The sequence below is a fragment of the Dipodomys merriami genome, unplaced genomic scaffold (assembly GCF_024711535.1).
Source record: "Dipodomys merriami isolate MVZ:Mamm:240054 unplaced genomic scaffold, mDipMer1.0.p SCAF_4, whole genome shotgun sequence".
In the NCBI taxonomy this organism is placed as follows: Eukaryota; Metazoa; Chordata; class Mammalia; order Rodentia; family Heteromyidae; genus Dipodomys; species Dipodomys merriami.
The window spans coordinates 83,406,655-83,478,743 of NW_027205603.1; the positions used below are offsets into that span (position 1 = coordinate 83,406,655).

Consider the following 72,089-nt stretch of genomic DNA (forward strand, 5'->3'; position numbering starts at 1 on the left):
CTGTAACTTAAGACAAAGAATGCAGACTTTACAGAATTAGTCCAAAGATGCCACTAAACAAAACAAACAGAAGTAACAATAACCACAGCCAGGATGCGGAGATAACTTGATTTCTAGGGTTGACACCTTATATACCATAAAAGGTCCAGTTTCCAACAATACAGAATACAAGACATGCAAAGAATGTGTGGTCCATATATAGGAGGAAAATAGTCTGTAGCAATTGTCCCTGGAAAACCCTAAACATTGGATATATTAGACAAAGAGTTTACATCAGTTATCATAAATGTAGTCCAAGAACTGGAAGATAGTGCATCTAAAGAATTAGTGGGAAATATAAGGACAATATGCCACCGAACACACTATCAACTTAAACACAGAAATTGTTTAAAAGAAGAGCTGAAGTTGGGTGTCAGTGGCTCAAGACTATAATCCTAGCCACTCAAGAGGCTGAGAACTGGCAGTTTGAAGTGTGCCTAGGCTAGAAAGTCAAGCCAGAAGTGGAGCTGTGGCCCAAGTGGTAGAGCACCAGCCTTGAGTGAAAATGCAAAAGGCCAGTGCACAGGAACTGAGTTCAAGCCTTAGTATCAGAAGAGAAAGAGGAAGAGGAAGAGGAAGAGGAAGAAGAAGAAGAAGAAGAAGAAGGAGGAGGAGGAGGAGGAGGAGGAGGAGGAGGAAGAGGAGGAGGAGGAGGAGGAGGAGGAGGAAGAGGAGGAGGAGGAGGAGGAGGAGGAGGAGGAGGAGGAGGAGGAGGAGGAGGAGGAAGAAGAAGAAGAAGAAGAAGAAGAAGAAGAAGAAGAAGAAGAAGAAGAAGAAGAAGAAGAAGAAGAAGAAGAAGAAGAAGAAGAAGGAGAAGGAGAAGGAGAAGGAGGAGAAGGAGAAGGAGAAGGAGAAGGAGAAGGAGAAGGAGAAGGAGAAGGAGAAGAAGAAAAAGCCAAGCAAAAATCTATAGTTGAAAAGTATAAAAACCAAGATGAAAAACGAACTATAGAGGTTCAACTACAGGTTTGAGCAAGCAATTAAAAAAGACATCAACAATTCTTGTCCTCCTGACCCCGCAGTGGAAGGGTTAACTCCGGGCCTGCCAGGCACCTGGGAACTGCTGAATCACCGTGTCTGCTTAGCCTGGCCCCCTGACCAGTAGTCCAGGTCGGTCAATATGTTACCTCTCAGCTTCTAGTATCAAGCACTGCACTCAGAGCTCAGCACCTATTTCCTTTCCTTCTAAATAGCTCTTCAAGGTAATTATTCTCATTTTCCATGTGAGGAAACAAAGGTTACTTATTATAGGACTTGCCCAGTAACAGAGCTCTTAAGAAGACACTCCCTGTCTCCATGGCTATGTTTCTGTCCTTTGTTTTCTGTCCATTGTTTCCAATGGTTCATGTTACTTCTTTGTAATATTTGTATTTTTTGCTTCAAAAAGTTATTTTCAGAAGTGAGTCCAACCTGCTTATAGTAGTCCTGAGTTGTCTCAGCTGGTTTAATAGTTTCAAGACAAGGGCAGAGTTACCAACGCTGTGAATAATTAACAGGTTGAGTTTGATCTCTGGCCTAAGATTGATCACCGAACTAGAGTATGTGCGCTGAACAAAAAAGACAAGGAAAAGTCCTCCAGAGAGTTGATAGGCAAGAAGCCAAAAGAAACATTTTAAATGCCCTCTGTCCATCTTTGACAGGTGATATCTCCTGCTCAAGATGACAAGGCATGGAGACTGGAAATTAAATAGTCACAAATTTAAATCCTTATTAGCTGCATGTCTTTGGGCAAAGTCAGCAAATGCCCTTCCAGCAGCTTCTTCATTTGTAAATGAGGGAAATGGCACTAGTAGGCACTCAGCTAATACTCTGTAGTGATACAAACGGTTTCCAGCAGTTATCAAACAACCAAGATTTAGTTCACAGCTGCAGGAGGATTCAAAAGCACTGTTGCATTGTGGGAATATCCATAGTGATGGGGTCACAAGGGAAGGAACAAATGATCAGTTAGAAAGGATGTTAAGGAATTGGTTTCAGTGAAGTAGTTGCTCATTAAATGGGGTAGAAGTATAACAAATGATTTCTTCTAAGTACAGCTGGGCAATTTGCATTTTTCTTGGTGAATTGGCGCTTGAGTATGGCTGTCTTAACCTTGTTCAGGCTCTGCTGTGGTTTGGACATTATTTCCATTTCAAAGGTTCATGACTTGGAAGCTTAGCCTCAAGGTGGTGGTATTAGGAAGGAGTGCAGAACCTTGGGGGGGGGGAGCTTAAGGAGACAACTCTAGGTCAAATGGGTGATTTGAGAGGTTAGCTGTTCACTTTCTGGCTCTTGTTTCAAGATTCCTTCTCTTCTCCCACACTACTCTCACCATGATAAGACACAGCCAAGGGGCTCTGTCATGTCCTAGAATCTCTGGTTTAGTTAGTTTGCTGTCACTGTGCGAAAATATCTGACAAAAGCAACTAAAGGAAGGAAGAATTGCTTTGGGCTCATACTTGCTGATGTTTCAATTTGTAATCAAGTTGATCTATTCTTTCTGGACCTGTATCTAATGAAGGAGGACATTATGGCAAAAGGGCATACCAGAAAGAAGCTACTCAACTCAGGGTAACTAGGGAGTAGGAGCCAGCAAGCGGACGGGGTAACAATATCTTTGCAAGGCATCTCCAGTGACCTACACTTTCCAACGAGGCCCTACCACATACCTCCTACCATTCTCCATCATTTTATAAATCCGGGAGGCCTCATGATCAAATCATGCCCCAAATTCCTACTTCTGAATGTTGCTGCATTTGGAACAAAGACTTTACTATACGAAATTTGGGGGGAAATGTCTCATATTGAAACCCTAACAACCACTCATACTGGGTGCTAAATAAAGTTTACTGTTAGGAAATTAACCTATCTCAGGTATTTCATTATAGTAATTAAAAGTAGACTTTTAATACAGGCTGCTATAGCAATTACCATAGACATAAAAATTGAAATTTGTTTCTCATAGTTCATTTAGTTGCTTTCCTCAGATATTTTCTTTCAGCGTGCTGGCATGGTCAGGTTCTGTTGAGAACCTTCTTATGAGTTGTAGCTCACCAACATCTACCTGTATCCCCACAAAGAGAAAAGAGGCCAAAGAGTCTTCTGTGATTCCTTTAAGAAGACACCAGTTTCATTCATGAGGGTCCCATCTTCATGATTTAACTACTTCCCAAAAAGGCCATCTCCTAATGCTAGTCCATTGGAGATTACAATGTCATCATAGAAATTCACATTAAATTTGTTGCGGTGCTTAAACTCTTTCCATGTAATCTTCATAAATACTCAGGAAGTATTATTGCAGTCCCACTTTTCAGAGGAAGAAACATTGTCTTACAAAAGTTACAGTGGTCAGTACATGTGCTGAATCTGGATGTGTCCAAATTCAGCCTAGCCAATGGGACAGGAGACTTTTGATCACAATGTGTGAGAGGAGACATCAGCAAAAGGGAAATTGAGAATATGGGGAAATTGAGAATGAATAAGAGAACTGGGCTATATGACAACGTAAATAAAAAAGAAAAAGGCTGCTATTCAGAAGGCTGAGATGTACTTAGAACTAAGAGCAAAATCTCACAGAGATACTAATACCATCATCCTCAAGAGCTAAAGAGAGCAAACATTCATGAATGGATAAATGATACACAAAAAGTGGGTGTATGTACCCTTATTCAGCCTTAGAAAGGAATGAAGTACTGACACAGGGTACAACAGAGATAAATCATGGTAACATGCTGACTGAAAGCACTCAGAAAGAAGAGGATACACATATATGATTCCATTCGCATGAAATATCCAGGATATGGAAAATAATACAAGACAAGTAGATTAGTGATCTCCAAGGCCAGCCAGGGAGAAGGGGAGAGGAAATAAATGTCTAATGGATATGGGTTTTCCTTCTGCGGGGACCAGAGAAAGTTTCAGAACTGGATAATGATTGTGAGTACACTTAATCTTGCTAAAGTGGGTACCTTAGAAATGGTAAATTTGATGCCATGGGCATTATCTTCAGTTTTGGAAAGTGGACAGAAAAAATTTTTGGAATTGGGAAGGTTGGGCTTCCATCATTTGGATTTAAGAGTTCCACCACCGCCCAACCCCTGAAATCAAGATAATGATATATTATTACTTTATCTCTCCTATGCCCTATAAGTTGCCCTAGGGGCCCAAAAGTTGGGAGCATTCAGCCCTTGTCTATATTGACTTCTTTCAAATGAACCACCAATGTGTGTTACCATGCAGAATTGATGCATTCAGTTCTCTGTCCTGCAATTTTCTCATCTGCAAATAAAGTTTCATAATTCTTATAGGTATTTGTAGACATATCATAGACGGTAATATGTGAGCCATTATATACATACTATATGCTTAGCTGATGTCTGTTGATCAGATATATTCATCCCTTGGTAAGATCGGCTCCAGGTCTGCCCACAGATTCCAACTACACAGATGGGCAAGTCCTTTCTATAAATAAAACTTGGGAGTTAAACTCTGGATACTTACTAATTTCAGGATCATATCCTATGTCATTAAAGTATCTAGGAAGTGTCATGATAATCTGTATTGTGTTATTTAGGGAATGACAAGGAGGAAGTCTGCTCTGCAATAGAGATTTAAAGATTTTCCCAAATATTTTTGACTTGTTGTTGATCAAATCTGCAATGTGGATTCTAGATTCATGGGAATGAGGGGCTGGCTGTAATATCTCGCTAGTTTTAGGGGCAAACATGTTGTATAGGAGTCATATTTGTTTGGGGCAGTTGTAACAAATGGCCACAATGCAGTGGATTTGTTTCATTTCTAGAGATTAGAAGTCAGACTCATTGGGCTAAAATGAAGGCTTCAGATGAGCTGCCTGACTTATTAATCGTCTATCAGAGACCCTTTTTCTCTGCTTTGACCAGCTGCTAGAGGCTGGCTACACTGCTTGGCTCCTGGTTCTTTCCTCCGCCTCAAAGCCAGCAGCACATCTTCCAATCTCATGTCATTATTCAGTGCTCATGGCCAAAAAGTAAAACCATGCTAAATATTCATTAATGGCTGGATGAATAAACTAAAAGTGATACAGACATAGAATAGAAAGTTATTCGGAAAAGAATGCTCTGATACATGCTATGATTTTGGCAACACTTTAAATTATGCAACATGATAGCAGGCAAGACCTTCATTTACAAGGACACCTGAGATGACACTGGATGTACCTAGATAATACAGGATAATTTCCTCATCTAAAATCCTCAATGCAGGCATATCAGCCAAGTCCTCCTAGCCATGTAAAAACAATATTTCTACCAGAAACCATCTCTACCAGATAACAAAAGCTGGGGGCATCCTTTTGTTTGGAGGAGAAGCCTTATTGTATCTACCATACCCTCTTACTACGCTACAGCGCAACTGGCCTTGAAATCTCAATCTCACCTGTTCACAGCTATGTCACCCTATTTACTGGATCTCTTTCAGCAGAACCCATAACATGTGGACAAAACTGCTTGTTAGGAGCACTATGAGACAGATGGAAAAATCGGTAAGACTTGGCACTCAGTAAACAAGCAGCATTGTTGCTGGGATCTGAAATCCTCTCCCCTTCCAACAAGATTACTAGAAGATGGTTATGAAATTAGCAGGTGAAATGCAAGGTTCTATTCAGATACTGGTTCTAATTTTTTCCAGGGGGGCAGGGTAGGGGGGACAAACAATGTTATTTTTCACTTCACTCCGGGTCATTCTGGAATGAGAAGGTGTGATATACGAGCAACCTGACCTGTAGTCCCTTCTCCTAACCACCACGCACACTGTGACTGGAGACAGAATATGTATTATCACCTTTTGATTTCTTATTTAAGGGGAGAGAGAGAGAGAGAACTAGAAAGCTCCTGATTTAAAAATTCATTGAGAAAGTTTTATATGATCAAAAGCAGCAGAGTATATGGAATGTACTGGGGCTGTAGAGGAAAACAATAGCTCAGATTGTTAATAAAAGAGCATCTTTATTCATTCATAGTTACTTACGGAACACTTATTATTTGTCAAGCACTGTCTTATGTGTTGGAGATCCCTGCTCTTGGTCTAGTGAAGAGAGACACAGCAATAAAGGGGTTTATAAAACTGAGGTGAATTAAACTTATTATAATGTCGGAAAACTATTGTCAAGAAAATAAACAGGGCATCATGATAGAATAACCAGGTAGGATAGGACAGCAAAGAAGGCTCATATTTCTGCTGAGACAGAAAGAGGTTGAGGGAAAGCCAAGGCCTCTGCTACCCAGAAGGAAACTTGTTTGCTCCAGGCCTGTGTTTTATAAACTGTGAGTCTTGCATTTCTAAGTTTCAAGATCCATTTAGTGGGTACTAACAGGTTTATTTCCCCTCCCCTAAAACCAAACAGAATAACTGCCATAGTTATTAGATAGTGTTAGTGTGTACCATAGTACAGGAGGGAATTTCTGATGAAATTTAGGTGTTGGATTCAAACATACACACAGGTACGTGGGCAGGGGCTGTGATACAGTTTATTGCTGTTGCAGATTAGTATTCAAGCTAAACAAAAACAAAAAACAACCCCAAAACCACTGCTCTAAGGCAAATACAGTCTGAGTGTGTTTAGAAAAATAAACACAGACTTGTGAGCCTAGAATATATCTTAAAAGGGGGGGTGGGTTAGGAAGTGGGGTCCACATAAACAGAGGCCAGCTTTTTAGGCCAATAAACCATGGAAAGGAGTAAGATTTCAGTCTAAATACTCCTGCTAGGCACTGACTCACAGAATGTGGTAAACTGTAATTTGCATTTTTCAAGAACAAAGATATTGGATTCTCTCTACTCCTACCTTTCTATTGTTGTTGTAAGTTCGTACATTGGACTCCAGGATCCATGGGGATGATCTAAGAACCAAAATGCTTTGGAGAGAATTAGAATGTTTACAATGGGAGAAACATGAACTACCAATTCCAGTTCTTGACAAATACATGAGACCACGTAGAAGCACAAAAACATAAATGACAATGTACCACTTTTAATCTCCCGGTAGGCAAACACGTCCAAACACTTTAGAGTGTTATCAGCATTACTGTAAATTTGCACAACCTTTTGTGCAATGGTCCTATGACCATTCTTATCGAAGTTTTAATTGTGCATAACCTTTACCCAGAAATCTTACTTCAATGGTTAAATCCTTCAGCAATATTCATATATAAGTCAAGATGGGATATAAGAAAATGTATGTGATATCATTTGCAATTAGGGAAAAATGAAGCTAGCTAGTTCCAGTGAGAGAATTAATAATTTTTTAAAAAACAAACCTTTTTAACTGTAATATCCTAAAAAGAATATTCTAGAACTTTGTTATATGAATAGAAAAGTTCTGATTTATTGATGAGAAAAACTAGCTGAGAAATAAAGGGAACATGATGCAACTGCATTTTTTAAAAAGCCAACACTGAGGAAAAAAAAACAAATGTGAAGAATCAGCATATGAGAATATTCGTAACACAAAGGTCTCAAAAGGAAGCACAACACGTTTCCAACGGTGAGAGAAGGTGGCATAAAGGGCCACTTCTTATGCTTCATATATTTTTGATAACTGAAGTTCATTTACATTAAGCACATATGTTTGATATGTGAAAAATAGTGACAAACATAATCCTTAATAAAAAAACATTCACTGGGCTGGGAAGGAGGCTCAGTGGTAGAGTGCTTGCCTTGTATGCATAAGGCCCTGGGTTCAATTCCTCAGCACCACCTAAACAGAAAAAGCTGGAAGTAGAGCTATGACTCTAGTGGTAGAGCACTAGCCTTGAGCTGAAGAGCTGAGAGACAGCACCCAGACCCAGAGTTCAGGCCCCATGACCCCCCCCCCCAAAAAAAGAAAAACATATTCACAAGCTAACCCAATAGAGAGAGGCAGTGACCAGGGGGGAAGACCATGGTCCACTTAAATGGTACCCAGTGCCCAGAGCTTTACCTGCTGTGCTGTGAAATTGGAGGAAGCCAAAGGCTGGATGCAATGATGCACTTAGCTGAAGGGTGCACACAGGTAGGTGCAGAGTCTGTGTTTATACAAACCATCTATGGTATTTTCTCAAGCACCCAAAGCCACCTGGTTTTAACCACTGCAAAGGTGAATGTTGTACTCTCTCTGACCATTTTTCTACAGCAGATAAATTTGTTTGGCAGACCCTGCTGTAACCAGAAACTCAACACTGGGTCATAAACATGAGGTGAAACTGAGAAGGGAGAAAATGGATAAGGACAGCAGTTAAGCCTACAGAGCATATAACTTCAGGTCAGGACGGCATCTGGATCATTTATGCATATTTCCACTAACTCTAGGCATATTTCCACTAGCACCTGCAGACAGGTGACAGATCACTTCCACACAGTACACAGACTCATCTACCTGAATGGCAGAGCAAGGGGAGGAGCTGGGTTGACTGCGCAGACCAAAGTCTTCACAATTCTATCAATTCCCCCAAAACAGAGAGGGAACCCTTGGTCCTCACCGACCTGCACAAAGGTGACCCGGATAAAGGTGCTGTGGGTAAGAGACTATTTCTGATGCGGGGAAAGGAAGGTCACTCAATGAAGTTTGTCATAATGTAAACTGCTTGGCTGAGGTCTCTATCAACACTATGTAAAAAGGAAGTTACTAAGTAACTTGGGGTGTTTGCTTTCACATCACTCCCTACTGACTCTACTTAGCCTCAGACTCATACACAGAGGTGGCTTTGGAGAGAAGGGAGCAAGATTGTGTTGGAAGCTCTCTGATTAGTCCCCCTCACCTTCCCCACCTAGGAACCCCTCCCCAGGCAGCCATCCCTTCAGACACCAGGGCGTAGAGTGAAGTATCCTGGCTTTATCAAAAGGTAATACCAATACTGTTTGCCTGTCTGCATTCCTCTGTGGAGTACGGGCAGGCTCTTGGACCACCTTCTAGACCCAAAGGTAGTGCAGGGCCTGACTGGCCTCCTAACTACCTATAGGATGAATGAACACCATTGTATCCAAGAATGTCATTACATCTGAGAAGAAAGGCAGAAAGGACCTGCAGAGAAAAGTCTTCCACGACTTGAGAAGAGCAGCTGAAGTGGCCTAATACTCAGCCTTGGGGAAAAGGGATGAAGAAGGAGAAAAAGCTGGGTGTCAAATATTTTATAGAAAGCTCTGATACTGGATACAGCTGTCAAAGCCCATGGAACACACAACACAAAGATCAAAGGTTCCTAATGGAACCTGTGGATTGCAGGTGCCAGGTGTGTCACTGCATCATTACAAGGCACTATGATGAAAGGGTACCACAGTGGACGCCTGGTATTGGGGGCTGGGGAGTATGGTATGTGGGAGTGTTGTGCAGGCGAGAAAACCATATAATGGGAACTCAAAATTGCTTTAAACATAGCTTATTAATCTTCTTAAAGTGCTAAAATATTTGTGGGTAGACAGACCTGCTACTAATTTTGCTGCATAAAGGAAATGTATGAAACAACTGGTGATACATATCCCTTTAAAGAAGTAGCATATACTTCTAAATAATGACAGGAATGCAAAACAGGTCCTGTCTGAGTATTAGAGTACTAGTGTGAGCAGGGAGGTCAAATAGAGAGTATGAAAAGGGAGACTATAGTCAGAAGACTTCACTTACGTGTTCACAAATGAAAACAGAGAAGCTGGAGGTTGGTTTGGGAAGGGGAGACAGAAGAAGGGAGAAAGACAGGGTGAGACAGGCCAAAATGAAATCTTCTTACACAACGAATTGGTACTAATAAAAATGTGAGACAAAAAGGCTTATTTTCTCTTGTCTCCATACCCACCATGTACAGTGCAAGTATGTCATTACATATTAATATTGACGCTACTTTGTTAATACTAACCCTTAAAAGCTAGAATTTTACATTACTAGTGGTGTTCTTTTACAACCGAAGTCTGGAGGGTTAAGGGAATGGACCAATGTCACAAGTACATTGTACAAAAGAGAAATACAGTTTCCAAAAAAGTATATAACCTCCCCCTAGGTTCCAAGACCAATAAGCAGAGGCTGGAACAGAGAAACCTTTTTGGATTGCATTCTCTACTATGTGCTTCCTCCCCAACCCAATTCATGCCCCTTCCCTCAGTCCAGCATGACAATCCTGAATTCTACATTAGAACGAGAGTACTAGGAATGCACTGAAGAGCAAGATAACTGGTCTCTGGATGTTAAAAACTCCATGCATGTTTCCTAGATCCTTTTTGGGATCATTTATAGCCACATTTGATAAGGCATCAGGACCGGTCACAGCAGAGGCTTGTCAAGTGAATGAAATCACCTCTTCCTCAGTCATGATTCTAAGTCCATAAAGCATCTAAAGCCATAAAGCATCTGAAACCGTAAAACAACATCCATTTCCCTTCTATTCCTCTTCCCATCCAACCTGGCTTCTTGTCCACTGACCTGCATTGGGCGAAGGCCTAAATTTACACTGCACTTCCTTAACTTGGCTGGCAATTTAAGCCCTTACTAGCTCTAACAGGCAACCTCCAGTCTTTGGGTGTGGACAAATCTACTGCTCAGTGCCTCCTAAATCCACAACTATGTTCCTGTTGGGACCCTAATCCCAACGTCAGTTTGGGATAATCTGGGAGGCTACCTAACCCCTAAATTCATTCACTCACCCACCCACTCACCCAATCAAACTTTCTCCGGTTCTGTGTTGAGGTGGATCTATATGAATGAGCTGGACAACATGTTGTGGTAAGAAGCACTGGGAGAAATGGGTGAGTGTGAAAAGACCGGTAAAGCTCATCCATTAACCCTGCAGCCTCTCCCTTGATGTCATTGGCAACCCTTCCAAAGCAACTGGCTCGCTCTACCTCTTCTGAGGCTCAGCACAAATACAGCTTCCATAGCGAAGCCTGATGGCTGAGAGATTCTCTCCCCCATGCATTTCCTTCAGCATATCTGTCACAATTGCAATCAAATCTTGTGAATTTCTTTTTGGTAATCATCATCTGTCTTGCCTATTTCAATACAAGTTACATGAGGACAGTAACTATGGCTCTGGTTCATCCTGCTTTGTGAAGTGCTGAGAGCCCAGTCTCCCAGTTAAGTTTTTCCCTCTCCTGGTTAGGTCCCTTTCCTTTTTTTTTTTTTTTTTTTTTTGCCAGTCTTGGGGCTTGAACTCAGGGCCTGAGTACAGTCCCTGAGCTTCTTTTTGGTCAAGGCTAGCACTCTACCACATGAGCCACAGTGCCACTTCTGCCTTTTTCTGTTTATGTAGTGCTGAGGAATGGAACCCAGGGCTTTGTGCATGCTAGGCAAGCACTCTATCACTAAGCCACATTCCCAGTCCCAAACACTTTTTAACTTTAATTTTTTTAAGCAATCTCTCAATTGCCTTCAAGACCTGTTTAACTTCTAGTTCCTAGTGGAAAAAGAAATGTGCAAGTTGTCAGAATCATGATTGATTCACTTGTATCAAACCTAACACAAGCAAAGCCAAGAAGGTATAATGGGTTCTTACACACAATTGCCTAGTAATAACTGTCACAAAAGACCCCACTGGAACCTAATTTTGCAGAGACCAATGTGACCTCCCACATTAAAAAGTTCTTCTACAAGGTTCTGCCAAGTAAGAGCTGTTGAGATTCTGCTAATCATTGTAGTCATGTTCCAAATGTGATCCTCCTCAGTTTTGTCTTATAAACCTCTCTCAACCTCTTTGAATACACCCACTTTATGATGGCATGTATATTCCCATTGCAATGGTCTGTTCGACCCAGATAAAAATCATCCCCCGTTGGAGAATGATTGCTACCTTGTTTTATGAGATTGATCTTAGGATGGGGCTCAGCAGTTTCTGGCCCTTCTTCTAAGTCCAGCTCTATGTACCTTATTGCCATTGCAAATGTACTTACTTAGCAAATAAAATTGCTGTAGTTGTTTAATAAGCAGGTTCCCAGTACATTCAGTAAAAAGGAATAAAAGCCCTTTGGCACATCTGCTGGGCCTATGCGTTCTGTCCTTAAACACATTTAAACCTTTCATCTTCCTACATTAAGCAAGCTTCATCACTTGGGACAGCAGCAGTAGCACCAAAACCACCACGACCACCCAAGAATAAGTGTATTCTGTACCCACGCTTCCCCAACCCATCTTGTGCCATGACAATTATGATGAATTAAAAGACTCATTCCAGGGACAAATGTCTTCATAGCTGCTTGAGCTCCTCAAAGATTGGATCGTCATTGGGTTGGGGTAGTGGATTCAAATGCTGGCCTATAGTGCTGGTGGCCAGCCAGGTGATGCTCTCAGGTGCCAGCTGTTACTTTACCAACTTCTGGTACCTGCATCCTTTGCCACAGCCAAAATACCATGCAATCACACACACCAATATTCTCTATTAAACTGGGGTGGGATCCTTTTATCTCCAGCTCTGAAACCACTAATCTGTAACCTGGGTTTCAGAGCACCAGAATCCTCAATGAGAACTCCACAGTGTGTCTAGCTTTCAGTAAGTTTTGCATTGAATCTGGAGGGAAAAAAAAAAAAATCAATGTTCAATTTTTGTTCCCAAAGGAAAAAAAAAAAGTATTTTTTGAAGAGACTGGTAACTTATAACAATGGGTAATTCTCACAGTGAATGCAATGTCTCTGGTCAATAAATGAAATATTTACTGAGCAAGAAAAAGATGACATATATTCTCAGAGAAACTGTAGTAAGTGGACTTAAATTTGGATCAGAAGTGTCAGACAAAGGTAGGAAATAGATATAAATTCAGTCAATTCTATAATAGCTGGTTTATTGGAAACCCTCACAGCATTTTTCAAAATAACTTGACAGGTTTTATTTTAATAAGACATAGTGAAGAGGAAATGGCTTAAAAGATATCATCAATCTTTTATTTAACTAAGTGCTGCCCTTCATTTTGAAGGAAATGATACAATTTCAAATTGGAACTTCCTTCTCAAGAAGCAGTATTAAGAACGTAATGTTGATTTAACATACAACCTTCAACAAAAATAAAGTTCATTCACTTCATTGGGAAACAAAATGCATGTGGATTTCTTTAGTCAATGTAATTCTCTATAGGTCACAAGTTTACAGCTAAGAACAAAAACAATAAAAGGCTAAATAAACTAGTCAAGTTTATAGTTATCCTGATTTAAGAAAGAAATTCACAAATAAACTCTTAACTTTCCAAACAAATCTATTTGATGTCCATGATCATATTAGATTTTATATTTGTAAAAAATAGACAAGCACATAATATCAAGAGTCTTCAACACAGTGGATCCCATTTTTGTTAAGAAAAAAATAGAAAACAAGTAGTTCTTAAATTTTCTTAACTCTCCATAGCATATGTTATACAAAAGTAAAGTTTTGCTTCCAAAAAATACATTTCCATGTGGTTGTGGTATTAACCAATGGTGGTATTGAGGTGAGATGCACCAAAGACAGGAGAAGTTAACCTACACTGAGCCTTTTTTTTTTTTTTCATAAAAACTAAAATTTTTCTTAAAGGTAGGGAACGATGTTTTCTGCTAGGCATCTGAGTGCTATAAAGTCATTTTAAATTAAATGTGGAATAAAACCTACAAAAAGTATGAGTTCTTTCAATACAAAACGTTGTGTAGCTGAAGTTGTGGGCTCCTTCAACATAAGTTCGCAGTCTCAATAAAATATTTGCTCGGGTAAGAAAATAGAATTTGTCTGGTTTCATTTAGCATGTATGTTCCAGTCGATATCCTCCTATATCCCTGCCAGCGCTTCTGAAGAATATTGGAATCGATAATTCTTTCCTTCAAAGAGCATCCGTAATTCACAGTACAAAATAGTTCTAAAGTCTTATTCCTAAGAAACAAAGAGTATTAAATATACTTTTTTTTTCCTTCCTAAAGTGCCAGATGTAGCCATTATCAGGGCATTAAAAACTCAAGATCTTCTCGATGTTACTTTATTAAGAACCAAGAATATTTTGACTCTCATTGTTGGAGCCCTTACCAATAGGTTGTTGGTTTACTTTTAGCATCCTATCTCAAGAAAAATGTCCAGTGCAACCCCTGTTCCTACTCATTCCATACTTGGCATCTCTGGTCCCTGTATAAAGGCTGACATTCCCTTCTAGAGCTTCACCTAGAACAGATCTGTTTCCTAATCCTACTTCATTTCCAGGCTCTAGTAGGTAAAAATTTCTTCTCTAGAGGTAGAACACTACTGTTTGGGTGGACTTTATAGTTCTTCCTTCAAATTGGGACCTGCACTTGTAACACAAAAATCACTGTTAAAACAATGCGATTGGACTATAATTTGGACACAGAGGAAGGACACAAAGTTGAGGAAGAAGGAGAAAAATGAGCTTGCTAGCCCAGAACTCTTGGGGAGGACTTTTCTGTCTCTTTTCTCTCCTACTGTCTTGTCTGCACAGTGGGCACCAGTTTCAGTTTTCTCTAATCAACATCTGTTAGCTAGAGTAGGTTCTCCTAAATGGCTTTACTGTTATCTTGCTCTACTTTTCCATGAACAAGAGAACATAAACACAAGACTGAGAATATTAAAGGTGGGAAGTAGATCTACATTCCCAAGAGAAGACTGATTCTTCACCAAAGTCCCAGACCAGGACTTGAACAATCGATGTTTATCCCAGTAAAAACAAACATACAAAACTTTTTTGTCAAAAACAGGGAACACACTTATAATGAAAAGGTTTCAAATCAAGGAGCCACAGAAAGTCTAGAAGTTACCAAAGTATGGCCCTATGCATGAAAAAGAAAAGGTACAAGAAAATCCTTTGATCCAGGCATGGATGGCTCATGTCTGTAATCCTAACTACCTAGAAGGCTGTTATCACATTTTGAAGCCAGCCCAAGCAGGAAAGTCTGCGAGACTCTTACCTCCATTTAACAGCAAGGAGCTGGAAGTAGGGCTGTAGTTCAAGTGGTAATGAACCAATCTTGAGTGAAAAAGTGAAGAGAGAGCACTGGGCTCTGAGTTCAAGCCCTAGAGTATGGGTACGAAAAAATAAAAATAAAAATAAATTTTAAAAAAAAGGAGGGGCTGGGAAGGTGGCTCAGTGGTATAGCGCTTGCCTTGCATGTATGAGGCCCTGGGTTCGATTCCTCAGAGCCACATAAGCAAAGAGAAAAAAGCCGGAGTGGCACTGTGGCTCAAGTGGTAGAGCGCTAGCCTTGAGCTTGAGCTGAAGAGCTGAAGGATAGTGCCCAGGCCCAGAGTTCGGGCCCCACCACCGAAATCCTTCAAATGTATCAGCTTGATTTAGAGAGCTCAAAGAAATGCAAGAATAGCCATTGTTGTACCACTCAAGTACAAGTCTATTCCACTTGTTAAGAATTAGGTCACAAAAATGACTTGTCCTGTATACATTTTGCCTCTCACAAACCAAAAAAAAAAAAAGGACTGTCAACCTTTACTCAACTTCTGAGACAGACAGCACTGGTGGGCAGCAGAGAATACTCTAGATGTAAGCGCTCCTTCACAGAAGTACTTGGGATGGGTACTGGTATTTTATTCCAAAGGCCTCATACTAACTCATGCAGTAGTTTAGTAGCAGACCCAAGCAGTAACTGCTTAGTGGGCCACTGGATTCCACAGTCATCATCCGGTTTCGGATTGTGTCCTGACTACACCAGCTGGCATTTCTGATTGATGCTACTCTTCTTAAAGGATGGCCTGAGCGTTCTCCCAACAACCGGGAGACTGCAACAGCCTAACAAGACTTCGGGACTTGCACTAAACCGCGCCAATGGTGGCCGGCAAAAATCTGAGGTCTTCTTATTGAAATATTACTGAGATTTTAACACAAAGCAGAACAGAAGTTGAGGATAAGGGAGGTGGGCCAGTGAGAGGAAAGGGGATTAAAAGAAAAAAAATCACAGGATCACAATCAAAGCGGTTTGCAAGGGTTACCTTCACCATTCAGAAAGCACCGCGCAAAGAGCGAACTAAATCTTGCCAGGAAAGCCCAGTTTGGCTGTCTCCCTAGTGGATACTTTATGGGGTGGCACAAGCCAAACCCATCTGTGACCTGCGGATGAACACAGCCAAGCAGGTTTAATTAGACCAGAGACACAAAGGGCTATTCCCTCCTTGGAGAACAAAATACCTTGGCTCCCGGTGCCTCCCACAGCAGGCAGAAAAACAAAGGCAGCAACAGCACAGCACCTTAATTGAATCCTTCCCCTAGTCTGCCCCCGACAGTGATTTACTGGTAACCTGGGAGGGGAGACGAGGGAGGGAGGGAGGGAGGAAAGTAGGGGGGGAGGGAGGGGGAAGCAGGAGCCTCAGCAAAGAGCCAGCTCGGGAAAAGGAATGATTTGGGGGCTGGGAAGAGGGAGGTAGTAAAGCCTTTGTTTGTAGCTCCAGTTTCCTCAACGATTTGTTACACTTAGTAGGGGGCCTGCCTGGTTTGGGCTCAGTGCTTCCCAGACCAGGGGGTTTGATCCAGCTCTGCGCCTCAGGAATCCCACAAGATAAATCACCCCAGCGACTCTCATCTCCAGCCTGGCTCAGCAGGGGAAGCAGCAGATAAGATAAGCCGCTCCCCGCTCCACCCCGGGTGTGGGGGGGCAGGCCGGCGGGGCTCCTCCCCGCGCACCTTCTGCCCTTCGTACCTGGCACCACCAGAGCTCTGAAGAGGGAGAGAAGCCGGGAGGAAGAATGGCAGATGGGGGTGTAGGGGAGGGTGCTCTGAACTTTTTCTCCTACAGTTACTAGCACTGGGAAGGGTCGATTTCAGGCCCTCCCCTTTAATCCAGCAGGGTTTTCAATGCCAAGTGACCAGTTTTGTCCCACCGCAGGCCTCGGAAGACCGACTCCAGGAGGCTGGGAAGAAAAGACTCCTCTCAAAAGTGCTCCTACCTGTTCTCTCTGTCCCCTTCCTCCTCCCCCCATCCACAGCCAGCGGCGCATTTCACCAGCTCTCTCTCTCTCTCCATTTTCTAAAGGACCCGAGAATCCTGGATGGGGCCCCTGAAAGTGATGGAGGAGAGGCGAGGAGGAGGAAGGCGGGGGTGGGGTGGAGCGGGCTGGCAGGGCTCCCTTCCGCTTGGCCAGTCGGGTCAGTGCGCTACGGTCTCTCGGTCCTCTTCCTCGGAGCCCAGCGCAGGGGGGCGCCGGGGAGGCGGCGGCGTAGTCCGGGCCGCGTCGCTGTCGCCCTCCAACGGCTCGGCCGGGTGCAGGTGCAGGGCGAGCTCCTGCAGCACGGCCGCGCGTCCGATCTGGTCGTTGCGCCTCTTCTCCATGATCAAATCCTCCAGGCTCTGGAACTCGAGCGTGTGGCTGCGCTGCGCCGAGAGCTGGATCTGCAAGCGGTAGGGCTGCTTGCCGATGCGCAGCTCGCCGCCGATCTTGAACTCGCGCTTGCCATAGCGGCACCAGGCGGCGAAGCTCTCCGAGTTGCGCCAGCTGAGCTCGCGCTCCTTGGCGCCCACGTGCGCCAGCGCGTTGCGCACCACCGCGCTGGGGCTGAGCGGTTTGTACCGGTACAGGTCGTTCACCACGCGGCCGCGACGGCCCTGGCTCGCGTCGGTCAGGAAGCTGTTGCTCACCTCCAGCCGGTGCAGGTGCACCACCTGGAAATTGCCCACGTACACGGCCCAGTGCGGGTACTGGGCCTGAGACACGAACTCCACCAGATCGCCCGGATGGCACTTGTTGAGCAGATTCTCGGGCGTGTAGGTGCTCAGCGCCGCCGAGCCGGGCGCAAAGCTCTTCTGGTAGATGCACTCGTCCCGATAGAAGACCGAGCACTCGACCTCGTGTTGCCGCGGGTCGTAGGGCTGTGGCGGGGGCGGCGATGGCGCCGATCCGTCCCCAGAATCGGGCAACCCGCCGCCGCCGCCCTCGAGACCCTGGGGCGGCGGCGGCTGCGGCTCCGCGTCCTCGTCGTCGTTGGAGAAGATGTAGGAGACCCCGATGCGGGGCCCGTCGTCCCGGTCCACGCCCGTCGGGTCGGCGGTGGGCACTTCCTTGTAACTTAGGTGGGTCAGTTTCTCCACCTGGTTCCCCATCGCGCCGCGGACGGACGCGCGCGCTCACAGCGCCGGCAGCGGAGCAGGCGCGACCGCCACGGCGGGCATTGGCCCGGGGCCCCGGGCCAGGGCGAAAGCCACCTGTTGAAAGAGGAGGCGAAGAGGCTGTGTACGCGGGGAACCTCTCCCGGAAGAGACGTTCGGTTCTGCGGGAAAAGATCGGGGAAGGGAAGGGGAGGGGGGCGGGGAAGGGAGCGAGCACCCGGAGTCATCTTAGGGGCAGTCTTTACAGCCTTTCCCTCCTCGCCCCACCTCTTAAGAAGGTCGCGATCCAGGACGCCGGGCAAGTGCAGCTCTCCCCACCCCCCATCACCTAGGCCCGGGCATTAGTAGCAGTCTCCACCGCTTCCGCCCGGTCCTACCTGCCAAACCTGGGCGGGAGGGGCAGAGGGAACGGAAACTTTACTCCACCCTCCGCCCCTAACTTCCCTTCCTTCTGCCTCCAGGGCCCGTACCCACCCGCCGCTGCCCGGCGCCGCGATCGCAGGGGCAGCCGGCCGGGACCCGGCGGGGCGCGGCAGGTAAGTCACCCTACCTGGCTCCCCGCGGCGCGGCCTCCGCCCGCCTCCCGCTCCCCCGGAGGCCCCGGGAGGCTCGGGTTACCCGCGCCAACTCACCCGCCGGAAAGGGGGGGGAGGCCCCGCGCGGCGCGGGGAGGCTGGCCCGGCCGCACCCCGCGACTTCTAGGACGAGTTTGCAGGTGTGGGCTCGGCCGTGCCTCCCCTGGCAGCGCGGGCGGCAGCTGAGCCCGGCCCCGGCGGGCGGCGCATGTCGAACCCCCGCGGTGGCGTTAGCGCCCCGAGACTTGAAGGGGGTGGTGGTGGGGGGGGCAATTCCTCTTCACGCCGCGCCCCGCCTCCCTCCCGCGAGCGCCGCGGTCCCAGCTCCCCAGGAGAAGGGCAGACCGCCGTGCGTGCCGGTGGCGGCAGCTCCGGCTCGGCCCGGCCGGGTGAGCAACAAGCACCGGAGCGGGAGGGACTGGATTGTAGATCCGGCTCGCAGCTCCCGGGCGGGAGCGCAGCCCGTGGCATTTAAAGAGACAGGCACTCGCTCCCGGAGCTCGGGTCTTTCCCCGTGGAGCACCCGGGCAGCCTGGAGCCCCGCCCCGCCCCGCCCCCCCGGGCCGCGGGGCTCCTCCCCGGCCACGCCCCCTCCGTGCTGGGTTTAAAATCCCGCTGGTGCGGCGCCCGCCGCGGTCGGCGGTGCCCACCCCTGGGACGAGCCCGGCGTCCGCGTCGTGGGGAGCCGGCTTGGGCCACCTGCCAGCGGAGAGATTGGAGAGTGAGGACGAGTGCCACGTCTGTGTCTTTGGCCTCAGTAGTGAAGAAGCAGCAGTTGCTAGGGAATTTGGCTTTTTTCCTTTTTTCTTTTCCTGCCTGGAACGGTATTTTGCAACCCAGAAAGTCAAGGAGAGGATTTCTCTCCTGTGGGACAGATCCGGGAGCGCGGGGTTACCAGAAAGAGCAGCGCTGAACTTTGGGTGGAGAGAGAGAGAGAGACACACACACACACACACACACACACACACACACACACACACACACACACACACACACACACACACACACACACACACACACACACACACAGAGTTACCATCTCCCACCACCACTGGGCTGTTTATTAGATGTCTCTCTCTCTTTTTTTTTTTTTTTTTTTTGCCAGTCATGGGGCCGTCCCTCTTAGCATACACTGGATTTCCCCCCCCCCCCCCCCCCGTTTCCAGGTTGTTGGGCAGTGAGAAAAAAGCCTGCAGAAGTGGGGTGGGGTAGGGGTGGGGTGGGGTAGGGGTGGGAGTGAGATGTTCCTAATTGTCCTTAAATTAGAAATAAATTAGCTGAGGTCCCTGTGGGATGTATTTCCTTCCTACTGACTTAACGAGTGGGAAGTGACAGGGCTGTTGCTGCTTGTTTACTTGATACACTCAAAGACATTTTTTTCCCCCTGCTGGTTTCGTTTTGTATACCCAAGGCAGACTCCACAGAAGTGGCTTCTGTTTATATTTTAAAATAATAAAGCCCGGCGCCTGTAATCCTAGCTACTCAGGAAGCTGATTTTAAAGAGGATCCTTCTTGGAAGGAAGCCCAAGCAGGAAAGTTAGTGAGACTCTTTTCTATCCAATTAACCACCCAAAAGCTAGAATAGTGAAGCTAGCTATGGCTCAAGGGGTAGAGTATCAGTCTTGAGTAAGAAAGCTAAGGGAGAGCACCCAGGCCCTGAGTGAAGGCCTCAGTACCAGCACAAGAAAATAATAAAGTGAAATAAAATAATGCCTGACTCATTAAGAATTCTACTCAAGTCCATATCCTGTTTTCCATCACTCTACCTTTCAACTAAAAATTTCCAGGTAACGCCATTATTTATTCAGTGTGTATACCAACCAGTGGAAACAGAAATATACTAACACTCCTGCGATCCTTTGTAGTTTGGAGAGCAAAATCAATCTACTTATGTACCGTTAAGCCGGAACAATCAATATTGTCAGGGCCATGATGGAAGTTAGTCCTATAGCACATCTAAGATCAATCACAGTTTAAGCTTCACCAAAATGAGACTTTGGTGTATTACGCCGATGTAAGTTAAATATTTTCAGAGTAGCTTCAGGTACATGTGACTGGGCAAGCTATCATCGCTGGACCTTTGGATAGCCATATTCTGGAGGCTCCTGACACATAGCTACTGCTCTATGGAGAGAGTTGCACTTGGTGAGACAGTGGCTGGGCTTCCTTCTGTCTGTCGGAAAATGGGAAACCTCTGCTAGACACTTTGCCCCTAGTGGCTGGGTGGGCTGGTGGGGGATGGGAGAATTGGTTGAAAGACATAGTAGTGTGACAAGTCCTCTGATGCCAGCACTCTAGATCAAAGATCTAATGGCTGAGGAAACCAGGTCTAGTTGTCTGTCTCTGCAGATAACTAGATCTATTGAGCTGCAGAGTGGTGTTCCATGTTTTCAACTATAAAGATTCAGAAGGGACAGACCCTGTTCTGCTTAATATCTGTATATCTGGTATTTAGCAGCCGCTCACTAAATAGACCTTGCTGATTGGGGGAAGGGAAACCATAGCCGTAGATCATAGGAATTTCATGTAAAAGTTGTGGGAATGTAGCTTAGTAGAGTGCTCACCCAGTGTTCTCAAGACCCTGGCTTCTAATCCCCAGCCTTGCAGAACAAACAACTAAATAAAAAGCTAGCTGGTTTTATAAGCAGTGAGTGAACAGAAGATGCCTCTTGATAGTCTGCTTCTAATATGGACTTGTGTGTGTGTGTGTGAGAGAGAGAGAGAGATGCCTCTTGATAGTCTGCTTCTAATACGGACTTGTGTATGTGTGTGTGTGTGTGTGTGTGTGCACGCGTGCACGCACGTGCCTATGCTAGGACTTGAACTCAGGTCCTGGGTACCTCTCCCTTACCACTTGAACCACATCTCTATTTCTGGCTTTTTGGTAGATGATTGGAGCTAAGAGTCTTATGTACTTTCCTACCTGGGCTGACTTCAAGTGGAGATCCTCATCTCTCAACCTCCTGACTAGCTAGGATTACAGCATGAGCCACTAGCACTGGATGGTCGATTCTTTTATTAATAACTAAGGCTTCATCCTCCATCTAGTTACCTGAACCACCGGAACTATCTAGGGCTTTACCCTCCATCTAGTCCTTACAAAATGGCTTACAAATGGCCATTGCTTAATCTCAAATAATAAAAAAATTCAGATTTTTCAGCTTCACTTAAAAAAACATCTATGAGCCTATCAGACTCATCCTCCAGGATGGTTACAGATAGCTGGATCTGATTGGTGGCTTCTTGCATCTTCTGCAGTGGATTCTAGCCCTTATCCCATTTACCTTCCTAGGTCCTTTCTCTCTGACCCTGGAGTTTGCTTTACTGGCCACCATTTAAATCCAATACATGCATAGTCCATATATCAGTTAACTATAACTTAACACACAGTTTGGTACTGTTTTAGTCTTATTCTGTGATTCATGAATTCTAGAAGAATTGGATTCAAAGTATATTGAAGACATAGTAGGTGCCTGCTAGTCTTGTTTAACATTCATTCATTCTACTAGTTCAACAGGCCTTGTGCTAGATTATATTGATATTCATGTCCCCATAGATCTCACATAGAACAGGACACAGAGAAATAGACACCAGGAAACTGACCTGTCCTTCAAGAAGAGGAAATAGAGGATGCTGAGAGGGGGAACTGAATCTCGAGACCTGTAGATACAAGGATGAAGGCCCAAATGCCTACCATTAAGGGTTTTTGGACTAGTGGGGTAAACACCTCTAAAATTAAAGATAACTCCCAGTGAATAAGCTGTCAATTCTTTTATAAAGAAGAAGAAGAGACAGATAGGCAATGGCTTCTCCATCCCTAGTTTTAGAGGGGAGGATCATACAAGTTTGTGTTCATTTTCAGGGTGTAGCATTTTTAGCCACTTAGTTTTCAATAGAAAAGCACAGATTCTATATTTAATAAATACTTGAGTGTCTGCTTTTACCAGGCTCTGGGGATATAGCTATGAACACAGCAAACACAATCCTCCTTCTTTCGGCATTTACATGTTGGTGGCATGTGAGAAGTAAAATATGAATATGGATATCTGAGAGAGGGAACATGGCGTTGGGGAGTAAAATAGGGTGCTAGGATTAAATACCTGCCACTAAGGAGGAGGTGACAGATGGCCTACTTTGGATACGACACTCAGGGAAGATGCCTAAAGAAATGGAAGTTGAGTTAAGACTTGGAGAATGAGAAGGACCGGCCTTGGCACTTTCTGCAGAAGAAAAAGCAAATGCCAGTGGTAGGAAAGAACTGAGATGTTTCAGGAACAGGAAAAACAAAAACCAAACCACCCAACTGTGACTAGTAAACAGGAAAGGGGTTGTCCTGGACCATGTTGGTAAATAGAGGCAGGCAAGCCTGAGAGTCTAAGGCTATCTCTGCCCAGGGGGATGGACTTAGAGAATCAGAAAAGGATGTGGCTACTGCTGACAGCCAGGCTGGGCTGTGGGGATGAAAGGCAGACCCAGCCCAGTGAACAAAGAGTACAGCGTGTGAATCTCCTTCCCAGCTGCTGCCTGTCCATGAAGAAAGGTTACTTGGGTCTGGATGCCCTTCAGCCATGACCCAACTGTCACATCCCACACACCTCCCTGGGGCAGGCACTGGATTAAAAAAAAAAAAAGTTGTGCTGAGAGCTAGTTAGTGACCCTTGCTGTTCCTGTCCAGGCTGGTCAGGATGACTTAAAAATTGACATTTCTCCCTGAGGCCACAGCCCTGATGCTGCAGGTGTGGTAGAGATCTCAGTTAAATGAAGCAGCTCACTGCAAGAACACAGGACTGGAGCTGGGGATGGGGGAGGGCAGAACTCTAGAGAGGCAGTGTAGAACTCAGTCTACCTCCCCTTCCCCTCCTCCCCTCCAGGAACAGAACTCTCCGGTTAGGCAGTGTAGAACTCTGGCTTGTCCCTAGCTTGGCCCCAGGGGGAAGATACAGAACTCTCTGATTCTGAACTCTGGCTTATTCCCCAGCCTAGGCCCCAGGCTCAGGGCAGCAGGCCACAGCCCAGTGATTGTGCTGGAAAACAGATTCCTTCCCTCCTCCCTTACATTTGGAAACTTGTAGACCTACCTGTACCTGTTTTTCAGCTACTGGGCTTCTGTGGCCACCGTAGGAGGTAAGCAGTAGCAAAATGAAGCCAGATGACCTATACAGGTGTGTTTCCCAAGGGTGTGACCGTGGAGCTGTTTCTTCTCCATGCTGGGCCCAGGTTAGCCTTTAAAGTGTAACTGCCGCTGTTGTTTGCCTCATTGTGGCTCGGACAGCAAGACTGTGTCTGTGGAAAGTTCCTTGTAAATCTCAGAGGTTATGTAAATGTCAGGCATTATTTGTATCCCATAAAGAGTCAAATGATGACTTCATATGAGGAGTCCAAGATAGCCATGTGTTCTGGGCATCATGTTCCTAAGTCTCTACACCAGACCTGGCATTTACAGCCCCAATAAACATACAAAGTGGAAGGGAAGTAATTCAGTGCAAATCCTGCCTATTCCAAGGGAAGAGGACAAATTCAAGGCTGAATCTGGCTGGCCCAATGTAGTTTTCACACCATTCTAGTAGCCTTGGGGTTTATGGACATGTGTGCTTATTTGCTTGGCCAGAAACCAACAGGTCTGAGTGACTTGTTTGTCTTGCTCTAGCTGGGCCTGGCCTGGTTTTAGCCATGCAAACTCTTCTGTCTAGACAAATAGGGTCAATGGTCACCCCTCACTAGGGTCTCTTCCCTTCCTAATCATTGCCCTCCCCCAGCCAAAGTCATGAAAGCTGTGCTTGGAATGGTGTTGGAAACAGCCAGGAGAGGAGTAGAGCCAACAAGACAAGTCAGGTGTTTAGAGACATCCTCACATGTCTGGGCTGAGAGAGTCATCCAGTAAAAGAGGCCATAAATATTACAGCCCATCATTGCATGCATTCTTATTTTTTTTTCTAAAACAGACTTTCCAGGAGAGGAGTGGGACTGGGAAGGTCACACCTTTCAGAGGTGCTGGACTGGAGCTACTTCCTTAACTCTCTCCTAGCCAGCCTGCATTTGGCTATCAAGATCCACAAAAGAAGATTCCACTGTAGCCCAATCATGGCATGACTCTCAAGCTAAGGAGGGAGGCGTGTACGCTGCTGAGTCCTTCTGTCCTTCTTCCTGAATGCTGCTTTTGTCTTCTCACAAGTCATCAGGGTAGGCTTCCTCTAGCTTGACTGGACCAAAGCTAGTCTACTGGGGGGATAGGATTGATAAGGAGACCCCTTGAGAAGGGGTCTGGCCATGCATTCATCCTGCAGCTGGGATGTCTGTGGAGAAGCTTTGTATTCCTCCCTGGAGGAGGGGCCCTGGGGGAAAAACCTGAGCCTGTTCCTCCAGCAAGCCCCCTGTTCCAGAGGCTCTGCATCCTGTGTTGACGCTGAGCCGAAGTTTGATTTGTGCTCAGGAGTGTGAGCCTGTAGCTGGGCTCCTCGCAGGAACCTCATGAAAGATGCATTTCACCAGGCAGTTCCAGGGGAGAGACTGGCTTAAATTACAGCTCTACAAATCCAAATATTGGCATATCTGCAAATCCGAATGTAGGGATTTAAAAAAAAATAAATCCAAATTCTAAGAATCTTATGCTGCACTTCTTGTGTGAGAAAGGGCGAATGAGAGGCTGAGAGAGGAGATGAGGCTGTCAATAATGAGAGAGGCTTCAGCAAGCACAACCACCTCCCTCCCTCCCTCCCTCCCTCCCTCCCTCCCTCCCTCCCTTCCTCCTTCCCTTCCTTTCTTCCCTCCCTTCCTTCCTTTCTTCCTTCCTTCTTTCCTTGCTTGCTTGCTTGCTTTTTAATGCTTCCAGAGAGAAAGAGTTCTGACAGAACACAGGCTGACAGCCCTTGTTCAGTGTGGCTTTCTGCTGAGCAGGTAGGCAAGGGCACCTAGTATGTGGTGCAGAGGAAGGTTTTGCGAAGCAAGTTGATCAGCTATTGTCTGCTTCCTTCTACCCATTTTTAGGCCTGGGTCTAAGGAATCCTGCTGGTTCATTTCACAGTATGGCAGCCCTAGAGATGCTATGTGACTGTGAAGGCTTTTTAGAGGCTCTGCCTGGCCTGCTTCCCTACCACCTTTCTGAAACCCCCTCAGGCACACCTCTGTATGGACCTTTTCTATCCTCCCACACCTGCCCATGGCAAGCAATCTTCTCTCCCTGAACCTGCTCTCTCTCTCTCTCTCTCTCTCTCTCTCTCTCTCTCTCTCTCTCTCTCTCTTTTTCATTGGTCGTGGGGGGTTGAACTCTTCAGCTGCTCAAGGCGAGCACTCTACCTCTTGAGCCACAGTGCCACTTCCAGTTTTCTGATGGTTAATTGGAGATGAGAGTCTCATGGACTTTCCTGCCTGGGCTGGCTTTGAACCATGATCCCCAGATCTCAGCCTCTTAAGTAGCTAGGATTACAGGTATGAGCCACTGGTGCTCAGCTCTCTTTTTTTAATTAAAAAAAAATGACCACTACTATCATTTAAATTACATACATGTTCATTTACACTCCTGTTGGACAGCACTTGTGTCTCTCTCTTAAAATGCATTGCAGAGATATTCAGAATGCATCAACATGACTCAACATTATAACAATGCCTGTCCTAGTCTGTTTGGGCTGTTTCTTATAAGAATGTGTACTAGGCTAGGTGGTTTACAATCAAGAGGATTATTTCTCATAGTTCTGGAGACTAGAAATCTGATAAGGTGCTGGCTTGGCTGGGGGTCTGGTGAGTGTGTCTTCTGGGAGACAGACTGCCATCTTCTGGTTATATCTCATATGGCAGAAAGAGGGCAAGAGAGCTCTCTGGGGTCTCTTGTACAAGGCCCTAAATCTCATAGATGAAGGCTCCACCTCCATGGCCTAATCACACCCCAAAGTCCCCATCCACAGTGCCATCACGTTGGAAGGTAGCCTTTCAATGTACAGAGTTAGGAGCCCACAGATGTTCAGTCCACAATACCATCTAAAGAACAACTCTCCAAAGCGCAGTCACTTTCCAAGAAAAGCCAATAGAAGGTGGAACCGGTCTAGGGCGGGGTCAGAAGGGCACAGTCCTTAGTACCTTGTGATAAAACAGAGACCCCAGCACAAAGTTGAGAGATAAGTTCATGGGAAGGACTTTATAATGGGTGGAGTAGCATGCAGCTGAGGATGTAGCTCTAGGCACTCACCATTAACATTACTGAGCAGGTTCTACTACCTGTTGGTTGAGAAACCTCTGAGCTCTATCGGACTGACTGCTTATAGAGAATGCAAATGTCTGTGGACAGACATGTTTATAGAAAACGCAAACTGGCTTTGAAATTGCTCTCTCACCTTCCCTCACCCCTCTTTCCTTCCCTTTCTCCCTCCTTCCTTTCCTTTGTCCTTTCCTTTCCTCTTTTTATTTATTTATTTATTTTTGGTCGGTCATGGGGCTTGAACTCTGGGCCTGTGCACTGTCCCTGAACTCTTCGGCTCAAGTCTGAAGTGTTCTACCATTGGTGCCGCAGCGCCACTTCTGGTGTTCTGGTGGTTATTTGGAGATAAGAGTCTCATGGACTTTCCTGCCTGGATGGCTTTGAACCATGATCCTCAGCTCCTGAGTAGCTCGGATTACTGGTGTGAGCCACCAGGGCTCAGCCCTGTCCTTTCTTTTTGTGTATCCCTCGCCTGTCAGACCTGGTTTATGTTTGAAACTGTGGTCCATGTTAACCAATATGGAACACTTTCGTAGGTTGACAAGAGTTGAGTTCCTGGGCTTGCAAGCTTGAAGATAGCATTTCAATAATGGCGAATTCACAAAGGTGATAACCCTCCCCCAGACAGTGTGCATTCTTATCATTATGCTCATTTTACAAATGACAAATGTAAGCCGTTTGCCTATGGCTACAAAGCCTGGGCTTTTCAGAGCCGTGGGTCAGATAGGCAAGAGTGCCACGGGGACAATCACCTCAAGCCACCCACCTGGCCCAGACCCTGAGAGGTATAGCCGAGGCCCTTTGTCTTCATGCCGCAGGTGCCTCCTTGGCCCGTGGGTGGATCGTGAGGCTGTCACTCGTACAGTCCTCTGTTGGTGGATCTGCTCCCACACCATTCTCCAGCCTCATCTCTGCCAGTTTCACATTGGCTCACACTGCCCAGCCATGGCAGGCTTGGTTTTCTGTTCTTGGCCAATTCATGGTTGCTCAAGTCTTCACTGGGACTTTTTTTCTGGACCTAGAGTGACCCTCATTCTGGTTTGTCTAAGCTAAATGCTTGTATTCTTCATGCCTCAGCTTATGTCCCTCAGGTGCATTTCTTAACTACCTTGTGCCCACCTCATTCTTCGTCAGCCCTGGTGTTTGTCCTGTACAACACTTATCACCAGAGTGATTTTACTTCCTTATTTGCTCATCGCCATGACATTTTTGAGAAGTCCAGTCTTTGACCTGTCACCCTAGCACCCCTATTCAGAGCACCCCTATTACCTCTGCCCGGTAAATGTTTAACCATTCTGTGCAGAATAACTGAGTCTCTTTTTAGATGAGCCTACCATTCTTTCTTAGGATGTGTGAAGAGAAACATTCCATCAGAAAATGATTCTGAATTTTTGAGTATTGTTCAGGCTTTTAAAACTAAGGTTAAGTGGAACCAGGTCGAGCGAGCTAACAAAGTAAAGTGTGGGCCTCAAAGAAGGAATAGGGAAAAAAAAATCTGTGAAGAGGAAAATAAGGGCTATTAAGAAGAACAAATATGTAAAAGGATTTTGCTGAAGTTGGTTGCATGAGGGTTGATTGCTAGTTTGTTGGATGAATGAAACTTGATTACAGGAGTGGAGGATAGGGCAGAACTCTGCCTCTTTCTACATAGTAGCTCAGACTCACCTTTGGTCTAAGGTCAGGGTTGGTTGTGGGGGACTGTGGCCAAAGCCAATTATATGGCCCAGAATACCCCAGTCCAGCACGTGCCAGCAGCCAAGTTCCAGGAATCCTTACCAAACATTCTTTGTAGGCTTGAGCCCAGTTAAATGAGATACAAAGTGGACTAAAAACATGCCTTGTAAGAACACATGTGTCCCCATCACCAGTGAGTACTGGTGTTCAGCGAGCATTTTTTCATTAAGTAACGAACTAGTGAGTGCATAGGATTCTGCTTCTACTGTTAAGAGCATGGAAAACAGTTGGGGATGCCAGACAAGGAATATTTAAAGATGAAACTAGAAGTAAAAGTATAAAAGCTATATTTGCTTAGCTTTTGCAAATTTGGAGAAGCTGAGGCTAGTCTGTATATAGCTCTGAAGTAGCAAAAAGATGGAAGCTTTGTCTCTGAGGCCATAGCAGGATTTTGTTAATGACCTGGCTGTTCCTCCCTAAGACCTCACAAGACTGAGACTTGATCATGCTCATTCCCATTCTACTGCTGGGAGAAGTGAATGAGACTTGTCTCCATCGGTGATGGCTAATGAGGTTATCAGGTGATGGCTTCACTGGATTAAGGCATCCCTAGGAAACCAGTAAAACATTATTTTTGAGTGTGTCTGTGACAGCATGTGTGTGAGGAGATGGTTGTGAGACTCTGAGCAGATGGGGGCAGGCACCATCTTGTGGGCTGGAGACCACATATAACAAAAAGAATCTGGTCCTTCCTTCTGTCCTCCCCCCTCCCCATTCTTCTTTCTCTCTCTAGCTCTCTTTCTGCTGTCCCCCTGTCCTCTCTCCTGCATTTAATATCAAAATTTCAGATTCTCTGGCCTCTCCCGAGGCCACTTAATACCAATGGCCCCCTGAGTTCTCAGGTCTTCGGCTTTAGACTGTGAGTTATATCAGTCTTGCCAGGTTGGGGCTTTGAGATTTGCTGAACAACACTATCATTTTAGTGTCTCCATTTTGTAGGTAACTTATCCTTGACATTCTCAATTTCCATAATCTTGTGAACCTATACTCCTAGTAATTCTCCTCTCATCTGTCAGTATCTATCTGTCTGTCTGTCTATCTCTGTATGTCTAGTTGTCTTCCTGTCTATCCATTCATCTATTATCTACTTACTTAACTATTTCTCTCCTTCTCCCTCTCCCTCTCTCTCTTTTTCTGATGGTATCTTGGGGAGACACAAGTAATATACCATCCCAGAGCTGGCAAGTCAACCAACCCACAATGTGGACCTGCCCCTGGAAAATGGATTGGGGATTTCCTCAGTTTCCCAGTTCCCAGACAAAGACAAAGTCTCTTGAGATCCACTCATGAAATGCATTTCATCGTGTCTCACAAAAAGGAAGTCTCTTTTATTTTATAACAAGGTTAAAGTAGTGATGCACAGACAAGGAGAGAGAAACATTTCCTGGTCCTCATCAACAAAGGAGGGGGTAACAATGCTCACGAGGAAATGTACTCATTACCTTACTCATATAACCGTAACCCCTCTGCACAGTATCTTTACAATTAAAAAAAAAAACAAACTCAGTAGTCGGGTTCCTATCCCACAACCCCTAGTTGTTAGACAATGGTTTGGGATGGGTAAGATGGATGAGGGGTACCCAAAACCCACGGAACCTTTTTAGAACCTTTGCCTTTCCTTTTGAGTAGAGAAGTACCTCCTTTTGATTTTCTCGCTACTTTTTCATGGAGTTCCCAGCTTTTTATCATTTCAAATGATGAGACAGATTTAGAAAGCCCATCTTACATCTCCTGCTCTTATAATTTAACATCTTTTTATAAAAGGAGGTATGGTGGGAGGGGAGTTTATCTTCTTTTTCAGTTTACTTCCTGGTTTTAATTTCTGAATCTGACCCTTTAGATATTAGTTAAAAATAACCTAACTTTTCTGTGTCCTCATCTGCCTTGCCTCAGGGTAAGGCAAGTTTGATTCCAAACCCACTCACTCTGTGTGGCATCTTCCCACTCCAGCCACTGTAGATCCTACTATTGTTACCAGCCCCAGCAGGAAGGTGCGGATTGGAGAGACAAAACATCATTGTTAGCAAAGCCTTTCTTATTCCTTACTCCTCCTCTAAGTAGGGCATGCTTTGCCCAGAGCAGCTAGTCCAAAAGTTTCAGCTGGGTTATTTAGAGTGTTACACACCCATACAGAGATCAGCAACAGACCAAGAGAAGATGGTCTCCCACGGGGAAAGGACATCTGACCTTTGTATGAAGATTGCCTGGGGGAGGAAGGAGTAAGGGGTAACCCGGGGATCCTGACTAATTTGACAAATGAATTTATTACCAGGGGAGGATATTAGTCATTAGAGCTTTGGGGGCATGCCAACACAGATAAATAAATTGGATTTCAGTATGTTGTATAGAGTTACTGCATTCCCACAAGCACTCAGACACACCACTGGCCTGAGCAAGAAGTCTGCTGATTTTTCAAGGTCAAAAGATTGCCATTCCTACTAGGTAAATTCTAATCAGCTAATCCTTGACAGATTCCTACTTAAATTGTCTTGGACTTGATCAACATTTACCAAAGCATCCTTAGTGGCTGCTTTGTCCACCAGCCCCAGGAACTCAAGCTTCTTTAGTCATTTCATTCAGTCATGAAAATGACCTCCATACAAAATTTTAACAGCTTTCTCTAGCTAACCTGATTTCCCTTTTAACTGGATGTTAAAACAGCAAAAGTGTCTAGTTGTATCCTTTGCTACTGAAAATCTTTCTAAACTGTATTAGCTCGCTCACCCACCTAAGAGTCTGGAGGAGAATAAAAATAATTACATTTTTTTTTTTTTTTTGCTTTATGATCAAGCACCTTGCAGTGCCTTAGGGCATTGCCCTGTCTACCTGGTAGGATTAAAATTTAACTGCAATTGGCAAGTTTTGTGAGAAATCAGACTCCACCTGTTAGGAGTAGAAGAGGAACTCTCATGTTTTCTTGTACATAGCACAGCCTCTTGCCTTTTTCCTATCTGATGGCATGTTCAGAGCTTGTTCTCAAAGATGCTTGATGGAATGGCTGGATGAGTACCTGACGTGAATTTATTTCTTGCAGTTTTTACCCCCTTGTAGTTGGGGAAAGGAAGTAGGTTAAATAAAAGCAGAAAATGGCAGATGTAATATGTAGCACACATGCCCACCACTGCTCTTCTTGTTCCCATAGTGCCTGGGGTTCTCGCTCCAGATCGTGTGTCAGTAATGAGGGAATGTCTCGTGTACAATCAGATATGAGCAACTGGACTTATTTCTGTGCCTACTATCAGAGACCAATAAGGAACCCAAGTCTGCATGTGGGACTTCATTGACCAATCATGTGGGGCTTTCAGTGACGAATCATGGCCCAGGGTAGTAGGAGAGTGAATAAAACATAAAGGCCACTTCTCTGAGGACTTCATTGGCATCAGTAATAATAATAATAATGATATTTGTTCTTGTGGACGGCTCTAACCACTTATGACTGTTTACATCATTTTGCTGGCAGGGAAAACAGTGAGTGGCAACAGTAGGTTACCGGATGATGACTAAAGGCTTCCCTGAGCTACCCAGTTTCCACACACAAAATCACAAGGCCTTGAGATCTACTCATGAAAAGCATTTGAAGGGTCTCATAATAAGATCTGACAAGTCAGAGGTTTAGCAAAGACTCATTTTAGAGTAACAGAATAAAATAGGAAGGAATGGAGGAGAGAAACATTTCCTGTTCCCCACACAGGAAATGGGGAATTAAAGGTATTCAAAAATGGCAGCGGTTATCTGCAGTCTTAACTCTTTGTGAGCTGGAGGAATGTACAAGGTCCTCATGTCATCTAGATCCTTTAAACACCCCTGAGTGAGGGCAGGGGTGGTGTTTATTTTTCTAAAATATGGAGATAGATTTTGGTCTACCCAAAACATAGGGACAATAAGTGAGTCTTAGGGCTTCTTTCTCTCAGGCATGCCTCTTAGTTTTCTGTCTACACATTCCTGGAGACTTCCTTAGCTTTTTTTTTTTTTCTTTTTAACCATTTCAGTGAAGAGAACAGATGCAGATAGTGCCCCTTCTTAAGTTTCTTTGTGCTTATAACTTAATATCTAAAAGGAGGTAGTGAGACATTTTTTTTCTCCCGGTTTTTCCCAGTCTACTTACCTGTCTGCTTATCTAGCTATCCATCCATCCATCCATCCATCCATCCATCCATCCGTCCATCCATCCATCCATCCATCCTGCTTCAGGGGCTAGCGCTAGACCCATTTATTTTCTTCTCTGAGGAAATGGTGCCTGGGAGAGTCCTCATGGCTTGCTTCTTAGTCCTTCAGATGGTAGCAGGCATATCACCTGGAAGTATGTTGAAAACACGGCATCTCCCTGACCTGTGGATGCAGAATTTGTATTTTACAAGATCTCCAGATGGTTCTAGAACATGTTAATGCCATAACTTTGAGCCATCCTGCACAGGCGTTGAAGGCTAACCAACTTCTCTTTCACTACTATCAATCCTTTATTTTTGGGTGGCTTCCAGCAAATCACTTGACCCATCTGTGTGTTAATCCCTAATTTTTACAATGTTCTGAAGTGATGTACCTGGAGAGTTCAAGCTGGTTGGGCACATACACTCTACATGACTAGACCACACAAAGTGCTCTGTAGCACTTGCTAGTGATTTAAAAAAGAATACTCATTTTTTTCCCTAGGCCATTTGTCTTTGAAGCCTAGGCAACTAGGCCAAGGAGCATTCATATTTATGTAATCTGTTAGTTTTGTGGAGCACTTCTTTATCACTTGGCATTGGGGATAGCGAGGCTACTTAAAGCTTACTGGGACAGGAATTTTGAACTCAGGAGCCTCCATTCATAGTGGCCATTTTGAACAGGTGGAGTCTGTAAGAGGTTAGAGACGGTACTAGGTTCTGTGTCCTCAGGCCTTCTGAGGTGAAGATTTCCTGGTTTACTAGGCCTGCCTGGCAGCTGGAACACTGTGACACCTACCTTGATGGAGCGGTTCTGAGGTAGCAGAGAATCAAACTGCTCCCTCCTCCCGCCTTCCACTGTCTGCTGATGAAAGCTGGTGTGTCTTCTAGTAAGACAGACGAGAGCTTCGAGCCAGCGAGAGGCTGTGAACAGAAGTGAACAGCCAGCCAAACAGAGTTTGCTGGAGATTTACACAGAATCTGACCTCTAGACACAGAGCTGGGATTTATAACAAGGCTGGTAATTTGTTCTTGTGTGCTTCGATAAGGGTAAACAAATTTCATGCTGAGATGTAAGCCTCCATCTGCAGAAGTCAGGAAAGATTTCTGCCCTGTTACTGAGTTGCTGGCTTGACAGATGATCCTAGAGGCCTATTTCTTGGAGGCTTCCTCCAGAGGTCACACCGGGGCCCAAGCATTAAAAGTAAGGGATGTTCTTGGCTGTGTGCACATGGAAACTCAGAAATGGAAATGGCCACAGCATTGACGATAGCATTCCAAAGAGACACGGGTGGCCTTGAGTGACTCTGTGATGCCCAAACATGATGAAGAAATAAGTCATAAAACATGTTTACAGTTTTAGCCATGCTGGGTCTTGGACTCACAGTCATAACCACCTTGGCCATCACTCTGGCTCATAGTCGAGAGCAGGTAGCTGAGTGTCCTACTTTTCACTATGTCTCTTTGCACAGGCCACTGGAGCTGACTTGCAGCTGCCCCCTCTTCCATAATGTCTCTAGGAGACAAAGGCAATATGTTGATTATCTCTTACTCGTAATCATTCTCTGGATGAGCTGATAGTAATTTCAGAAATGAGAAATTCAGAGCTCTGAGGTTGAGCCTCTTTGAGAAATATGGAGGAAAATTGTCATTGTCAAGTAAAATACTCTGTGTAGTATACATTTTATGGTCTTTTTATAATAATAATGATTTCTTTTCCCCACTTTATACTTTTTATTGGCTTCAGAGATAGAAAGTCACCCAGAAAACATAGCTCTTATGTTCTGGGACTAGGAGATTCAGATCTGAGACTGTTAGATAACCAATCCCATCTTGACCAAGCTCACGTTGAGCTCTTTGACTCCAGGATATACTTTTTCCATCTGTCGATTAGGAGGAGGGCTGATACAAGATCCCCTAAGCTGCTTGGTAATGGGAGTAAGAAGCACAGGAGGATGAAGTAGGAAGAGAGAGGAGAAAATTGGATAAAAGAGGAGAAGGAAGGAGGAAGAGTTGTGTAGCTTAAACATTTATTCAAAATGCCAACAAGAATGGTTGTTCCTAGGGAGGGATCTAGGTGCCAGAACTTTGAAAAGAGGATAGCCTTGCATATCACTCTCTCTTTTTAATATTCATATTAATGATTCATTGCGAATCATTATATACAATGATAAAAAGTGTAAAAGGAGGGGCTGGGAAGGTGGCTCAGTGGTAGAGCGCTTGCCTTGCATGCATGAGGCCCTGGGTTCGATTCCTCAGCACCATATAAGCAAAAAGAAAAAAAGCCGGAAGTGGCGCTGTGGCTCAAGTGGTAGAGCGCTAGCCTTGAGCTGAAGAGCTGAGGGACAGCGCCCAGGCCTAGAGTTCAGGCCCCACGACCGGACCCAAAAAAAAAAAAAGTGTAAAAGGAAAACCACACTGTCAGGTGTCTGTCTTACACTCGAATGCTTCTTCATAGGGTCCTCCAGATGAGTGTGATCTAAGTCCTGCTGTATTTCACATGTCCCTAAAGGCTGATTTATAGCTCACCGGAAAGAAGTAGACTGATGGAAGACCTTAGAGGGAGAGGAAGTTGGGAACGTTTCCAAGGAAGACAGTCCCTCCACATCAAACCACAGAAAGACTTTGATGACGGGGATGGGGAGGTAGAGTGTTCACCTTTCTAGCGTACCTTCAGCTGGCTTAAGGAGAAGTACCTAGCAGGATTGGAAGATTTAAACAGACGGAGAGAATTATGGGATTGCCATATGGCACCAGACCCCTGCAGCGCCCAGCACTTGACTCTACCCCATTACTCAACATGACCTGGAAGAAATAGAGTCAGGCCACTAGACACTGGCACAACTGTCTTTGATGAGCCGCTCTCACACATTGGCATCATAGTTGTCACCTTCAGGGCTAGTTCAAAACACTGTTGCCAACCCAACAGCTAGAGTTTCTGACTCAGTAGTTCTGGGGTAGGGCCTGAGCACCTGAGTCTCTGAGAAGCCCTCCAGTGATGATGATCCTTCTGAGAGAGAACTGAACCTTAAGAAAACACCCATCTTCAGGTAAAGAGATTGGAGTGGAGTTCCTAAAGCTTCCGTGGTAATGTTTAGAGTCCAGTGTGTTGAGAACAGGACAATTTTTATAATGCTTGCGTTTCTTGTAAATATTTAGCTTGTGTGATTCTTTGGGGTTTGATAAAAAAAAAATACTTTTTCTTAAGTGTCCACCCACCCCATTTAATCTGAAAGGAAAGGAGAAAAGGCATTGGTGGTTACACCTTCTTAAGACAGAAAGAAGGATCACGCTAGGGCAGAAGGTGTGGGAGTCTTCTCACAGGAAACCATTGATCTAACCCAAGTCTTACTCAAGTCATCTCTCTTTAAGATTGTATTTCTCTTGTAAGATTGCATGTCGAAACTCACTCTCCATAGGTGTCTTGGAACCAGGCTTCTGTTTGTCTTTTACAACAGTGTTTCTGGAGTTGGATATTCTCTAGTATTGCCCCAACAGTTCACCAGTATCAAGCATGCTTTCTGTGACTTTTGAATTTTCCTACTCTTGTTTTTCCATGGTCTCAAATAGCTGCTGTGGCTCTAGTTATCACGTCTGTGTTTTAGTAAGGTAGAAAATCGGAATGGGAAAGAGTGTGATCTACCTCTTCAGTTGATCCTGTCCTTGTTTACAGCTTCAGCCCTATCACATAATCCTATCTAGCAGTTAGGAACATGGATAAAGCACGTGCTTAGTTGCTTCCATAGTTAAAGTCAGGACTTTGTAGTCTAGGAAGGAAAGAGTGAGTGGACAGTAGGAATGCCCTTAGTAATCTCACTACAGCATCGTAGGCAGAAAGGGAACTGTTGCTTTCTCGACAAAGGAGACAGTGGCTTTGTAAGAGTTGGAGTTAGCTTTCCGCACCTAACAAGCCATTCCGAAACTGCGGTGATTTTTTAAATTGGACGGTGAACTTGAAGCAAGCATCTGTTTGCTTATGAATCTGTGGATGGCAGCGTGGATGAGGCTCACCTGGGAGACTCATCCCTGCTCCCTGGAGTGTCTACCAAGATAGGACAGGAGGAGCTGCAAAGGTTGTGAGGGCTCTGGTATCGGAGAGATGCAACGGGCCGCAAGGCAGAGGAGAGCATAGCACGCTGAGACAGAGTAGGGCTTGTGGCAAGTGAACGATTTTAGTGGGCAAATGAGCAATTACAATTATTTTGTCACTTGCCTTTCTCTAAGATTGTGCTGGGAAACACCACCAAGAGGCAAAACAGGACCTGAGACTTAACTGGCACATTAGACTCCCAGAGAGAGTCTGGTTCTTCCTCGTATCCCGCATGAGCTAGAACGTGCTAAGCACGGATGCACCGCATGGAGTTCCGTGGTAGTATGGAATCTGCAGACAGGAGTGCTGAGATCCACTCGGTCCCATGGGTATCCTGTGATGGAGATCTTCCAGCTTAAGTGTCACTGTGTCAGGGCCCATCCTTACCTTTTTATTTGGGTAAGGGAGAGGCAGCCTCTGAGAGTGAAGGAATGCTGGCCTTGGTGCTATCCCATTTCCACAAATAGCAACTATTCCTAAAAAGGCTTTTGAGTTAGGCTCTGAGACCTAGGTAGCCATGGCGATGTGGTACCTCTCTCTCCAGCTGCCAGAGAGGCCCGTCTCTGGGTCCCTGGGGCCTGAGCTGCCCGGTCACCACTTGTTTCAGAGACTTTGCTAGACACTGCTCTGCTCAGAAGCACTCCTTAATTGGTGGAACCAGCTCCTCGCTGTCTGGTGCCCTGCGGCATTACACGGCCATCCTCTGCCAAGGTGAGCATTGGCCGGTAATTGTGGTGTCATCGTTTCTAGTTAGCAGGCTTCAGGTTGGCTTCAAGGGGCTATGGAGTTCAAGTGGATTCTCTGCTGGCAATTAGGAAGTGTTTGTCAGCATGTGGCTGAGTAGTCAGGGCTGGAATGGGCTTCGCCTATTCATGCTTCAACTCTCTCTCTCTGTAGGCCTCAATGTAGCTCAGGGACCAGGGAGAAATGTGGGACGTGGTTGGGCGGTAAGGGCGGGCTCCCCTATTTCAACATAGGCCTCTGCTTTTATATTTTATGTATCAAGTGACTGGCTGAGGTTAAAATATTTATAATGAAAGAACATGGTTTTTTTTTTTTTTTTGGCAGAAGAAATGAGCAGAAAGTAAAATAGTCTTCTCATATACCCCTCCTCCATTCCCCTTGATAGCTCACATTAGTGTGATATATTGGTTATAATTGATGAATCAGTATTGGTATTTATTTATTAGGAAGTGCTGGGGGTAGAACCAGGGCCTCATGCATGTCAGGCAAGAGCTAGAATCCTAACCCTTTGAAACATTATTGCCAAATCCAAGTGTACAGGTTGCATTAAGTTCACTATGTACATTGCATGGTTTTTGAGGAATGCATGTCACTATGTATCTGCCATTACAGGAACAGACAGAATCATTTTTCTGCCCTAAATATGCCCTGTGCTGGTCCAGTTCTCCCCTTCCTAACAACCTCTGCACTCCTAGCAACTATAGATCTTTGAACTGTCTACACAGTTTTGTCTTTCCAGCGTATCTTCTCCTTGCAATTATTTAGCATGCAGACTTTTCAGACTAGTTTCTTCCACTTGGCAATATCCATCTAACCTTCCTCTGTGTCTTGTTCTGGCTAGCTAGTTCATGTCCTTTTATCACTGAATGCTGTTCCATTGTATGGATGTATCACAATTTATTGGGTACAGATTCTTTAAAAGGGTTTTCTATAGAAAACACATTCAGAAAGAAACATCAGGGTAGATTTTATGGCTTTGTTTTATGAGATATTCAGGATGTGGATACAGCACCCTGCAGGTATCATGCCCACAGAATAATACCCACAGGTGAGAGGTGGAGTAAGCGAGTGATTCATGGTAAAGCTCAGTTCTTACACATACATCCAAACATACACATGCCATTTAAAATGGCTAGTGTTGGAGAAAGCACTGTCGACCAGAAATAAGAGTATGTGAGAATGGGCCATGTGAGTTAGCAGAGACTAACAACTTGTCCACCCATCCATCTATCCATCCATCCATCCATTCATTTAGTATTGACACACTGAGCAAGTATATGATAATGAACAACACATGTATAAGCTTGACTTAAGGAATTGTCTGGAGAGTTGGGCATTTATCAGAGGGTTGCACTAAGTATTTAATAAGGAGCAGAGTGAAGCACTCCCAAGGAAGGACTCTTAAACTGTCTTGAGGTACAGGGCAAGTTTCCTAAAGGAAGGGGCACTTAAAATTATTCGAGAATTGACATGGAGGTTTATCAAGTTGACCAAACTCAACTAGCATCCCACCTACCAGGCTCTTTTTCCATTGTCTTCTCCATGGGACCATTACAGTGATGGAAATGCAGTTCATTTTAGAGCAAGGCATATGGTGGGCTGGATTTTAGGCCATGGATCCAAATTGCTGGCAGAGTTATCTCCCAGGCAATGCTGAAAGGCAACCATTAATAAAGTTTTATTTTCCCCCACTCCACTTTTTCCTCCAAAACGTCTTTTGAGCAGTCATGATGTTTCAAACACGGGGGGTGGGGTGTGAAACTAAATGAAATACGGTATCTGCCATTGTGGATGAAGCTGACAAGTCGATATGGACTTCAAGTGCTGTGATGGCAGTCCCTCACAGGGGCTCTGGGAACATCCATTCCCTGCATCTCTTTACCCTGTAGTAGGCACTGAGCGCCTGCTGTGTGTCAGGCACTGAGCCGGGCCAGAGACATGGACAGGAAAGAGATTTGCCATCCACCTACAAGGACATTGCTTTCCAGTGCAGGTGGGGAAGAGCTGGGGAGAGGGGGGCGGGGAGACAATCTGCCATTGCAGTTCAGCACCGCAGGTGTTAATGTAGAGATAGGAAGTAACAGAACTGCTTGAAGCCCTTGCTTCAACTCTGTTGTGTTTTAGGCAGAGAAAGAAGACCTCCTTCCATCTTCACAGTAAAAATCACTTATGGAAATCTGTATCACTATTTTAGCTAACGTATTCTCTTCGTGTAACTTGGGGACTGAGATGATAAATTTCCTCGCTCTGCAGACGAAGCCTTGGTGTCTCAGCATTAAATAAAGATCATTTGGCTTCCTGGGGTGGAAGACAGACGACAGCATGCAGAGGTCAGTTCTGCTCAGCAACATAGTTCGTTATTTCCCAGGACACATCTTCCTGACGTGTGTGAGTGAGTTAGATGCTCTTGGAACGAAGGTGGCCTGATTTTTCTTTTGGAATAAACAATCAACCATTGATGTCCTGGCTGTTTTGAGATTATATATATATATGTGAATTCTCTCTATATATATCCTCTCTGTCTCTGTCTCTGTCTCTGTCTCTCTCTGTCTCTCTGTCTCTCTGTCTCTGTTTCTCTGTCTCTGTCTCTGTCTCTGTCTCTCTCTCTCTCTCTCTCTCTCTCTATATATATATATATATATATTATATACATATATATATATATATATATATATATATATATATATATATATATATATATATATGGGGGGGATGGTTTAGGGGAATGAGATAGGTTCTCACCCTTGTAGCCCAGGCTGCCCCTGCAACTTGTGATCTCCCTACTCCATGTTTCATGAATGCTGGGATTACAGGCTGTACCACCATACCCAGTTATTTGATTATTTTTAAGCTGGTCTTGGCATGGATGGGAATCTCCCTTTGGCTCAGTCAGGACAGTTACAGGAAAACCAGTGGGGCCTTGCGAGAAAGTCTCAGCCAGGATTTGACTGTAGGTGAGATTGGACAGTCCCTCCCAGCTTCTCTGTTCTAGTGGACATTCTGCCATGCCAACAAAGGCAGACTCCAGGTCGAGGAGACAGCGAGCCGCTAAGGATGCTGAGAATGCCCCCTCTCCACCCTTGCCTCCTACCATCTGCCTGGAAAACAAGCTGACCATATGTAGAAGCAGATGTTCCTCATCACCACTACCTTCATCACACACAATACTGTGTATTCTGCCCACAGCATGTTTCCCTACTGAGCCCCTGCGCAGTTAATCTAGGCCCACCATGCCAAGCTCCGGTTTAATCAATCTAGGCCCACCAGCTTAGTGCTTTATCTGGTGCTGTCTATTGCTGCCTCAGTACAACAGCTAAGAACTGCAGGACTAGCTTTCGACAGAGCTAGCCTTGAAATCCAGCTCTGCTGCCCGCTAACTGTGGGGTCATGGCCAAGGTGTTTTATCTTCTTCAGAGTTGCCCATTAAGTGCGTACAATAATTGTACCTTATATATCAAAATCCCCACAGGAAATGCACTCAGGTTGATTCATTTACAGAGGGGAAAGTTATAAAGGTGTAGAAGTAGGTTAGAAAACCACAACAGATAGTGGCAGCCCAGAGTTACCAGCAGTGTAGCTGTGAGCATTCCCAAGCCTCTAGAAAAGAAAGGGGAAAGAAGTGAGTGAGGAGTGAGGAGGGTGGGTGCTTAGAACAGGCTTTTGTAAAAACAGCCACGGCCTTTTAGTCTATCCGAAATGACCTTATGGCAATATGACCTTACTTTAGCTCCTTTCTCTAAATCCCTGTTCTCCTGGGGCTCCCTGCCATTTCCATTGGCATCTGAAACATTCTATTATGAAGAAAATGTGATTTCAAATACTATTCCCCAAAGCAATGGCTCAGGAAAGAATATGGATTCTTTGAGGATTTTGGAGGGGCAGGAAATGGGGCCTCCATGTGCCAAAGAGAAAACTAGAGGCTGCTGATGGTATCTGTGCAGAGCAGTCTCTCAGGGCAGAGCAAGAAAAGTGCTTGAGTGGAAATGGCTGTGGAGGGCAACAGAAGAAAGTCACAGTGTTGCCGAGCTGTTTAGTAATGACATGAAGGACAAATGCCACCAAGTAGCTAATGAACTTCAGCTATGACGGATAGCATTGCTGTATTCTAGATTAAATGTGAAAGAGTTATTAGTGTTTTAGAGGTAAGGGAATGAAGCAAGACTTAACTGGAATCACAGAGTCATTTGTGTGTCCCTCCTCCACAACCCAGGTAATGGCAAGTTGGTACTTTTTTGGGGGGGGTGGGTAGATCTGGTCCTGGGCATGATCTGAGCTTTTGTTCAAGGCAGATGTTTTACCACTTGAAAGACAGCACCACATGTGGATTTTTTTTGAGTAGTTTATTGGAGATAAGAATCTCACGGAGTTTCCTGCTGGGGCTGGGTTTGATCCACGATTCTCAGATCTCAGCCTCCTAAGTAGCTAGGATCTCACCATCAACTCTTCCCTCGTTTCCCTGGCTCGCCATCCACAGAGATGGATTCACACTCTGTTAAAAGAGTTCCTTAGCTAGTGAGGCTGTGATCTCTCTGACACCTGTGAGAGCGGACCATTTCTGCAAGTGGTAAGAGAGTTAATACCTGAAAATATTTACATGGGGTGTGTAGGTGCCAGTCACTGTGGCTACTGTGCTTCTGCTATCACAGGCAGCCGATAGGCAGGAACAGGAATGGAGAAATGCCCTGAGCTACAAAACTCCATTTGAAAACCTCCAGACAGCCCACACTCCAGAGCCCAATGATTAAGGCAACCACCTTGTTTCCTCCTTACGGAGGTTACTATCCCTACCTTGGTTACCCTGGCAAAGGTAAATGGATCACATGGTCAGGCCACATCAAATGTGTAGGCAGTGCTCAGTGGCTGACCCATTTGGAAAAGGTCACGAGAGGATGGTCTGATCATTGGACCATGCAGTCACCCTACCTTCATGGATAAAACTAAAGCCACCATCTTCTCAGCACATTTGTCCCTTATTCTAAGCCCGGCCGCATGCCTTGAGGAGCATGGTCTCCATTAAGGTGTTGACTCTTAACCTGCCTCCAGCATCCCTCCCGGTGTACTTTTGCTTTCCTAATCACTTTTTACTATGTTCTTATTCTTAGTGGTGATGATTCTTTCGCTGCACCCAGAGAAGCTTCCTCATCTTAGATGCTGTACCCAGGAATCAGGAACATCTGGAACACCTCTGTGGATCTTCACATGTGCTCAGTGGAGAACTGCTGCCCTACTTTCTACTATTTGAAAGCATCCATTATATCCATCCCAGGGGACCACGCAGAGGTAGGCAGGCACAGGAGAAAGATGATTACAAGGTTTATTAGAGGAGCCATATTTGCCCCAGAGAGGGAACACATGGCAGCCTCCACTATCTAGGTAGCAGCAGGGTCTGGGGGTTAGGAAGTGAGGTAGATGGGAGCTCAGGTGGGTCTGGGCAGAGAGAGGGAGGGGCCAGCTGTATGGCAGGAACTCCAGGGGTGGGAGGAGCTCAGGTCTGGGTGGAGCTGAGGACCAAAGGTGGGCATAATGCTTACACTATTATGCATGTACTAGGTCCAGGATTCGAACCAAGTCTGAGTCCATAGCCTGTGTGCTTCCTGACAGCACTAGCCATGGAGTTGTTATTACCCCTGAATATTTTACCCATCCCACAGTTGTGAGCACAGGAAGGTGATTGTTGTGTTAGTTAGTATCAATATACCAAGCAGTGCTTAAGCCTTCTTGGGAGGAAATGGTGTAGAATGGGTTTGGTGAGGTGTAGGACAAAGCCCGGTTTAGTACTTCAATGTTGCTATTTGTAGGACCACTTGCATAGGGGCCTAGACAACCATAAACTCGCAGACGCACACGCATACCAGACTTCCTGGGTTGCTGATGTAAGAAAACTCCAGTAACTCCTTTTTAGAATGTTGCCTTGGGCCAGAAGCAGCTAAGGCTGCTTTGGGAGAGTAAGATAAACATTATCAGCATTGGACTTGACTGCAGTTTAACCCCAAGGTCTTTGAGAGGCCAGGGTATTAGGAGGGGAGGAGGAATGTGGACCCTTGAACTTGCTCTCTTCATTGGCCTTCCCATCTAGGAGCACGGAGCTGTGTCAGGCAGTATCAGGCTCTGCAGCCATGGTTCTGCTCCCCAGCCAGGGAATAGATCCTTCGGCCAGGCAGGAAATCAACTCTGTGAGTTGACCTTCACTTCTCTTTGGCCACAGACCCCCTGTCCCCATGGACACAAAAGAGTCTTTCAGAACCTGGTCACCTAGCATTGAACTTTTCAATAAGGCTTTTTGTTTTTGTTTTTTTTTTCTTCCTCTAAGCTCCTTGGCTAAAATACCGGATCCCACTGTTGCTAAGATTAGGGATTTTCTCCTCCCTTCTCCCCTAGCTCAGTTTCTATTGACTAGGAGAAGCACAGAGATAGATTACTGTTTTCATGCCAAATGGAGAGCGGGTGCTTGAGCCTCTGGGGCTTTGGGAAGGATTAGCCATTATTCAGGCTTGTGTTAATGGGTCTTAGTTACTGTGCACACTCACCCTAAAGTCACACCCAGGAAGATCTGTATGTAACTAAGGCCTACTGTAACCACCTAACCCTAAGTGCACACAGGAAAACTGTGGGGTCCACTAAGAGGTAATCGAACATGAATATTTATATACTGTATGGCCTGTGGGCCATGATTCACTCTGCTTATTTTCATTTTATGCATTTTGTTCCCATTTGCAGTCTCTATTGCAAAGTTAGGGTGGTTAGCAAACTAACATATCAGGGTGAATTTCCTTTTTCTGGTTATGTTTTTTGCATTGTTTTTAAATTAATTTTCCTGCTTTCTTCTAATCTGTATCTGGGAAAGGGTGCCAGCACAAAAACACAAATGGTCACCAGTGCCAAATCCCAAGAGACTAGGGAGTATTGTGCTTATCTTGGGGTTCTTGTTGGCACATTCCCCGCCGCTCACAGGAGTACTGGGTGCCCTGTGGTTCACACTGTGGCTGGTTTTTGGATTGCTTTTGCTGAAAAGCATGGACCCACAAATTCATTAAAAGCAGGAGAAAAGCTTGGCAGCCCTGCCTCCATTCTGCATGCCTTGACTCTAAATCATTCTCTCTACAGTTGCTTTGCAGTCACCTTGGGTTGAAGGAAGGGTCGGTCTGACTGATATATTTTGGATGAAAGACTGAAACCACCCCTAAGGATGAGCAGACAAACCAGCCAGCCCCCAGATGAGCATAATTACCTATCATGATGAGGCCGCACCTGGAATGGAAATGGCCAGCTCGAGAGAACTGGATGGCCACCCGCTTCAAGTGACGATGGCCATTAAAAACTCTCTAGAACCCCTGGGAGACATGGACTGAGATAGTGGTCAGCCGGGTACCACCTGACCAGTTGTCCAACAGTGAGCTTCCAGAAGACCTGCCACCACCTCTGACCGCCAGAACATTGCTGTAACTAAGACATTGAATAATTACGCAGGCATTTTACGCACGGCCCTAATTCTTTGGTCTATTTAAACCTAAAGGTCATGTCTGTTCCTTGGAGATGGTCTAAAACTCTAGTGTCTGCTCCAGTTATCACTTAGTGACCGGAGTCACTTATTTTCTGCTTTTCCAGGTGCGAATGTAGCAACTAACATACATTTTATTTTACACACACACACACACACACACACACACACACACACACACACACACACACACACACACACACACATACATATATTTACTATTATTTTTCCTCCTCTCTCTTTTCTTCCTTTTTGAATATTTTGAGGCAAGTCCATGCTCAGTAGCCCTGGCAGGCCTTACACATAGAATCCTCTTGTCTCTGCCTCCCAAGTACTAGAATTAGAGGCAAACATCCATATTTCTAGAGTGTTGGGTGGTTGCCCATGGTCTGAAACTAGAGACAAGTGTTTATAGCCCAGTCCTGCTACTTAACAGCTCTTTCATGCTGGGCAAAATAACTTCAACGTTGTGAGTCTCTGTGTCCTCTTAGAGAAAATGGTCACATCAATAAAGAGCTTTCTTCATGGAGGAAGTTGCATGGTAAAGTGCATGAAATGTGTATAAGCTCTCAACCTGGCACATGACACGTTTGAAGCAAATGTTAGTGCTAACCACACACCTGTGATCCTACCAGTAGCCAGAAGGCTGAGAAACTGCCTGTCTTGGGGCTGACGACCTCAGGCGTATTTCTTTTCATTGTGTCCCATCCTAGAAGTTCGTTTTCTACCAGCAACCTTCCTTCCTTCCTTTACTCCACACAGGGCTGGGTGTTCACCTTCTTCACTCCGCACAGGGTTGGGTGCTCACCTTCTCTGCTTTCACTTAGAAATCCTTGCCTTGTTCTATTTTAAATGCCTGCTTTCTGACCCACAGTTAAAAGAATATAAGCCATCTCATGGCTCTGCCCATTTCTCACCTTGTGTTTCTGTCTTTCACCCAGTTTTCACACCATACCACGAGTTCAAACCTACTTGCAGAGTTTTAACTGAATTGACTCATTTGTCTCTCATTTCTTCTAGCTGACCTTGATGACAGCTTTCCAATCTCAGCCTCCTTCTGCCCAATCAACACTCCCACACCTGCTTCCTATGACTGCATCCCCAGTGACAACTCCCAGTCATGAAACCTACATGACATGTCCTGAGTTTGAGACCCGGTCTCAAAGTTTGACTCTGTGCTGAGTGCTGGTAGATTCACAGCAGATTTTTCATCTGTGCTATTAAGAGGCTCTATTTATGAGAACTAAATAAAGATCATGCATTTGAATTCTAATGCCTATAGGCTTTATATTTTTCTCCCCAATGGTGCTGAACTTGGTGGTATAAAATAGCAAATTATGATTTATTATCATTAATCATGCTAATTTGTGTCTAAGATATCTTGATTGGGCTTTTCTTGCCTGAGAGTTTCAGTGGAGTAGTGTAAGCTATTTTGCATCTGGTGACTGCAGAAGCCTCTTTTCAGGTGGCTCTTTCACATGGCCTCTTGCCTTGGTGCTAGACAGTCATGCGAAGCCATAATTCCTCTGTCTATGGGCTATTCCTCAGGGCTGTGTGCATGTCTTCACATGGTAGTCATTCTTTCCCAGACAAACCATGTGCAGAGAGCAAGAGAAAGGAGGAGTGGTAGAGAAAGTGAGAGAGATTGAGAGAGGTGCTAAATCATTTTTCTAACCCTACTTCTGAAGTCACATAATATTACCTCTACTATATTGTGTGAGAGTGTGTGTGTGTGTGTGTGTGTGTGCCTGTGCACATGTGTGCTTATATATGCTAGTGCTGAGGATCACACCCAGGGCCTTGTTACATATTAAGCTTGTTTCTACCACTGAGCTACTTCTCTGCCTGTACTATTTTCTTTTTTTGTTGAAAGTATGTCACCAAGTCACAAAGACTGGCCTACATTCTAGATGAAAGGATTTATTTGTATTACACTATTTGAATGAAAGAGACTGAAAGAATTTACAGATATGTTTTTAAAACCATAGGAAAAGCTTATATATTTCTCTATGTACAAAATACATATCTATGTTGAACCACATGTATTTTTGTGTCTATTAAATCTATCTGTATGGGTGTAGATGCACAGTAATTAGTATTTCTACAAGTTACCTCATTTGTTCTGATGCCCTTTCTACCACTGTGCTAAGAGTGAAGTGGTAGAACTCAATTTGGTAGCTGAAAAGAACAACTTCTTTCTATTGGAAACAATCTTCTCAGTGATTTTGAGGTGAAGAAGTCACCAATTAAAAGCTCAACCTCCCTTTAGGACTGATGTTTTCTGTCTCAGGAAGTACCCACTCTGCTTGGTTGGCTCTGTTTTCACAACATCTGCTCTCAGCACCCAGCAGCTGGCCTCAGGTTGGTCTTGGCCCTTGTCTTCTTTGACTCCTCAGTGGATGTCAACCTTCAATGTCAATACTGACAGAAATCAACAAACTCTCCACTATAATTCAGGTTTCTACACTAGTTGCTCATTACTGTAGCAATGCTCTGAATATGTGATAATTTAAATTTGGGAAGAGTAATAGTTTTGTCACATGAATTATTAGAACAGTATAGTTTTCCTTTATTAATTTTCTTCTAGTATTGATCAGAGAGTTGGCCTTTTTGGAGTATGTTTCTGTGAGTCAGTACAGCGATGGTTTATACAAATCCCTTCACAAGAGCACTTACAAAAGTTATGACACTTCTGATACCCTTTTAGAATGAATTTTCAACCTAAACCCTGGTAACCACTGGTGGTTCTCCAGCATTGTGTGGAATTTTGTCACTTCAAGAGTGCTTAATAAAATGGGAACTTGTGAGGCTGGCTTGAATGTTTTTTCAACGTGATTTCTTTAAAATCTATCCAGGATAATTATTGCAGGTATCAAGAGTCTGTTCCTTTAAAACACCCTGCAGTATTCCATTGCGTGGATATGCCAGATTATTCACTTGCGCACTGAAGAACATGTGGGTTTAGGCAATCAGAAATAGAACTGCTATCAACATTCATGTGCAGAGCTTTATGGGAATACACCGTCCTTGCATTTTTCCTTTTCCCTTTCTTTTTGCCATTCTTCTTTCTTTCCTTCCTTCCTTCCTTCCTTCCTTCCTTCCTTCCTTCCTTCCTTCCTTCCTTCCTCCCTCCCTTCCTTCCTTCCTTCCTTCCTTCTTTCCTTCCATCTCCCTTCCTCCTTTCCTTCCTCTCCCCTCCCTCCCTCTTTTACTTCCTTCCTTCCTTCCTCCTGTCTTTTTATTTATTTATTTATTTTTCTTTTTGGTGCTGGTATTGGGGCTTGAACTTGAGGATCATGATGTCACTTGGCTTATTGTGCTTCAGGCTGGCATTCTACCATTTGAGCCACACGTCCGGCTTTTGGCTGGTGAATTTGAGATAAAATTGTAAGTAAAATTGAAGACAGGATTCTCATTGACTTTTCAGCCTGAACTGGCTTTGAACCACAATCCACAGATCTCAGCCCCCTGAGAAGCTAGGATTACAGAGCTGAGCCACCAACACCGGTTAATTTGCATTTCTTTGCTATGCAATTATGCTTTACTTTTTTCTCCATCTTTTTAAAGGAAGCATCTGTTCTTATGCAATTTTTAAACTGGGCTTTTGTTTTCTTACTATTGACTTCACTGAGTTCTTCATATGTATCTATACAAGTCTTTTATAAGCTATGCAATTAGAAAATACTTTTCTTCTACCCTGTAGCTTGTCTTTTTAATGATTTAATAATGGCTTTCACAAAGCAACATTTTTCATTTTAATGAAGTCTGGTCTGCCACTTTTTATTTCTTCTATGAGTTGAGCTTTTGGTCTAATTTCTAAGAACTTCAGTTCTCCCTTCCTCTATGATTTCTGACGAGAAATCGGTCTTGCAAATTGTTCCCCTTTGTATAGTGCATCCTGTCACTGTGGCTGCTTTCAAGAGTTATGGCTGTAGGTTGCATTAATTTGATTGGAATACACCACAATGTGGGATTCTTTGGATTTTGGTTGGCGTCTTCAACCTGCAGGCTTAAACTTTTGTCCTATTTGCTAAATTTTCAGCCGTTATTTCTTCAATTTTTTCCCCTTTCCTATTCTGGAACTCTAATGACCTAAATTCCAAGTTGTAATTATAAAAAATGTTCCACTGGTCTTTGACACTATAATTTTTATTCATTCAGTTCTCTTGGTTTTTTCAGATTGGGTAATTTATACTCATGTATCTCTAGGTGCATGGACCGTATTGTGCTTTCCTTAACCTGCTATTGAGCTCATCCAGCAATTTTGTTTATATTTGTGGTTATTGCACTTTCTTTTCTGACTAAGCTTTGCATTTGGTTCTTCTTTGTCATTACTTTGTTGAGGTATTTTTTTACCTTAGTTACTTCAAATCATATCTGCTGCTGTTTGTTGTGGCATTCTTGTAATAGCTGCTTTAACATCTTTGCCAAGAACTTAAATCTCTATTAATTTACTGACCATTAAAAAAAATACAGTGGACTGAATGGCTTAAGCAATAGAAATTTGTGTCTCACCATTTTGGAGTCTGAGCATCTAGAATCACAGTGTTGGCTGTTTTTTTTTTCTGCTTAGAATTTTCTTCTTGCATTCAGATGGCTGTCATCTCCTACATCCCCACAGTGTCTTCACTCTGCAATTACTTGTTGTCTTATGCAGGTAAAGTCTGTCATATAGCATTTCTTAGAAGAATAGGTGCTACTGCCCTCTAGTCTCCTGAGCTAGTCTTCTCTTGTTTGATGAGATCCTGGAGAGAGGCCTCAAGAGACCTGTATTCCTTGTAGAGGAGTTTCCTTTCGTTGAATGCATATGCTTCAGGGAAAACACCTCTCTGTGTTCCCAAAGAGAAAAAGGATGACACGGGAGGCAGGAGAAGGTCAGCACAACCATGGTTTCCTTCAGGAGGTCCAAGTGCCATGCTTTGGGATATTATTTATGTTTTGAGTCTCCATGCTCAATTGACCTGTAGACATCAGGCTATGCCCTGTTCCAAGACACTGCATACTGTGTATAATAGTTGCATTCAGACTCTGCTTTGTTCTGAGTTACTCCATTTCGCAAAACAGTTTGCTCCATTCCAAATGCAAACGCTGAAGACAAATGATGCTATACTTTGTTTGCTCATACAAGTAAACAACCACCCTCTGTCTAGCACCAATCACCCGACAGACTGATAAATAACTCAATTGTACAAATAAAAGATTAGCACCTAGGAACTTATCAAGTTAAATCGAGACCAAATGGACTCCTGGGTGTGTCAAATCCACATTAAAACAAAACAAAACAACAAAAAACCAAACCATGCCCATGAAGTTACTGTTGTACCAGACTAAGAATTAAGAAAAACTACTCCCTGAAATCATAAAAGGAAGGCACCTAGTGCAGGTATGTGGCACACACACCGACCCTTCATCAGACCGTGTGCTGCACACATCAAGGATGGACAAATGAGGAATTCCTGACTATTTCCCAGAGGCTTGATCACCTTGACTCCTTTGCCTGACGTGACCCACTCAGATTGCCTTCCATCAGGACCCAATAAACCTGGAATCAAGTCTGTACTTTGAGCAGCATTGCACCTTGAACTAGCTCTGAGTTTTTGAGTTTTTATACACTTTTTCAGCATGTCATTAGTGGTCCAAGGAGGTTTCCCCATGATGTTTCCATATGTGCATACAGTATTGCCTGATCGAATTCACCCCAGTTATCATTCACTCATCCCTTCTCCCCAAACAGTATCAATAGGTTTCACTCTTCTATTTTCCATACATGTAAATAAAATACTAGTCATCCTTATTCACCCTCTCCACTCACCTTCCTCCTTAAGAGAATCTGCCTTACATTCTTGTCATTCTTTTTTTTAAGTATATATTGATTATACCAAGGGATTTCGTAGTGATATGCTACACATGCATATAATAAATCAGATAGACCTCTCATACTGCGTTTCTTTCCCTTGTCTTCCCTACCTCTCTCTTGTTTAGTAGCTTTTAGTGAGTTTCCTTATACTATATTCATACAAAGTATTCAATATAGTTTGATTTCATTTACCCTCCATCATTGTTTTGCTTTTCCCCATTCCTCTTTGTCCCACAATTACAATCCAAATGCAATGCAATGCAAAATTGTATTCTTCTTTATGGCTGAATAATACTCCACTGTGCGCATATATGTAAACATATATATATATATGTCTATCTATCTATCTATCTATCTATCTATCTATCTATCTATCTATCTATCTATCTATCTATCTATGTATATACATATATATATATCGTATTTTCTTGATCCAGTCATCAGTTGCAGGGCTCCTGGGCTTCTTACATAGCTTGGCTCTTATAAAAAGCACTGTGATAGCTGTGAGTGTGCAGGTATCTCTAGTGCATGGTAACTTACACTCTTTGAGTTTGTGCTCCAGCGTGACAGCATTTGATTCTTTGTAGTTCTGTCATTAGGGGGCAAGCTCCATATTGATTTCCATAGTGGTTGCCATCATTTCTTCATATTATCACTTTAGTGTACAAATGTTCTTTTTTCCTACAAATTTGCTACTGTAAGCTTTCAGAGAAAGGAATCCTCCTCAGGCAGGAGAGAGTTTATTACCAGAACCAAATCCCTGTCCACAGGAGATGTAGTGTGCAGAGGGGTGACTTATGGCAGGGAGAGGGTTATATAGGGAGAGGGTGGGGAGGAGGTAAGGCCATGACGGATATGGGAGTGACCTCAGAGGATGAGGGAGTGACCTCAGAGCCCCAGAAACAACCTACTGCCCCCACGTGTGCCAATTATCTGGGTCACAGGTAGTGGGTGGGGCTTCTTGGGAGGACTTTGCACAGTTGTGCATGAAGGGAGAACCAAAGGGAAGGGGCCATTTTTTTCCTGTGTGGACCTAAAAGTTAGCATTTATTGTTCATTTTCATGATCATGCCCATTCTGACTGGAATGAAATGAAATCTCAATCAATGCTGCCTTCATTTCCATTTAATTTATGGCTAGGGATGTTCACTCTATAATATATACATATATAACATTATTCTTTGGACAGATGAGATGACAGAAGACATTAGTTTAAACCAATATGAAAAGGGCTAGATTAGAAATTAAAACCAGGAAGCAGTTAAGCTTCCCTCCCCCCATACGTTGTTTTAAATGCTAAGTTACAAGAAATGCTAAGTTACAAGAAGCTATCCTAATTCATCTTCTCCTTTGAAAGGGTGAAAATGTGCCAATTCTTTGTATAGTATCTGAATTGGGACCAAAAGATTTGGGAAAGGAAAGCCCTAAAACCCACCTACTGTCTCTGTATTTCAGATAAGCCCAGAGACATCTCCATTTTTTAGTATAATAAGCAGCACCCATCTTGGTCAGAACCCCTGTCTAATTGGTTTGGAGTTGCTAGATGACCTGACCATATGTGGTCCTTCAGCTCCAAAAGAAAAAAAGAAGGCAACAGATAACAGCTGCCCTTTTGGGTCTTTTACTCTCATTTCCTTGAAAGGGAGCAAAACATGTTTCTCTCTCCTTTTTATTCTTACTTCAGCTCTGTTACCCTAAAATAAATCCTTGCTAAATCTTACACCTTATGAGTTTCTCCTTTTTGAGAGACACTCTGCAATGTTTTTTGTGTGTGGCACTCAAAAACTCAAGATTTTGTGTGTGAACTGGGAGGCTGAAGAAAGCCAATATCCATCCTCTGGTGGTACTTTAATTTTGTTTAATCCTTCTCATTTTTGCAGATGAAGAAAACTGAAAAACCACATTTTTCTAGTATATGACAGATGAGAATCCAGGCAAGAAAGATGACTATTTGTGAGCCACAAATGGATTTTAGTAGTGTTTCCTAGCTTACCTCACTTCTTTCTTGGTCCCTCAGTCCCTGGTATCTATTTACACCAGTGGTTGGCAAACTTTTTCTGCAAATGGATAGATAGTACGTATTTTAGGCTCAGCAGGCCATATGGTGTCTGTCACAGCTACTCAACTCTGTCAGCTTAGCAAGAAAGAGGCCAGAGATAGCTTCTAAACTAGTGGGCATAGCTGTGTTCAATAAAATTTTACCCACAAAATCAAGTGTTGAGCCAGGCTGCGCTCATTAGTGGCAGTGCGACAATCATTGGGCTCATTCCTTTAGATTCTTTATACTGGCATTATCATTGTTAGCTTGAAATAAGACTGGAGAACATTTAGAACAGTATTTCCCAAACACATCCTGAGTGTTCAATAGATTACTGGAGTTAAAAATTACTTTTATTAAAACACACTGAGGCTGGGAAGGTGGCTCAGTGGTAGAGTGCTTGCCTTGCATGCATGAAGCATTCAGTTCCATTCTTCAGCACCACATAAGCAGAAAAATCTGGAAGTGGCGCTGTGGCTCAAGTGGTAGAGCGCTAGCCTTGAGCTGAAGAGCTGAGGGACAGCGCCCATGCCCAGAGTTCAGGCCCCACGACCACCACCACCAACAACGAAAAAGCACTTACTCCTTACTTGCGCCCAGAAGCGTATCCAAAGCAGGATAGAAACTTGAGCTTCTCTTCCTTCAGTTGGTCTCTCCTGTCAGCTGTTCTCTCCTTGTAGTCACTTAGGATTCTGAAAAGACAGCAGTAGGATAAATATCTTGTGATAAGAATGGAAACTACCCCCAAGGCAGCAATAACTTTCTATCATAACAAAGCTTGCTGGGTAGCTAGCTGGGTAGTAGAGAGATAATGGTCAAGTAGCCCACTATTTCCACCAGAATTGCTTAATCTCACCCTTACCCCAGTTCTGACTCCATTCAACCTAATGTTTCTGTCAGTTCCCTGAAGTGGGTTGAAGTGCTTTATTTCCCTCTTCCCTTAATTACCTCATTAATCATTCCCATTCTTTAAGCTCTAGCCTTAACTCATTTCTTTGCTATTCATATTGGGGTCAGAGGCTACACCTGACTTCTTGGAACTCCTAGAGGTGGACCTTTGGCCTCGGGCTCACATTTTACCACCCCAGAGATTCTGAGTCAGAACATATGGGGGAAGAGCCTAGTACCTATATTTTTTATCTTTATTTCTGTCACACCAAAAAGTCCAGAAAACACACTGAGTGCTGGTGGCAAACACCTGCAATCCTAACTACGCAGGAAGCTGAGATCTTAAGATCCTCCTGGTTGAAAGACAGCCTGGACAGACAAAGCTGAGAGATTCTTATTTCCAATTACCTAGCAAAAAGCCAGAAATGGAAGTGTGGCTCAAGTGGTAGTGTGCCATTCTTGAGGGAAAAAGCCAAGTGAGAGCAAGAGGCCCTGAGTTCAAGCCCCAGTATTGTTGCATGTTGTACAAACATACACACACACACACACACTCATGCATGATCCAGAAACTTAGATTAAAACCTTAGTAAATGGAAACCTTAGTAAAGTGGAAACACTCATCTCCCTACTTGACAGTCACATCCTGAAAAATGTTAGAACTGCCCTTGCTGCAGACCTTGCTGAATCATCTCTCCTTCTTCCCCCTCCCCAAACATACCCCTGGCTGTTAAAGAGATAACCTGTGAGCTGAGGGCCATACTCTTTGTTGATAAGATGCTATTAAAATCCCTTTTCCTGACTTGGAAAAAATTATATTAAATGAAGTAAGCCAGGCCCAAAGAAACACATTACCTTATTTGCAATAACTAGTATATGTTGAGACAAGGAGAAAAGATCAGATAAGTTGATATTAGGTGAAATGAACCCCAAGATAAGTATTCAAATATTTTTTCTTTCATGCGATTGTTTCTAACATATTTATGATTTCTTTGTTGCTTTGTATGTCCCCCCCCCCATGGTATAACCCCTGTTTTCACTGTATTTGCTGTTGGTATAATTTGTGGAATGGAAGGGAAAAAACCAATTGTTTAAATAGGGATACAGGTGGACCCATTGCAACAATGAGATGAACAAGTCCTTATTTCAAAAAATGAACTTTACAACTGTGGCTGGGGGAAGGGGAGGCAGGGAAGGAGTGGGGGAGAAAGGAAGGGATGGAAAGGGGAAAAAGCAAAATGAGTACATTTCTTATCAAGCAACAATCCTTGGTAAGAAATGTACTCATTACCTTGCCCATATAATTGTAACCCCTCTGTACAGTATTTTCTCTCTCTATATATTTATCCCTTTTCCTATACCTCAAGATAAAATTCCCAGCTTCCCTGCCTCCCATGACAAACTACCCCAGACCCTTGCTCCACCTGACTTCTTTCTCTCTCTGCCTAATGAAAAGAGAGCTTAGTGGTAAGGAAAGCAATTATTTCTTCTCCAGCCGGGCAGTAGAATACTTGGTCGCCCTTTTCAAGTTGTTCAATAAACCTGTTGGCCTATTGATAGCAACTCTTTTCTTTATTTATACTCCTGGTACTTAAAATATTTACTTATACATTTGGTACTGAAACCTGGGAGACTCGAAATATTTCCTTACAGTAAATAATTTGACAAAAATAATAATGTTGAATAATATAGTTTGTGTAATATATGTTGTAAATATAATATTATTTATATTAATAATATAATATTATTGGCAATAGTAATGTTGAATAAATGTAATTTCATTATCATCCACAATTTTAGCTCCATACAAGAAACACTATTTTACTGATCAGATTGTCCATTTCCTCTTGAAACCTCCTATTCTTTCACTCATTTCTCATTTATTCTGAGTCAGAAACATTTAAATAAAAATAATCACCCCCAGAATACTAATGAACCATAAGCTAATATAAGGATATTTATTCAGCTGGAAGTAACTACCAGTAAAATCTTGTTTTCTAAACAGTATGACTATAATCCAATTTAGGTCTTTCAACCCCTGGTGATTTTTGTTTCAGTTTTCTTTATGATAGGTGGAAATCACCTGTAGTTGCTAGGGACCTGCAAAGCAAGCATAGAGTTCCCACCCCACACTACTACAAACAATTTGGGGTTGTAATAAGTAATTAAGCCTCCATAACTATGGGTAGCTTTACATGATTCTAGTGTTAATTAAAATTTCCCCCATGTAGAATAAAGCCTTATTATGCCTCAATCTGATTCCTTTATATGATGATTGTTGCTAAAGTTAGCTAACGTAAAGAGTGTTTCAGCTTCCACATTATATACACTGTTATGACCCAGGCCTGATAATGGCCAAGAAATTAGAGTAAAGATGGCCCACAACTCATTACACTGGCATCAACAAGATAGGTATCTCTCCTCAGAAGTGACATTACGCCCTTCTCAGTGCATTCTTTCAGAAGAGGGACATAGAGTTGATTTATCTTGTTACTGGTGTTATAAACTTTCATCCTTTGGTCAAAGCAATGTCTGTGATTCACTGATTGAAATTATTTAAATTTTCCCTTTGTCATTAGTAAGAATCTCCTAGTGACACATTCTGGGAATGGACGAGTTGCTGAGTTCACTTGTCTGTACTCAATACTTCCATCACCAAATGTATGGATTTTTTTCTTCCCTAAATTAACAACTAGTTTTCCAATGCTCTGCTATCAACTGGGAATCCCACTCAATAAATTTTGGGGATAACTACCCGGAGTTAGTGTTAGACTGCACAGATTTAAGGGCTTAGTCCCATTAGATTGTCCTTCAGATCCTATTACCAAGTATGAAGTGTTCAAGGCACTCACATTCCTGTCTTGGCTACAAAGTCAGAGATCTCCCCTTTCATATTTTGTTGCCTGCTAGAATGGTCCATGGTTTTAAGAATAAAACGGTTTGTTTATGATAACTGATTTGATTTTAAAAAGCAGTACTCAGGAAGAACCAAATGGAAAAGATGTATGAATGAAAGAATGAAGAAGTATAGTATTTCCATGTCCTCTCCTAGTGATCCAATGTATAACCACCAGTCGGAAAGTTCTGAACCCAGTGGTTTAAGGGTTTTATGGAGGTTTAATTCCATATACATGACTAGTTAAATCAGTGTCTATTGGTGATTAACTCAACCTCTCATCTGATTGCTTTCTCTGGACACCCATGGGAAGAGACAGGAGTTCCAGCCCTCTACTGACATGTCTGGTTTGTCTGGCAGCCAGACTCTGTTCTGAGGCTGCCTAGGGGACCATGTGAGCAAACTGATATAAAAATAAATAAATAAATTAACTAACTAAAATTAAAAAATAAATAATATACTCTTATCACTAGTATCTCTCAAAAAATTGACCCAGGTTATAGAATCTCTGTACCAGAATCAAGGATAGCAATCCAATGTATATATTTTAAGTCATGATTGGTTTTGAGGAAATATGGGAAATGGATATATTTCATGTGTGTATATGAGTGATATGATCAAAAACTGATGATATAAGAAATTGTGTCATTAATAGGTTCCAAATCCCCCATTGGAGATAGAGAAAAAGGCCAATCTAAAGGACATTATGCTGAAATAGCTTTAGAGCTATTGGTCCTTGGATTATAAGGAAATCAAACTTCAGGGAAAGTTAAATATCAGCTTAACAACCAGAAACTGTCAGCCAATCTCAAACTAATAACTTTGCCAATCTGAAACCATCAACTACAAACTAATTAGGTGTTTTCCACTTTAGCCAATCAAATATGATTTTTGTCCTGGTTTCCACAAATGCTTTTTGTTTTGGGGCCCAATTCATATAGCTTGTGTACTCAAATAAAATTTAAAAAGTGTTAAAATTGTTTTTTAACAAGACCAAATAGGAATTCAGTCTTAGAATATGGTTGATCTCTAGCTCTGTGCCATTTCTTCCCTCAGATGGATCTATTCCTTCCTGACCAGCATTTCCTGACCAGCATCTATCATTGCCCCATAAACTGTCAGTGTTTGAGTATCTGTGTCATAGAATTATATTGTGATCCTGTCTTCCTATCTTCCATTCATGAAATAATTATCTTTGGTCAGTCTGGATCTGTCTTTGTCTTATTTTTAATAAGAATACTGCTTTAACTTTCCTGATTTATGGGTTTTCTGGGATACAGAATTGTTAGAGTTAACTGATAGATGAGAATGAGCAAATGGACACAAAGAAGGATACTTAGAGGTAGAGGGGTGGTTCAAGTGGTAAAAGGCCTGCCTGACATACATAAGGCTCTGAGTAAATCCCAGTACTTCAAGAAATCAAAGAAAAAAAAAGAGAAACATAAAAGGTAAAAGAATTTTTTATTGGGAATTTAGAGGCACTAAATGTGCTTTTGGCTATTTGTATACCATTGTTCCTAAGACTTCTTATCATAGGGAGCTATGGTATATACATGTACATACATACATATACAACACAACTATACTTATTTCCATTTGTGTCTACATATATACATACACATATAATTAAAACTATAAAGTCAACATAATCAGTGTGTGGTGTGTGTCTGACTCTGTGTGTGTGTGTGTGTGTGTGTGTGTGTGTGTGTGTGTGTGTGTGCATTGGTATGGGGACTTGAAGTCAGGGCTTCATGCTCTACCTAAACTTTTTTGTTCAAGGCTGGAACTCTATTACTTGAGCCATACCTCCACTTTTGGCTTGGTTAATTGGAGATAAGAGTTTCTCAGATATATCTCAGATATGTCTGCCTGGGCTGGCTAAAAATCTGGATCTCAGCCTCCCGTACAGAAAGGAATACAGGTGTGACTCTCAGGAGTGCTCAGTGGATAACCTTGTTATCTTCATGAGCTTCTACAGAATCTGGTCTCTGGACCAGAAAGTAATCCATGCATATTGGTAAGAATATTTGCTGGGGCAATTTGACAAATGCATCAAGACCCCATCTCAAAAAACAAACAAACAAAAACCCAAAATATACTTTTTAAAGGTAAAAGCATCTGGCTCTCCATACAAGTGGAAATAACATTGGGGTCTTGGATGTCTTTCCTTCATCTTTGAGATCAGATCCCAAGGCTGGACCAACTGTACCAAAAAACACAGCACTGTTTTGTACATGGTCTTAACAGGAGCTCATCTGAGCCTCTTTAACATGAAGTGTTGGAGATATTTTAGTCTTGTTAGTCTTGGTTTATTTTGGGTAATTAGAGGAACACTGATCCATGTGTCTTACACCACTGGTTCTCAATTTTTCTTTCCCCAGTGTGTTGTCCTAGACTACATTTGAAGTTGTCAGACCAGGGCCTGGAGGGAATAAAAATGGGGTCAGAAGTCTCCGGGAAGATCATCAACTTGGCACCTTCTCTCCCTCCTAGCCAAACAAATTCACTCACTGAGAGGAGCTGGATAATTGGGACTGCTTTTGCAAAAGCTGATTTTACCTTTCATCCTATGTAGAAATGCAGGTTTTAATAAAGATGAAGAATTTATATATCATCGCAGTGAATTCATTAAGATTGCAAGGCTAAGTGCTCTGGAAAGTGTGTTATGTGAGGAGGAGGGTGAAGTTTAACTTAAAGAAGAGAATGGTGTGCGTGGACATGGTTGCTGTTATCTCTATCATCTTCTGAAACTGGGAATGAGGGGGTTCTATTGTTTCTGGAAAATGGAATTAGATCTCATGAGTGGCTGAAACTAGGAGGAGAATTTTGATCAGCTCAGTGAGAAATATTTGTATATACCATGCTTAGCCTTGATAGGTAAGAAACCTCCCTTCCTGTCACTATATCCCTTGGACATTAAAGAGGACCATTCGTTTTCACATGGAAGGAAGCCATGATTGAGAGAATGGCCTCCCATAGGGACAGAGGTGGGGTTGAGCCCAAGTCTCAGCAGACAGAGGTTGGGGCTAATCTCCCACAACCCTTTGTCTCCTTGTTCTGCAAAGTTGAGCCATTCCCTCAGCCTTCAGGGCATATATGCACCAGTGACCATCCCTCCCATCAGGGAGATGTCCAGGTGGAGTGAGTGGACTGCTTATTCTTACACTGGGTGTGAGGTTGCATGAATGCCCTTTAAGATTCTTGGAGAAACAAGACCTGGCGCTTCCAGGGACAGCTTGCTGCTCAAGTGCTTCATGTTGCCTTCATGTTCTTTACCCTGTCCCACACCAATCCATACAGCCTCTGTGTTCAGTGCTGTAGAATTAACCTGAAATCCCCTCTTGTGTCTCACCCTTGCTCTGAAACTATTAGTAACTGTCTATTCCTATGGACAAAATAAAATAGGATGCCTCACATAGACAAGGCACATGTCCCTTTTACAAACTTTTCTCAAGATTGGATGTAAGGAAGCACACACCTGTAATCCCACCATAAAGGAGACATAGCTAGGATCTCAATTGGAGGCTCGCTCCAGGTGAAAACTTGAGATCTTATCTGAAAAAGAAAATGAAAACAAAGGAAAAACAATAAAGAAAAGAAAGGAAATAGAGCTAGCAGTGTGGCTTAAGTAATAGAGCACCTGCCTAACAAGCACACAGTCATGAATTCAAACCCCAGTAATAGCTCACACCTATGACACTAGCTACTCAGGAGTGTGAGAATTGAAAATCGTGCTTCAAAACCAGCTTGGGAAGACAAATCCAAACGACTCTTATCTCTAGTTGACTAGAATAAAAACTCTAAGTAGAGCTCATGTGATGGACCACCAATTGTGAGCAAACCAACCCCCACACTGCATAATTAATTAATTGCCTATCTTTATTTGGTTTTGAGCCCTTCTCAGCCCCTGCATAGAGCTTAATTTCTTGGGAAGTTCTTTACATGTTTCCATGCTCCACTCTTCATAACCAGACTTCCTCTTCTGTGTTCTTTTCTTTCATCTCTACTTGAATATTTTCTGGTTTCCCAGGGTTGCCTCTGGTTACTATTCTACGAAGACTTGCTCCAGGGCACAATCAGAAGTAGTTTCTGCCCTTTGTACTAAGGAATGAGTACCTTACACCATCCACATACTACTCACCACACTGTGTCATTTCAGGATCCTCTGTGTCCTTCTCTTGTCTCCTTGCTGAATCTTGTGTTTCCTCAAGGCAGGATCTGGATCAGAGTCATGTGTGCTGTCCCTCTAGAATTGCTCAGTGTCCAGTGCAGCTCACAGCACACACCAGGAAATCCATGGATCTGCCCAACTAATAACTGACCCGAATGACCAGAAGGGCAAAACTGTGTAAAAAGGTGTTGTGGTGGGTAGAATTTTGGTGTTTCTACAGATGACCTGAGAGGAAGAAGAGAAAGAATACCTTTACCTATTAAATTCTTGCCTTTGTATTTTTAGCCTTCTTATGAAGAACAAGAGAAGGAAAGAAAGAGAAAGAAAGAAAGAAAGAAAGAAAGAAAGAAAGAAAGAAAGAAAGAAAGAAAGAAAGAAAGAAAGAAAGAAAGAAAGAAAGAAAGGAGAGAAGCAAGGAAGGAGAGAGAGAAGCAAGGAAGGAGAGAGAGAAGCAAGGAAGGAGAGAGAGAAGCAAGGAAGGAGAGAGAGAAGCAAGGAAGAAGGAAGGAAGGAAGGAAGGAAGGAAGGAAGGAAGGAAGGAAGGAAGAAGTAAAAGCTCTGACAACAATGAAGAGCAGACATTTATTCTCACTAAGTCTGTACCCACTCTTCTCAACACGAGTTTAATTCGATTTTTTATTTTAACAGCCCTGTAATTATTTCCTTTTAAAGAATTTCCATTTTGAAAAAAATAAGTTTTTGTCTCAGAGAGTTTAATTGGCTCACCCAAGTAAATGGCAGCGCTGTCTAGATCCAGAGATGTGGCTTGTGCGTTCCTTTTCTTCTTCCGGGTCTGTGAGCAGCTGTGGAGACAAGTTGCTTTGTTTGGGGACCTGGGAATCCCCAGGGGACTCTGGAGGCGCCTCTGGAAAGGCCGGCTCTTGCAGGGGGTGTCTTACCTAAACTGAAAACGAAACCCCAAATAATAACACCACTGCTGCTCAAAGCTAGCAGATAAAATTGCGTCTCATGTTTGTTTCAGATCATTCTTGAAAGAGAGAGGAAGGGAGAGACAGGGACAAAAGAAGAGGGGAGGAAGGAAAGGAGAAAAGTAGGGGGAGAATGAATTAAAGCATTACTTCCATGTCCCCAATTTATTGCTATTTCCCACTTATTATATGATTAACCACTTAATTTATCACTACGTGTCCACTTTTGGAAAAAATGAATGATAAGAATTGTCTCATCAGCCTGAGAAAATAAATAAAGCACAGTATCAATGCGCACATTTTCCTTATTTATATACACAAGCTATAAGTTTCTTTTTTTCCCCCAAGTAAGAACAGACTTCAGGAACTCATGCTATCATCTAAGATTCTCTTTTTAGTGTGGATATGTTGGCACAGGAAACCACATGAATGATCTGCAGAGATCCTCCCTGCAGAATTTCTCAGTGAGGAAAGGACATGGTTGGGAGCAGCCCCAGAGCTGACTCTGACATTACTCTCAGAGGCAAGGAATTTTGTCTCTTTAGTTTTCAGGTCATTCATTTACAACAAGGCTACACTGGATTAACAAGAGGGCTCTTGTACGCCACAGCATTGCTATTTGGGGCTAGAGTCACTGTGCCATGTTGTGTAGGGTGTTTAGTGACCTCTGTTTATTTGCTGCCACTAGCAATGTCATCCCCAGCTGTGACAACCAAAAGCATCCCCATATAGGGTCAAAAGTTTCTTGGAGTGAGGAAATCACTGAACAGAAGCTGGGTTTACATGCGGAGTGTTTATTGGGGTTGTTGCATTGGGAAGGCTTTGGCTGTGCTCTGGAATACTCTCCTTTGTGTATCTCCCAATGTAGTAGGGAAGGGGCATCTTGGCTATTCTGAGATACTGTGACAGGTGCTACCTCTAGGAATGTCTGGGGCCATCCATCCCATCCTCTAAACAGATCCCTTGGAAATATGCAACCCCTTGATATGTTTGGCTTGTTGGAACCTCAGACGTGCTGATCAACATTTCCATCTAGGAAGAGAGAGCTGTTGCCATTCAGGTCCCCAAATATATGAAGAAGGGATGGCTGAGTGTTAAATGGACAGGCACCAGTACAGGATTCTCATCACTTGATTCCTTCTATCTCTGAGATAATGACTTGTATGGAAACCATACAAAGAATGAAGGAGAGTCAGACATAGTTGGGGGTGCCACGTTCCCTGGCTCTTGATTTTCATGCTCCTCTGGGTGTACAGACTACAATTATAAGGGCATTCTAAACTTTGTCTAATTTTCTTTGCTAAAGGAAAGAAAGAGACAGACCTAGAAGGTAGTTTCTTCTCTCCAAAGAAGGAGCTACTATGTATTTAATGGCATCAAAACCCAGACTTAAATGGGACACTGAGGTTCATAGTCCCTGACTCAACCATTTCTCTGATGATCCATCTCAAGCCACTTATTTGGACTCTCTAGGAATTGTTTTAAATTAGGAAAGTAAAGATAATAAGAATATTTTTCTCCTAAGTCTGTTGAGAGAATTAGATGAATTTTAATGAGTTTCAAATCACTCCTATTTGGAGTTTTGAAACAAATCCTGAGAACGCTGGGAATCCTTGGATCACTTACACGGGTGCTGGTTGTGGGATCTTGAATAGAATGTTCAGAGGACCAAGTTATTCTCTTCTTGGTCCCTTACATCCTCCTCCCACCAATAAGCACAGGTTTGGTATTGGCTTATGTGATCTCTAAAGTGGGGAAAATTGAACATTCTCCATCTAAGGGGGAGATGTTTGAACCAGAGGATTTCTGGAAGTCCATCCCAAGGCTAAGGCCTCTGGTTCTCATTTGTGCTAGATTCTTACAAGTTTTCTTGAGTGTCTTTGTCTCGTAAAGTATGAAAAAGCTATTTTATCCTTACTATATTGCTCAAATATTGGGTGAGGGTTTAGGAGAGATATTTCAGCTTATTGGAGAAGAAAAGCTTTGTAAGCAAGTCATAAGTTAAATCACAACTGTTAGATCTCATAGATTCACTTTTTCATCCGCCTTAAAGAGTATCTCTTTTTCTATTTCTTTTTATTCCCTAATTCTTCATGTCCCCTTCTATCTCTCTTAGAGCACAGACTTTCCTTGAATGCATCCCTGCCTGGAATGGAGCATTCACTTTACACCGCATATATACTCTACAGATCTTTGGTGAGATTGAGTTTGTATCTTTAGATGAGCATACACACACACACACACACACACACACACACACACACACACTCACAAAGACACACACACACATTTACATAGAAAGAGAGAGATATCTTTCAAAGCTGAAATCTTTCTCCCATCTTCTCTCCTCAATTGCTACAGGCAGACCATCTCTGTGGAATGTGGACTTATGGCACAAGCAGGTCAAGCCAGTGTTGTCTGAAACTTCCTGAGCTGCCTCTGTCTCACCCTTTTGCATCTTATGATTGCTTAATCCTCTTAGAACACAGAATGGGGAATTCAGAATTCTCATGGTTGTCAAAGGCAATAAATGCACACAAATTCACTTAGAAAAAAATGCTTTCCAAAAGGCAGGTAAACAGCATCCTCATGCAACATCATGATGTATTATTGGGGAGGTAATCATTGAGCACTGCTGTGCACCAGGTTTTGTGCTAGGTGCTTGGAATAGTCAAAGTCTCCATTATAAAAGTACATCTAGTCTCTTGAAAGAAACTCTTGTAAGTAATTACAAAAATGCTTGCCAGATTATAGTAGAGTTGGGTAACATTGAAATGGTTATACAGAGAAATATTGAATCATATTGACGTAGGATATTAAGGAATATAACAGTGATCTGTTTGTCCCTATCTTTGTGCTTAACTCAATTCTACATGACAAACTTGTAATCTTCTTTTCTGGTCTGGAACCTTTGTAAAGGAAGACATTCAGGTTATGGAGTCTATATGAAATGTGACTTGGAATCTCACAAAGGAAGAACTAGGAATCTGACAGGGCAAGATCTGCAACTTTTAGGCTGAAATACATGTGAGTGATCAGACATTCAGAGGATGGAGAGTGAGTGAGAGATAAACTCATTGTATTTGCACGTGAGCCTTGGACGTCTGTACAGGGCAGCTGACCGCTAGCTGGAATGGTTAGATGGAGAGCCTATCCCATGTGACCTGCAGGGAAGGGGGAGAAAGGAAGGGGAAAGCTGAAGATCAAAGCTGTCCCTTCCTTAGAAGCCACATAAGGCAATTCAAATTATAGTCGATGACAGAGATTGCCATCTTCTCTTTTGGGGATTCAGCGTACCCATAATGGCATGCTAGAGTGGATGTGAGATACTGGTTACTGGAGAACCAGTAGACGTGTGAAAATACAGGTACCAGCATGTAGGTTCACTGACATAGAACAGAGACAATCTGTAAAGATGGGGAAGGGGAAATCTCTTTATTTTTATTCATGTGGGTTAAATGCCACGTAAAAGGAGTGCAGGGTAAACCTCACTAATGATGATCTTTGTGGTGGATGCCATCAATCTGATCATCATTTTAAATATAGTCATCATTTCTGGAATATTATGATTTCAGCATTTTAATTTATGTAAATTTATGATTTCTGGATCCAGGTCAGAATACTTTGAAGACTATGTCTCTTCGGGAAATTAAATGTCTGTTCCTAATCTTAGAATGAACATTTCGTTAAGGTGCCTGTTTCTCTGAAGACTGCGTAGGACATGTGGGCAAACAAATGTGCTTACATGTGAATGTGTGTTCACATGTGAGTGTAAGGGTGTATGAGCTTGCTAACACACCTGCTTATACACATCAAAACATTGATGGTTTGAGCCCTGATAATATCAGCATTCTTTGATAGAGCTCAATGTGGGGCATTTTTATCTCATTTTTATTGCACAAATGAAAAGATAGAATATCATATATGGTGAGATGCTTTATTACTTCTTGAAGGACATTTTTACTTACCTGAAAAAGATGCTGTTTGCCACTATGACTTTTTTTGGAGGTTGTAGGACTGGTTTTGTTTTTTGTTTTTGTTTTGTGTAGGACTGTTTTTTTTTTAATTTTTGTCAGTTATGGGGCTTGAACTCTGGGCCTGGGCACTGTCCCTCAGCTCTCCAGTTCAAGGCTAGCGCTCTACCACTTGAGCCACAGCGTCACTTCTGGTTTTCTGAGTGATTTATTGGAGATAAGAGTCTCACAGACTTTCCTGCCGGGGCTGGCTTTGAATCATGATCCTCAGATCTCAGCCTCCTGAGTAGCTAGGATTATAGGTGTTAGCCACCAGTGCCTGGCTCAAAACTGGAGTTTGAATACAAGGTCTTGTACTTGCTAGGCATGCACTCTGCCACTTGAACTACCTTAAATCCCTGCCGCTGTGACTTTTGTGAGAGTATTGCAAAAGACATTTGTTCATCCCATCAACAAATGTTTAGTCATCATCTGCTACTTTACTGTGCCAGACACTTTACCTATATTCACTCTAGGTATATAGAAATTACCAAGTTCTGAAATAGAACCACAATGAGTTTGGATTTTAGTTGGGAAAACAATCAAGTTACAAGACTGTTATATAAATGCAATATGTAAAAAATTTATTAAATTCTTGACCACCTCCCCATACCAGGCACTGACGAGGTGTTTATTAAGTGGAAATTATACCTGAGGAATAGAACAGAGAAGTACCAAGACATTGCCTTCCCTACCGGCACTTGGACAATGAGTTCAGTTCTCACTGCTTCTGTAGGGTGAGCCCAGGAGCTTCTGATGTAGCTATATGTATGCTGTTTCCATAGTTACGTAGTCAATCAAACCACTTTATCAGCCTAATGGGATGATAACTTTGGACTGATATACTCTTCCTTTAAAATTGGGATGTGGTTTCTTTCTTTTTAAAAACACCAAGAACTATGTAAAAGTCAATTTATTTTTATTTATGACATTTGTGTGCACAAAGCATATGCTAAGTGTTTTATATAAGTGACTTATTTTACAGCTGTTAAGTGAGATATTTATTATCACCATTAAGAATGGAGAAATAGATGTACAAGTAGCTGAAGCAATTTACCAAGTATATAATTAGAAATTAATAGAGAAAATATTCAAATCTAAGTTTGTGTTATTCTAAAGCTCATAATTAAAAGCAACCTATGCTGGGCACTGGTATTTCACACTTATAATCCAACATTTAAGTATTCTAATTCCAAGTCAGCCCAAGCAGAGAAGTTCATGAGATTCTTATATCCAATGGACAGCACAAAAATAAAATGCAGAAGTGGACCTAGGAATCAAGTGATAGAGCACCAACTTTAAGTGAAAAAGCTAAGGAACAGCACCTAGGCCCCGAGTTCAAGACCAAGTATTGGCCTGTACACACACACACACACACATACACACACACACACACACACACACACACACACACACACAATTCTGATAACTATGTTATTTGATTTTTTACATTTAAACATTTTAAGCTATATTGAAGTAGTTGTACAAAGGAGTTTCAATTCAAGGTGTCAAGTTTTATCTTATTTGATATCTAAAAGGTCTTGCAAGTTGCCATTTATTATCTGAATTTCAGAACCCATTTAGATAACATCAGATTTTTTTACCTTATAAGATGTATGTTTTTATATAAAGATTTTTATTTGTCTTAAAACATGTCATTAGTATCTCTTCAGAATGTGCTTGATGTTGTGGTAAAGACTGGGGTATAATCTTGTAAATATAATCTCATAAAACACACAGAAAACATCAGATTAATTCTAAATATGCAGTTACTGAGAAAGAAAAGTCCTTGCTCTGAGAGATCAGGAAAAGGAACACAAAATGTTAAGTCCGGTGTCAGTTTTTACAAAGACCTTAATCAGGGCAAAGGATAAAAGCCAAGTATAAAGGAAAGTAAAAAAAATGGTACAACCACTACCCCTCTCCACTTATCTTGGAGCGCATGTCCAGTGTTGAGTGAATAAGGCACATGAACTTGCAAATTGAGCATGGATTTTAGAGACAGAAATGAGTTTGTCTCTGTGGGCAAAAGCCTCCATTGTTTCCTAGGATCAATATAGTGATTTCTTCCCTATGGCACATAAAAGCAGTGGCTTGGAGATGTGGATGTTGACTAGCAGTAAAAGGCCAAGGACAGCAGCTGTGTAATGAGAGAGCTGCTTGAAGCTTCTCTGCCTTCCAATAGGGAAGCTGCAATTTATCTTGATTCATCCAGACTCAGAGTTTGGAGCAATTGTTCACATAGCTCTCTGAATGGTGAATTTAGTAGAGGTCAAAAAAAAAGTTAATATTTATGTTGGCATATGGAAAAAGGGAGAGGGTAAGGAACAGAAGAAAAAAATGTGTCTTCAACTTGCCTGATCATATACTTGAATGTATGTCACTTAACCATGTTCATAATTTCCTTATAGAATAATTGCATAGCCATGGACCCTACTTAGTCCTAAAGTCTACTGTAAGATATGTTGAGATCAGTTGATCTATATTGATCTAGATTGGCCCTAGCAAGTTTGTGTGTGGGGGGGGGGGTACGCGCGTGCGTGTGCCAATATTGGGGCTTGAACACAGGACATCAAGCCCTTACTTGGCTTTTTAACTCAAGGCTGGTGCTCTAGTATAGGAGCCACAGCTCCATTTGCAGATTATGGTTGGTTATTTTATGGACTTTCTTTGCCCCAACTGGCTTCAAACCATGATCCTTAGGTCTCAGCCTCCTGAGTAGCTAGGATTACAGACACTGCCAATACCCAGATGCACTTGTATATCTTCTTGATGTTCCTTAATTAATATGAAGTGACCGTCTACCTCTCTTTTTGAATAATTTTGGCTTGCAACCTACTTTGCTAGATACTAGCATAACTATTCTTTCTTGCTTTGGGACTATGTTTCCTTGGAATATCTTTCCTATTCTTTCAATTTAAATCTGAGATTTTCTTTGTTAATGAGGTATGTTTCGTATGGCTCACAATTGGTTGGACCTTGTTTTTGTCTCATTTATTAGTCTGTGCCTTTCTATTACAGATTCAAGACCACTGGAATTTAGAATTACTATCTTTTAGTCATTGTACACAGGAATTGCTGTTCAACAAAGCAGTTCATGAGTACAATGTATCTTGATCGATGTTACTCTTTTCAGCATTGTCACTCATCCCTCCTAACCTACCCCTTCCCTCACGTTTCTCAAGTTTGTAAGAAATGCATTGAATTTTGACTGCATTTCCACACCGTCTTGTCTTCTTCATCTACTTCTCCTCCCTTGATGCCATCCCACTTCTTTCAAGTACCCATTTTCTGGTGTTTATTTTGTTGAACTATTATTTTGCCTTTCTAGGGAATTTCATGGTTTGAGTTCTCCCTTGAATCTACCACATTTCAATTTATACTTTCAAAAACACTTTCATACCACCCGAAGTATTTACTTATAGAGAAAACCTGCAGCATTAGCCTCTCTGGGACTGACTCACTTCATTTCATACGATTTTTTCCCATTTCTTTGCAAATGATACACTATCACTTTTTTAATGGATAGAGTTCCTTTTAAAAGGCATAGCAATCTCTCTCTCTCTCTCTCTCTATTTATATATATATATGTATATATATATATATAGATATATATATATACACACACACACATTTTTTTTTTTTTTTTTGTCGGTTGTGGGGCCTGAACTCTGGGCCTGGGCGCTGTCCCTCAGCTCTTCAGCTCAAGGCTAGCACTCTACCACTTGAGCCACAGCGCCACTTCTGGCTTTTTCTGCTTATGTGGTGTTGGAGACCTAAAACCTGCCTGAGAATGCTCTGACGTTTTACAGATACCTGCGTAAACTTTGACGAACAATTATTCTCGGAAATACCACAAGATGACTAAGTTCCTGGAACAGGCTGGGCCGGTCTGTTGTAGAAACCGTTGGACCAAAAAGACTTTACCCTAACCCCATTATTAAAATTCTCCCTCTACCCCACCCTTCCTCACAGTATTTCCCCTTCTACCCTTATAAAAACATAAGTTTCTTCACCAATAAATGAGACCTTGACGCGACTCAGACTGACTTTGTCTTTCTTTATGCGCTTGGTCTCGATTCTCTCTCGCCCCCCTTGGTTCCTTTAGGAGGTGCCCTCTCGGGTCCCCACCAAATTACCTGGCCTGCTGGACGGGTCAATGTGGTGCTGAGGAATTGAACCCAGGGCCTCATGCATACAAGGCAAGCACTCTACCACTGAGCCACCTTCCCAGCCCCCTATTTTTTTTTTTTTTTGTTTTGTCTGGTAGTGTTTGAGCTTTCCTAATTCACACTTGCTTATCTACCCATCTAGTGAGAGTTATTTCTTGTATCATCATTGTTTTATTTATCTTCTTTTTCTGTGTGTAGTTTCCTTTAAATAACTTCTGAAGTACTGGTTTGGTAGTCATAAATTTCTTTAATTTTTGTTTATCTTGCAAGATTTTTATTTTTTCTTTAGTTATGAGTAATGACATTGCTGATTAGAGTAATCTATTTTAGCAGTTACTATTCTTGAGGGCTTGAAATGAATCATTGCATTTAGAGTTTCTGTTGATAAATTTCTTTTGTACTGATAGACTTGTCTCTATATGTGACTCCACGGTTCTCTCTTATAGCTTTCAATATATTTCACTTTTCCTATATGCTTAATGTTTATTTATTTATTTATTTATTTTTACCAGTGAGATGTCATGTGCGTGAAAATACCTAATGGGAGTGGTGGGTGTACATTTTCAGACATTAATAGTGACATCTATGAAATGGAAATAGCTTACCCTTCCTTCAAACATGTGCCTTTGACTGGTCCAGTCAAACAAGGTAAGTTCCTGCCAGTCAAACAAGGTAAGTTCCTGCTTCTCTCTTATCCTGGCTAAAATGCATTTTCTCATCTTTCCTCACCACTTCCAGCTAATATCAGATTCTTACATGCTCCATTTGTATTTTCTTTTCTTTCTTATTATTATCCGGATAGTATTGTTTGGATAATTCATATAAATTGTATGCATACCCTGACTGATGTTCTGTTCATTCTTGATTCAGTTTCTGGGCAATGACTTCAACTGAGTTTATAGAATTTAAATTTCCTTTTTTCTACTTCCCCCCCAGCTCCCAGGATTTCTCTACTCTTTTGGGGTGCTTGCATATCTTGCAAGCATATCTTGTGTTCTTTTGATCATTCTTTTTTTTAATTTAATTTAATTTTATTTGTGAACATACTGTACAGAGGAGTTACAATTACATGGGCAGGATAATGCATACATTTCTTACCAAGCATTGCAGCCTCCTCCTTTGTTTACCCTTCACATCCCTTCCCAGCCTCCCCCCTCCACCCCAATCACAATTCTTTTGATCATTCTTTTGAATTCCTTTCTGAGATTTTTCCCACTTAACCACCAATGTAATCTGTTTTTGTGAAAGTGTTGTTTGGAAGAGTTGCATTGCCTTGTTTGTTTCATATTTCTTCTGTTTCTTCACTGGGATTGATACATCTGAGCTAAGCCAATGGTTAGAAATTAATCATTTGTAGTTTTTCAAATTGATACACTCTCAATACTCAGTATTGTCAGGCTTGATACAGTTTCCCAACTGGATGGGGAATAGTGCATCTCCATAGCACACTAGTTGCCCATGTGCTCATGTCCTTGAGTCTAATCCAAAACACCACTCAGAGAGAAGAAAACGAGGAGTCTCTTGCAGTTTTTAGTATATCAATTAGTTCAGTGCAGACTGAGAGCAGGGTCAGTTACATGTCAGTTGCCTGACTCATTGCTGATTTTATTTTAGAAGTTTTCCTTCTTTGTGGATACACGGTGATGGAGAATAGCCATAAACTGCCCACAGACTGACCCTGCCGAAATAAATGGCTAAACCATTAATTCTCCTCCTTCTTCTAAGGCAAACAAACCCCTTCCCCAGATAAAGTTCTTGTCACCTCCTGAGCTCCCATACCCCAGGTCAACTGACCCTGAGACCATCAGTCTTACAAAATTCCAGTCATGTCTGCTGTCAGCACCTCTGCTGACAATACCCAACCTGTGGTCCAAGATAACGCTTTACCACTGCTCACACAGAGAGCTTTCTTCCCCTTCCCCCAGAAGAGGAGAACTCAGTTGTAAGAGAGCCTACCATTGCATCTCAGTCTGGCTGGACGACTCTGGTGTCCCTCTCAGGCTTTTACCACCCAAATAAAAGTCTATTGGTGGTCTGTTGAGTTCACTTTCTGACCTTTTGTTATTCCTATACCCTTATGACTCAGCTTCTTTACAGACAGTCTTTCCCAACATCCAGGATCTATGAGCTTG

The 72,089-nt window shown here is 43.0% G+C and overlaps 1 protein-coding gene and 1 long non-coding RNA gene across 4 annotated transcripts; one reads left to right on the top strand and one right to left on the bottom strand.

The window, feature by feature from the left end:
- Positions 1-13,499: 13,499 nt before the first annotated feature.
- On the bottom strand, positions 13,500-18,967 carry Lratd2 (LRAT domain containing 2). 2 transcript variants are annotated; one of them, XM_069991395.1, is made up of 2 exons: positions 18,655-18,967; positions 13,500-18,118 (listed from the first exon to the last, which is right to left on the bottom strand). In XM_069991395.1, exon 2 carries the CDS (start codon positions 18,014-18,016, stop codon positions 17,066-17,068), a length of 951 nt encoding a protein of 316 aa, XP_069847496.1. In that variant the 5' UTR covers positions 18,017-18,118; positions 18,655-18,967; the 3' UTR covers positions 13,500-17,065. The 2 variants fall into 2 exon arrangements, with proteins under 2 accessions (XP_069847496.1, XP_069847497.1); XM_069991396.1 differs by lacking the exon at positions 18,655-18,967 and adding an exon at positions 18,290-18,439.
- Positions 18,216-46,263, top strand: LOC138806004 (uncharacterized). Of its 2 annotated transcripts, XR_011365709.1 has the most exons (5): positions 18,216-18,558; positions 39,752-39,828; positions 42,601-42,778; positions 44,603-45,103; positions 46,017-46,263. It is a non-coding gene; the product is annotated as an uncharacterized lncRNA (long non-coding RNA). The 2 variants fall into 2 exon arrangements; XR_011365708.1 differs by lacking the exon at positions 39,752-39,828 and having other exon boundaries at positions 18,222-18,558.
- Positions 46,264-72,089: the final 25,826 nt, after the last annotated feature.

Excerpts from the sequence above, each read along its gene's own strand:
- Lratd2 (XM_069991395.1), bottom strand. The coding sequence starts at position 18,016 with ATGGGGAACCAGGTGGAGAAACTGACCCACCTAAGTTACAAGGAAGTG.